Source organism: Ranitomeya variabilis, chromosome 5 (assembly GCF_051348905.1).
Source record: "Ranitomeya variabilis isolate aRanVar5 chromosome 5, aRanVar5.hap1, whole genome shotgun sequence".
In the NCBI taxonomy this organism is placed as follows: Eukaryota; Metazoa; Chordata; class Amphibia; order Anura; family Dendrobatidae; genus Ranitomeya; species Ranitomeya variabilis.
Window position 1 is genome coordinate 297,089,630 of NC_135236.1, and position 72,089 is coordinate 297,161,718.

Genomic DNA, 72,089 nt, shown 5'->3' on the forward strand with positions numbered 1-72,089 from the left:
GGGACCGCAGACAGGCTTCAAAGGCCTAACATAACAAACAATAGGCTCATGGCAGTTTTACAGCGGTTACATGGATACACGGGCAGGCAGCTTGGTGGTCAGTGGAGGAGTATTTAAAGTAGGGACCGCAGACAGGCTTCAAAGGCCTAACATAAGAAAATGGGCTGGCTGTAGGCACTTTATAATTGGTTCCAGGGGTACACGGGCAGCAGTGGTCTGGCCAGTGGAGGAGTATTTAAAGTAGGGACCGCAGACAGGCTTCAAAGGCCTAACATAAGAAAATGGGCTGGCTGTAGGCACTTTATAATTGGTTCCAGGGGTACACGGGCAGCAGTGGTCTGGTCAGTGGAGGACTAGTGGAAGGAGGGACCGCAGACAGGCTTCAAAGGCCTAACATAAAAAAATGGGCTGGCTGTAGGCACTTTATAATTGGTTCCAGGGGTACACGGGCAGCAGTGGTCTGGCCAGTGGAGGACTAGTGGAAGGAGGGACCGCAGACAGGCTTCAAAGGCCTAAAATAACAAACAATAGGCTCATGGCAGTTTTACAGCGGTTACATGGATACACGGGCAGGCAGCTTGGTGGTCAGTGGAGGAGTATTTAAAGTAGGGACCGCAGACAGGCTTCAAAGGCCTAACATAAGAAAATGGGCTGGCTGTAGGCACTTTATAATTGGTTCCAGGGGTACACGGGCAGCAGTGGTCTGGTCAGTGGAGGACTAGTGGAAGGAGGGACCGCAGACAGGCTTCAAAGGCCTAAAATAACAAACAATAGGCTCATGGCAGTTTTACAGCGGTTACATGGATACACGGGCAGGCAGCTTGGTGGTCAGTGGAGGAGTATTTAAAGTAGGGACCGCAGACAGGCTTCAAAGGCCTAACATAAGAAAATGGGCTGGCTGTAGGCACTTTATAATTGGTTCCAGGGGTACACGGGCAGCAGTGGTCTGGTCAGTGGAGGACTAGTGGAAGGAGGGACCGCAGACAGGCTTCAAAGGCCTAACATAAAAAAATGGGCTGGCTGTAGGCACTTTATAATTGGTTCCAGGGGTACACGGGCAGCAGTGGTCTGGTCAGTGGAGGACTAGTGGAAGGAGGGACCGCAGACAGGCTTCAAAGGCCTAAAATAACAAACAATAGGCTCATGGCAGTTTTACAGCGGTTACATGGATACACGGGCAGGCAGCTTGGTGGTCAGTGGAGGAGTATTTAAAGTAGGGACCGCAGACAGGCTTCAAAGGCCTAACATAACAAACAATAGGCTCATGGCAGTTTTACAGCGGTTACATGGATACACGGGCAGGCAGCTTGGTGGTCAGTGGAGGAGTATTTAAAGTAGGGACCGCAGACAGGCTTCAAAGGCCTAACATAAGAAAATGGGCTGGCTGTAGGCACTTTATAATTGGTTCCAGGGGTACACGGGCAGCAGTGGTCTGGCCAGTGGAGGACTAGTGGAAGGAGGGACCGCAGACAGGCTTCAAAGGCCTAAAATAACAAACAATAGGCTCATGGCAGTTTTACAGCGGTTACATGGATACACGGGCAGCTTGGTGGTGAGTGGAGGAGTAGTGCAAGGAGTGTCTGTCCCAGTACTCCCAAAATATAAATAGATGTTAATGTCTCGCAAAACAACCAAAACAAAAAAAAAGGTGGCATACTTAGGTACAGGGGTGGGCTCATCTGCTGAGTTTTTGACATAGTAATTTGGCAGTAACTATTTAATGGTGCCAATATAGGACACAGACACAGACTACTTTAAGTTGCATCGTAGATGTCTACAAATTTGTATTGTCAGTGCCAGACATTGAATGATGTCAGCGAATAGACTAAAGATTGGTGGAGCTGTGCGACATAATTTTGCATGTGGTAGAGCACATTTTGAGCTGGGGTAGGGGGGAACTCTCTAGAGGCCGGCGGTACAGGCCCAGGGCCCCTCATGTTACAACGGTGTGTCTGACGTTGGGTGTGCACCACCACCGCCAGAGACACTACATTGTACTATGAGGGACCCAGTAGCAATGCCGTCAACCAAAAGCGAGCACACCCACCTCTTCAGACAAACAGCAGTCTCACGAGTGCTTGCGCCAAGTCGCGATACCACGGCCCCGTGTGGGGAGTTTGGCCATTTAGGGAGGTGTAAACATGTCGTATGCTGTACAATCAGCTGCAGCAAATTAGACATTAGAAAAGTAATTCACAGGCAAGAGCCTTTCATAGGAAAGCTAGGTGTCGGCCGGGCAAGGTGGGGCAAAAGATTTCGAAATCCAGTTGTGGTTCATTTTAATGAATGTTAGATCGTCAACATTTTGGGTAGCCAGACGAGTCCTTTTTTCGGTTAATATTGAACCTGCAGCACTGAATACTCTTTCTGATAGGACACTTGCTGCCGGGCAAGCAAGCTCCTGCAATGCATATTCTGCCAATTCTGGCCAGGTGTCTAATTTTGAGGCCCAGTAATCAAATGGGAATGACGGTTGAGGGAGAACATCGATAAGGGATGAAAAATAGTTAGTAACCATACTGGACAAATGTTGTCTCCTGTCACTTTCAATTGATGCAGCAGTACCTGTCCTGTCTGCGGTCATAGCAAAATCACTCCACAACCTGGTCAGAAAACCCCTCTGTCCAACGCCACTTCTGATGTGTGCACCCCTAACACTCCTATTCTGCTGCCCCCTGGAGCTCGTGTGAGAACGATCACGTGCGCTGTGTGCTGGGAATGCCTGAAGCAAACGGTCAACAAGAGTTGATTGTTTGGTTGCTAATATTAGTTCCAAGTTCTCATGTGGCATAATATTTTGCAATTTGCCTTTATAGCGTGGATCAAGGAGGCAGGCCAACCAGTAATCGTCATCGTTCATCATTTTCGTAATGCGTGTGTCCCTTTTTAGGATACGTAAGGCATAATCCGCCATGTGGGCCAAAGTTCCAGTTGTAAAATCTCCGGTTGTGATTGGTTGAGGGGCAGTTGCAGGCAAATCTACGTCACTTGTGTCCCTCAAAAAACCAGAACCCGGCCGTGACACGCAACCAATTTCCTGTGCCCCCGGGAAAGGTTCGGCATTAAAAATATACTCATCCCCATCATCCTCCTCGTCCTCCACCTCCTCTTCGCCCGCTACCTCGTCCTGTACACTGCCCTGACCAGACAATGGCTGACTGTCATCAAGGCTTTCCTCTTCCTCTGGTGCAGACGCCTGCTCCTTTATGTGCGTCAAACTTTGCATCAGCAGACGCATTAGGGGGATGCTCATGCTTATTACGGCGTTGTCTGCACTAACCAGCCGTGTGCATTCCTCAAAACACTGAAGGACTTGACACATGTCTTGTATCTTAGACCACTGCACACCTGACAACTCCATGTCTGCCATCCTACTGCCTGCCCGTGTATCCTCCCACAAATAAATAACAGCACGCCTCTGTTCGCACAGTCTCTGAAGCATGTGCAGTGTTGAGTTCCACCTTGTTGCAACGTCTATGATTAGGCGATGCTGGGGAAGGTTCAAAGACCGCTGATAGGTCTGCATACGGCTGGCGTGTACAGGCGAACGTCGGATATGTGAGCAAAGTGCACGCACTTTGAGGAGCAGGTCGGAGAACCCAGGATAAGTTTTCAATAAGCACTGCACCACCAGGTTTAAGGTGTGAGCCAGGCAAGGAATGTGTTTCAGTTGGGAAAGGGAGATGGCAGCCATGAAATTCCTTCCGTTATCACTCACTACCTTGCCTGCCTCAAGATCTACTGTGCCCAGCCACGACTGTGTTTCTTGTTGCAAGAACTCGGACAGAACTTCCGCGGTGTGTCTGTTGTCGCCCAAGCACTTCATAGCCAATACAGCCTGCTGACGCTTGGCAGTAGCTGGCCCATAATGGGACAACTGGTGTGCAACAGTGTCATCTGCCGATGGAGTGGTTGGCAGACTGCGTTCTGTGGAAGAGCTGTAGCTTCTGCAGGAGGACGAGGAGGAGGAGGAGGAGGGGGTGCGAACGCCTACAGCCAACTGTTTCCTAGACCGTGGGCTAGGCACAACTGTCCCTAAATTGATGTCGCCTGTGGACCCTGCATCCACCACATTCACCCAGTGTGCCGTGATGGACACATAACGTCCCTGGCCATGCCTACTGGTCCATGCATCTGTAGTCAGGTGCACCTTTGTACTCACAGATTGCCTGAGTGCATGGACGATGCGCTGTTTAACATGCTGGTGCAGGGCTGGGATGGCTTTTCTGGAAAAAAAGTGTCGACTGGGTAGCTCGTATCGTGGTTCAGCGTACTCCATCAGGGCTTTGAAAGCTTCGCTTTCAACTAACCGGTAGGGCATCATCTCTAACGAGATTAGTCTAGCTATGTGGGCGTTAAAACACTGTGTACGCGGATGCGAGGATAAGTACTTCCTTTTTCTAACCAGAGTCTCATGTAGGGTGAGCTGGACTGGAGAGCTGGAGATCGTGGAACTTTCGGGTGTGCCGGTGTACATGGCAGACTGAGAGACGGTTGGAGACGGTATTGTTTCCGCCGGTGCCCTAGATGCAATATTTCCTCCTACAAAACTGGTGATTCCCTGACCCTGACTGCTTTTGGCTGGCAAAGAAACCTGCACAGATACTGCCGGTGGTGCGGAAAATGGTGGCCTTACAGTGACGGAAGGGATGTTGCGTTGCTGACTAGCTTCATTGGCCGAGGGTGCTACAACCTTGAGGGACGTTTGGTAGTTAGTCCAGGCTTGAAAATGCATGGTGGTTAAGTGTCTATGCATGCAACTAGTATTTAGACTTTTCAGATTCTGACCTCTGCTTAAGCTAGTTGAACATTTTTGACAGATGACTTTGCGCTGATCAGTTGGATGTTGTTTAAAAAAATGCCAGACTGCACTCTTCCTAGACTCGGATCCCTTTTCAGGGATTGCAGACTGAGCTTTAACCGGATGGCAACGCTGTGCTCCAACAGGTTTTGGCTTTGACACGCGTTTTGGGCCAGATACGGGCCCGGCAGATGGAACCTGTTGCGATGTTGATGCCTGCTGCGGCCCCTCCTCCACCTCCGCTTCTGAACTACTGCCGCCTGCACCCTGTTCCCCCAATGGCTGCCAATCGGGGTCAATAACTGGGTCATCTATTACCTCCTCTTCGAGCTCGTGTGCAACTTCGTCTGTGTCACTGTGTCGGTCGGTGGTATAGCGTTCGTGGCGGGGCAACATAGTCTCATCAGGGTCTGATTGTGGATCTGTACCCTGAGAGGGCAATGTGGTGGTCTGAGTCAAAGGAGCAGCATAGTACTCTGGCTGTGGCTGTGCATCAGTGCACTCCATGTCAGAATATACTTGTAATGGGCATGGCCTGTTAAATGTTTCACTTTCTAAGCCAGGGACGGTATGTGTAAAGAGCTCCATGGAGTGACCCGTTGTGTCGCCTGCTGCATCCTTCTCTCTTGTTGTAGTTTTTGCTGAGGAGGACAAGGAAGCGACTTGTCCCTGACCGTGAACATCCACAAGCGACGCGCTGCTTTTACATTTACCAGTTTCGGAAGAGGAGGCAAAAGAGCTAGAGGCTGAGTCTGCAATGTAAGCTAAAACTTGCTGTTGCTGCTCCGCCTTTAAAAGCGGTTTTCCTACTCCCAGAAAAGAGAGCGTTCGAGGCCTTGTGTAGCCTGACGACGAAACTGGCTCCACAGCTCCAGACTTAGGTGGAATATTTTTATCCCCACGACCACCTGATGCTCCACTACCACTACCATCATTACCAGCTGACAATGAACGCCCACGACGACCTCTTGCACCAGACTTCCTCATTGTTTTAAAATCTTAACCAAAGTAACTTTATTTGTTGCTGTCAAACAACTTACACGGTGAGCTATAACTTCAGTATGATTTCAATATCCCTTAACAGGTTGGTGAGACCACAAGGAAAATCAGGCACAATGTTACACACTCTGTTTTCTGTGGCACAAAATCACAGAGATGACACACACGCAGGACTGTCACTCAAGCACTAATGTCAATATTAATCTCCCACCTAATTTATTTATTTTGTTTTCTCAGGGAGACTTTAGAAACCAAATAATATTAAAAAAAAAAAAAAAAAAAAGGCTTTCTATGGCCCACAATTAGAGAGAGAGAGGTGGCACACCCAGGAGTCAAGACTGGCGCACAAGCTGAAAGGGCAATATTACTCTCCCACTGTTTTTTTAAGTTTTTTTTTTATTTCAGGGAGACTTTAGAAACCAAATAATATAAAAAAAAAAAAAAAAATAGGCTTTCTATAGCCCACTGAATGAGAGAGAGAGGTGGCACACCCAGGAGTCAAGACTGGCACACAAGCTGAAAGGGCAATATTACTCTCCCACTGTTTTTTTATGTTTTTTTTTTTTTTTCAGGGAGACTTTAGAAACCAAATAATAAGAAAAAAAATAAATAAATAAATAGGCTTTCTATAGCCCACTGAATGAGAGATAGCACACACAGCAGTGGCACACAAGCCCTGACTGAGGCCAATATTACTCTCCCACTGTTTTTTTATGTATTTTTTGTTTTTTAAGGGAGACTTTAGAAACCCAATAATATTTAAAAAAAAAAATAAATAGGCTTTCTATGGCCCACTGAATGAGAGGGAGAGAGGTGGCACACCCAGGAGTCAAGACTGGCACACAAGCTGAAAGGGCAATATTACTCTCCCACTGTTTTTTTATGTATTTTTTTTTTTTCAGGGAGACTTTAGAAACCCAATAATATTTAAAAAAAAAAATAAATAGGCTTTCTATGGCCCACTGAATGAGAGGGAGAGAGGTGGCACACCCAGGAGTCAAGACTGGCACACAAGCTGAAAGGGCAATATTACTCTCCCACTGTTTTTTTATGTATTTTTTGTTTTTTAAGGGAGACTTTAGAAACCCAATAATATTTAAAAAAAAAAATAAATAGGCTTTCTATGGCCCACTGAATGAGAGGGAGAGAGGTGGCACACCCAGGAGTCAAGCCTGGCACACAAGCTGAAAGGGCAATATTACTCTCCCACTGTTTTTTTACGTATTTTTTGTTTTTTAAGGGAGACTTTAGAAACCCAATAATATTTAAAAAAAAAATAAATAGGCTTTCTATGGCCCACTGAATGAGAGGGAGAGAGGTGGCACACCCAGGAGTCAAGACTGGCACACAAGCTGAAAGGGCAATATTACTCTCCCACTGTTTTTTTATGTTTTTTTTTTTTTTTTTCAGGGAGACTTTAGAAACCAAATAATAAGAAAAAAAATAAATAAATAAATAGGCTTTCTATAGCCCACTGAATGAGAGATAGCACACACAGCAGTGGCACACAAGCCCTGACTGAGGCCAATATTTTTCTCCCACTGATTGATGTAGTGTTTTTGTGTTGAGGTAGATTTTAGAACACAAATCAAGGAAAAAAAAAAAAAAATGCTTTCTATGGCCCACTGAATGAGAGAGAGGTGGCACACCCAGGAGTCAAGACTGGCACACAAGCTGAAAGGGCAATATTACTCTCCCACTGTTTTTTTATGTATTTTTTGTTTTTTAAGGGAGACTTTAGAAACCCAATAATATTTAAAAAAATAAATAAATAGGCTTTCTATGGCCCACTGAATGAGAGGGAGAGAGGTGGCACACCCAGGAGTCAAGCCTGGCACACAAGCTGAAAGGGCAATATTACTCTCCCACTGTTTTTTTATGTATTTTTTGTTTTTTTAGGGAGACTTTAGAAACCCAATAATATTTAAAAAAATAAATAAATAGGCTTTCTATGGCCCACTGAATGAGAGGGAGAGAGGTGGCACACCCAGGAGTCAAGACTGGCACACAAGCTGAAAGGGCAATATTACTCTCCCACTGTTTTTTTATGTATTTTTTGTTTTTTAAGGGAGACTTTAGAAACCCAATAATATTTAAAAAAATAAATAAATAGGCTTTCTATGGCCCACTGAATGAGAGGGAGAGAGGTGGCACACCCAGGAGTCAAGACTGGCACACAAGCTGAAAGGGCAATATTACTCTCCCACTGTTTTTTTATGTATTTTTTTTTTTTTCAGGGAGACTTTAGAAACCCAATAATATTTAAAAAAATAAATAAATAGGCTTTCTATGGCCCACTGAATGAGAGGGAGAGAGGTGGCACACCCAGGAGTCAAGACTGGCACACAAGCTGAAAGGGCAATATTACTCTCCCACTGTTTTTTTATGTATTTTTTGTTTTTTAAGGGAGACTTTAGAAACCCAATAATATTAAAAAATCCAAAAAAATAAATAGCCTTTCTATGGCCCACTGAATGAGAGAGAGAGGTGGCACACCCAGGAGTCAAGACTGGCACACAAGCTGAAAGGGCAATATTACTCTCCCACTGTTTTTTTATTTATTTTTTTTTTTTTTCAGGGAGACTTTAGAAACCAAATAATAAGAAAAAAAATAAATACATAAATAGGCTTTCTATAGCCCACTGAATAAGAGATAGCACACACAGCAGTGGCACACAAGCCCTGACTGAGGCCAATATTTTTCTACCACTGATTGATGTGGTGTTTTTGTGTTGAGGTAGAATTTAGAACACAAATCACGGAAAAAATAAATAGGCTTTCTATGGCCCACTCAGTGAGAGATGGCACACACAGGGATGGCACTGTAGCAGAAATGCCAATCTTAATCTCCCACAAAAAAAACAAAAAAAAAACAGGGACTGTCCTACAATTACTATCTCCCTGCAGTAATGTAAGCCAGGTATGGCAGGCAGCAATAGGAGTGGACTGATGCACAAATTAAATAAAAAGTGTGGACAAACAAAAAAGATAGCTGTGCAGAAAGGAAGGAACAAGAGGATATGTGCTTTGAAAAAAGCAGTTGGTTTCCACAGTGGCGTACACACAGCAATACAGCTATCACGGAGCCTTCTAGGGCAGCCCAATGAGCTACAGCGCTGAGGGGAAAAAAAAAAAAAAATAGCTTCCACAGTCCCTGCACACCGAAGGTGGTGTTGGACAGTGGAAATCGCTGCAGCACAAGCGGTTTGGTGGTTAGTGGACCCTGCCTAACGCTCTCCCTGCTTCTGACGAAGCGGCAGCAACCTCTCCCTAAGCTCAGATCAGCAGCAGTAAGATGGCGGTCGGCGGGAACGCCCCTTTATAGCCCCTGTGACGCCGCAGACAGCAAGCCAATCACTGCAATGCCCTTCTCTAAGATGGTGGGGACCAGGATCTATGTCATCACGCTGCCCACACTCTGCGTTCACCTTCATTGGCTGAGAAATGGCGCTTTTCGCGTCATTGAAACGCGACTTTGGCGCGAAAGTCGCGTACCACATGGCCGACAAGCACAGGGGTCGGATCGGGTTTCATGAGACGCCGACTTAGCCAAAAGTCGGCGACTTTTGAAAATGATCGACCCGTTTCGCTCAACCCTACTTGCTAACACTGCATAGTGCAAAGTAAGGAAAACACAAAAAGGGAACTGTGTTTAATTCTTATGATAAATATAGTCCTAATATACCGTACTTCATTTTTAAACATTTTAAGGATGTCGTAAAATACATACCGGTACCAACGTTATTGATAGAGTTGGCATTAATAGTGATTTGAGGTGGATTTGAAATGCAAAAAAAATAAATATTTCTATTTATGAAAACCACTGTATTTCTTAAAGGGAACCTGTCACCACGTTTTTGGAAGATGGGATAAAAATAGCGTTAAATAGGGGCAGAGGTGGGCGTTACATTAGTGTGTGTGTTATGCGTTTATTACCCACCTAAGTTGCCGAAATAACTTTGCAAAGTCTCCGTTTTCGCCTGTCAATCAGGCTGGTCAGGTCACATGGGCGTGGTGTCTTCACCCAGATTTGGCGTAGTTTTCCGTTGGTGGCGTAGTGGTGTGCGCATGCCCAAAGTCCGGAATCCTCTTCCAGGGGATTTAAAATAGCGCGGTGTTCGTTATTGCATTGGTGATCGGTGGGCGCGGCCATCTTCCTTTGGCCGCGCGTGCGCAGAAGCGGCGCTCTGCTGGCCGCGGCTTCAGGAAAATGGCCGCGGGATGCCGCGCGTGCGCAGATGGATATCGCGGCGGCCATTTTCCTGAAGCCGCGGCCAGCAGAGCGCCGCTTCTGCGCACGCGCGGCCAAAGGAAGATGGCCGCGCCCACCGATCACCAATGCAATAACGAACACCGCGCTATTTTAAATCCCCTGGAAGAGGATTCCGGACTTTGGGCATGCGCACACCACTACGCCACCAACGGAAAACTACGCCAAATCTGGGGGAAGACAACGCCCATGCGACCTGACCAGCCTGATTGACAGGCGAAAACGGAGACTTTGCAAAGTTATTTCGGCAACTTAGGTGGGTAATAAACGCATAACACACACACTAATGTAACGCCCACCTCTGCCCCTATTTAACGCTATTTTTATCCCATCTTCCAAAAACGTGGTGACAGGTTCCCTTTAATGTAAGAATTTTTATTTTGTATGCATTACAGGTTCTTTTCTCTGCCATTTTAAAACCTATACATGTAACTATAGTGCAGCCTTAAAATAAATAGCAATTTTCCATGTACCATAATAAATTATACTCTAACCCTGTTTATCAGCTATATTGTCATCTCTCATAGTTCATCAAATGACAGCATTATAAGATGTGTCATAACTCCAGTAATACTATCATGAAAACTATTTTAGTGACATCATTATAAGAACTCATTATAGATTTCCTAGAATTCACTAATACTTGAAATTGGCAATTACAACTTTTTACAAGGGTGTTCGAAAATGACCTAATGCTTAGGTTCTTCCTGGATCAAATCATGTATCTACAGCAAAGGTGTTCTGTGACTAACCGATGATATACAGTGTGTGAGGCAGTGACCGGTGTTGTATGTGAGGGGCGATATGTATCCCCCATGATGCGAATAAAAGCGTATTGAGCCCCTGGAGTGCATTGCAGTCACAGGCATAGCTGTGATTGCAGTGCAAAATAAATGTAAGTTTGGTCCTTCCTTGACAAGTTATTTGCCTAAGGCAGATTTAAGAGAACTCGGTATGGGCTTTTATTTTTGGAGCGAACTACAGGATGGTAGTGGGGCAGTTCGCTCCCTCCCAGCCGGCTCTTACAAGTTACCCATGGTCACAGATTCCATTTAAAAACCCTGCAGTCAAGGGTTTTGGTGTGTCAGTGTTTGTTTGCAAGCGGCAGAGCAGGTGGTTCTGCAACATCTAGCTTGTCTGAGGTAACACAACTCCAAAAGCAGCAAACGCCTGGCACCCTGCAGTGTGATACAGTGGTGCAGTCGCCCTCTGCAACAGGTCTTGGATACGGACTGTTGTGACGCCCTGGCTGCGATCTGTGGGATAGCGTGTGTTGTTCATTTTGTGAGTTGTTTGGACATTAAATACGTTTGCTGTAAACTTTCCTGAGTCACTGCCTCATTATTGCACGGTGTGGACACCGCAGCACTACAATTGGCATCTTCAAGATACACCTCTACAAATCTACCCACAAGGTGATGAAAAATGTAGTTAACAAAATGTTGGAAAACGGCGGGGATATAAGTAAAACCAAAGGGCATTACATAATGCCCTTCAGAAGTCTTAGGAAGGTAAGCGGACAATGTGGAGATGCAGAGTGGGAAGAATAGGAGTGAAAAACTGTGGAGCGGTGGGGAATACACCCATAGTAATTCACAATAATTATAGTAAAAACATCAGAGGGTAAACTATCATGGAGTTACAAAGTAAGATTTTTTTTACATATGAGCACTCCATTACAACTATGATTTGGCAAAAATCAGAAAGGACCTGTAAGAGCTGGAGTCTTTGTATAAGTGTCATGGCCACCAAACAATGAAATATTTTTCAGTGGCATCTTAGTCAATAGTCACTAGCTCCTCCATCCTCCCGATCTCTTTGAATGTCCTCAGCTTTTCATTGACTGAGGCAGTCATAGTGGTCTTCCAATGTCTAGACTGTTGCATAGTTTGGTCACAGAAGTAATCTCTGAAACTTCATATCAATGTGTTTAGTTCTTGGATTAACTCTTTCCATATCAGCAAGAACTAGACTTCCTTGATTGTCCTCATACATCTTTGTCGGTCGCAATTGTTGTTGTCCTAAGTCTGTTAGCAGTTGTCTTAACCATAGAACTTCTTGACTGGCATGTGCTGCGGTGACATATTCTGCTTCTGTTGAAGACAGTGTTACTATAGATTGTTTCTTACTAGTCCAACTAATTGGTCCGCCTGACAGCAAGAAAAGATTGCCACTGGTAGATTTCCTATCAATTGGATCTCCAGCCCAGTCTGCATCAACGTATCCAGTTAAAATGCATTTCTCACTTGCAGGTAGTTTCAGTATAACACTGCTAGTCCCTTTCAAATAACAGATTACTCTCTTCACTGCATTCCAATCCATTTTGTTTGACTTTGACACCTTCTTGCTCAAAATCCCTACTGCTGCTGCAATGTCTGGCCTTGTAACAGTCGCAAGATATAATAATTTTCCCATTGCCTTTCTGTATTGTTCATTATTCGGTAACAGATTCTGTTCAGTATTTATTTCCTTCAGATAGTTGGTTTCCATTGGAGACTTTACTGGTTTTGCATCTTTCAATCCAAATGTTTTGATTATGTCTTGAATCGTGTGATTTTGATTAAGAAGGAAACTCCCGTCTTCTTCTCTTTTTATCTGTATTCCTAGGTACTGATTCACATTTCCCAGATCTTTGATCTCGAAGTGTTGATCCAAAATTTTCACTATCTCCGCTTCATTGCTTTCTTTTTCAAAACAAACTAAAATATCATCCGAATAGATCAGCACATAGATCCATCTGTCTGTCAGTCTCGTTGTATATAGACAAGGATTCGCTTTGCTTATTTGAAAATGTTCATTTATGAGTACTTCTGTGATTTTATCATTCCATGCTTTAGCGGCTTGTTTTAAACCATATATACTTTTCTGTAGCTTACAAACCATGTTTGGCTTCTTTTTATCCTTAAATCCTGGGGGTTGTTCCATGTAAATGTCTTCTGTTAAGTCTCCATTCAGAAATTCTGCCTTTACATCCAGATGTTTCAACTGCATTTATTTCATTGCTGCAACTGCAAAGTTCTGATTGTGGTGTGTTTGACAACTGGAGCAAATGTCTCATCATAGTCTTCTCCATATATCTGAGAATAGCCTTTAGCTACGAGTCTTGCTCAGTATCGATCAGCTGTGCTAGCTGCTTGGTATTTTACTTTAAAAACCCATTTACATCCTATAGCCTTTTTTCCTTTGGTAGTTCTGTCAGTGTCCATGTCTTTGAATCATGCATGGATTTGTTTCTGCAGCCTTTATCCATTTGTTGGCCTCTTCTTCTGAAAGTTGAGATATGTCCTCCCAAGATGTGGGTTCATAAATGTCATTTATTCTTGCCTTGTATGAAAGACGTTGAGGTGGTCTTCCCTTTTGTAACACCCCTTTAGGGCTACCACGGTACACTGGATGTTATGGGGGGTCTCACCTCTCAAGGGCGCAGTGCCTCCACCCGAATCTTGATTGGAGCTCTCTCTCTGGGGCTGCAGAAGGACTATTATCTTCTGCCAGGGGCTGATTCGGGAAGCCCCTGCCACACTCAGTACAGACTCACAGGGATCAGGAGTAAAACAGTTTAACAGGTTTATTGCTATGCAGCATAAGTTAGATGGATTTAAAAGAATAACATGAAATACAAATAACTGTGCTCTGTCAAGGTCATATACACATCTCACTCTAATTCTACTTCCACCCTGCAAGTATAACGTAGTAGGGTTTTTGTTTGTTTCTTCTAGTTTAACTCAGTCCAAACGTTATGGCCCAGTTGCCGCGGATGTTGGCGTGCAAATTAAGACAGTTGGTGCACTTAGACGAATATAACTGGCAATAGTCTGGGCTGTAATGTACTCACTGTAAATAACGCTGGTAGGACCACAAGTCTCAGAAAGTCCCTCACGGCGCGTCTCTAACGGTCGGATGGTTCTCTGGACACCAGCTGGGGGCGGCCGGATTCAGTCCTTTTTACGGTGGGAGTGCAGGCAGAACTCTCCAAGTTCTTGATGCAACTTGCTCCAGAGGGTAAAACAAAGTCGCACTCTCTCCAGCAGCGCGAGTATATCCGAGAAGAAAGCTCTTCTTAGTGTCTGTAAATCCCAGTATACCAGTAGCTACCCTAACAGTTCCCAGTGCAGGTGTTACACTCTCCCCCTGGTGAGTCATTGAAAGTGTCCCATCACGACATGAGGACTCACCACCTGAAACATGAATGGGGGTTAAAGCATCCTGACTAACACCAAATTTACATGCACGCAAACCACCTCCTGGACACATAGGAGATACTGGGAAATAAGGCCAAACAGATTTTGAATTAAAGTGCATCAGCCGGGGGACCTCAGTGGTATGTCCCATTCTATCATAGGTCAGCATCATGGGTGGCCCAGTGTCCCGTTTGGGACGAGTGTGTACTGAGGGGGCCCCCTCCTCAGCCCCCGACTCTTGTCGGTCAAGAACGGGCTCCTCCAGGTGGATCTCTTCATTTAATAAATGTCCCTCTTCTGAACTCTCCCCCAATGGTGGGCAGAGCGCACTCGCCTCCTGACAAATGTCCTTTTTTTGTGCTTCCACTTCAGAAGTCTGGTTTTCAGGGCCCCCCCCCCTATGGGGCAGGGGTCCTCAGTCCACCTGTAGCTCCATTGACCTTCAGATCCCCATTCATCCCCAGACTCGCTGTCACTTCCTCCTGAAGCAACTCCAGGCTGGGGTGGTTGTTGACACCTACGACTTCTCCTATTGCATGGAAGGTTTGTATGACCTCCTTGGGTTGGCAATGGCGGTAACAGGATGTTTTTTCCCACAGGCAACAAATGGTGTCGATGGTAGGTTTTGACAGCTCCACCCCCTTTCTCGGGCTTCACTCTGTAGGCCGGGACACCAGGCAGCTTCTCCATCACCACATAAGGGTCAGTACACCACCGATCAGCAAGCTTATGCTTCCCAGGAAGACCTAGAAGTTGGATAAGAACTCTATCTCCAGGCAGCAAAACTTGTTCCCGAACTCTACAGTCGTAGCGAGACTTATTTCGCTTCCCTGACCGACCAGAGGCCTGCTCTGCCAATCTGTACGCTTTTTCCAAATCTTCTTTTAGCTGGGACACATTTTAAATAGGTCTTCCCATTAGAATTTTCAAAGGATGTCCCAAAACTAATATCCACTGGTAGCCGAGCTTTTCTTCCAAACATGAGAAAATAGGGCGAGTATCCCGTTGACTCATTTGTGGTGCAATTGTAGGCATGAACCAACTGACTCACATGCCTGCTCCATTGTCCCTTCTTCCTGGGATCCAAAGTGCCTAACATGTTCAGAAGGGTACGGTTGAACCTCTCAGGTTGAGGGTCCCCTTGGGGGTGATACGGGGTGGTTCTGGATTTCTTGATCCCACAGATAGCGCATAGCTCCTTGATTAGTCTACTTTTGAAATCTCTTCCTTGATCGGTATGGATGCGGGCAGGCAGCCCATAATGCACGAATAACTTCTCCCATAGTGTTTTTGCTACAGTAGTTGCCCTTTGATCTTTGGTGGGGTAGGCTTGGGCATATCGGGTGAAATGGTCAGTGACCACTAACACATTACTGACATTGCTTTCATCAGGCTCGATGGAGAGGAAATCAATGCACACTAGCTCAAGTGGGCCATCACTGGTAATGTTCACAAGGGGGGCTGTTCTCAAAGGCAAGGTTTTCCTCAACACACATCGGGAGCATGATTTGCAGTAGTCTTCAATATCCGCTTCCATCCGAGGCCAGTAAAATCGGTCAGCCACAAGACTCGTGGTCTTTTCGATGCCAAGATGTCCATGGTCATCATGCAGGGACTTCATGACCATCCTCCGGAATCGGGTGGGTAACACCAGCTGTCGGTGGACTCCTTCCTTCTGGCGCTTTGCCTCCCAGTATAGTAGTCCATTTCTTACTACCAGAGACTCTAGCTGCCGCGTCAGCAGGACAGATTCCTCTGTTCGTAATGCATTCTTTTCGGGCCTCCACCCCCTCTTAACCCACCATCGGACCACCCCCACTGATCGATCCTCCTGCTGCGCCTTTTGGACTTGGATTACGAGTCAGTTGAGGGAGAAAGTCTGGGGTTACATTTGTCACTTGGCAGTACAACAACGGGAGCGCTTCACTGGATACTCCTAGGAATTCAGCACAACCCTGCATAGGGAGAGCATTAGTTTGATGTCTATGGCACAGAGTCTTCACCTCAGGGGCAGGGACCTCTATCCATCCTCCTTCTTCTTCTTCATTTAAGGGTTCCCTAGGCAGGCGAGAGTGTGTGTCTGCATTGATGTTACTGATCCCCGGTCGATATTTTAAGCTGAAATCGTACAAAGAGAGTGCGGCAAGCCACCGGTACCCCGTGGCATCCAGTTTTGCCGTGGTTCTCACGTAGGTTAATGGATTGTTGTCGGTATGAACCACAAAGGGTACCCCATAGAGGTAGTCATGCAGCGTGTCCACTACAGCCCATTTCAAGGCCAGAAACTCCAGTTTGTGAGCTGGGTAGTTGCGTTCACTGGGAGTCAATCCTCGACTAATGTAGTAGACGGGACGCAGACAGCATTCATGGTCTTGATAAAGAATCCCTCCTAGCCCGTCAAGAGAAGCATCTACATGTAACACATATGGTTTGCTGGGGTCTGCATAGGCCAACACTGGGGTTTGGGTCAAGCATGACTTCAGTTTCTCGAATGCCTCGTCGCATGCCGGTGTCCATCTATCCCCAAAAAGTTCGTTAACTTTGAAGTAGACCTTCTTTCCTGACCTTGAGGAGTGGGCTGTCCTCCCGGAAGGGGGATACCCCTGAGTAAGGGCAGTTAACGGCTTTGCAATCCGAGAGTACTGGGGTACAAATCTTCGGTAGTATCCGCAAAATCCTAAAAAGGACCTAAGCTCCTTCAGTTTGGTGGGTTTTGGCCAGTTTAAAACAGCCTCCACTTTGGCGGGGTCGGTGGAAATTCCTTCTCTGCTGACTATGTGCCCCACATATTTCACAGTCGTCTGGCAAATCCGGCACTTGTCAAGGGATAACTTCAACCCAGCCTCCTTCAACCGATCCAGCACCTTGAACAACCGCTGGTTGTGTTCTTCCAGAGTCTTCCCAAAAACAATTAGATCATCGAGATAAACCAGGACCTCCCGTAAGTGCATGTCCCCCACTACTTTGTCCATACATCTCTGAAAAGTGGCCGGAGCACCTGTCAGTCCTTGAGGCAGTCTCTGAAACGCGAAGAACCCAATGGGGCAGATAAAAGCAGTCTTCTCTTGATCTTCTTTTGACATGGGTATCTGATAGTAGCCACTCCGGAGATCTAACACAGAAAACCATTGGCTCCCTTGCAAGCAATCCAAAGCTTCATCGATTCTGGGCACAGTGTGCTGGTCGGGGATCGTACGCTTATTCAAGGTTCGATAATCCACACACATCCGAATAGCTCCATTTTTCTTTCGAGCTATCACAATGGGGGAAGCATAAGGGCTACTAGATTCTATGATGACTCCTGTGTCTAACATACCGCGTAGATGCTTGTTGTGAACTCTATTTTTGGGCTCCCTCTAGTGGTCACAAGCGGTACTGTGTAGTGTTGTCTTTCTGCAGGTTGGCTTCATCACCTGGTTCATTATCCTTGGTTGGTTTCCTATTTAGCTCACCTGGATACTCAGTTCCTTGCCTGCTATCAATGTATTCAGTGCTCTTCAGATTCCTGGTGACTACCTTGCTCCCAGTCTCTCCAAGACAAGCTAAGTTTTTGTTTGTTCAGTTTCTAATTATCAGCGTTCATCATGTTTTTTTGTCCAGCTTGTTAAAATTTGATTTCTTACTTGCTGGTTGCTCTAGGGGACTGAGTTTCTCCCCTCACACCGTTAGTTGGTGTGGGGGTTCTTGAAATCTCAGTGTGGATATTTTGTAAGGGTTTTTTACTGACCGCATAGACCCCTTTTCTATTTTCTGCTATCTAGAATTAGTGGGCCTCTTTTGCTGAATCTGCTTTCACCCCTGTGTATGTGCCTTCCTCTTACCTCACCGTTATTATCTGTTGGGGGCTTCTATATCTTTTGGGGATTATTTCTCTGGAGGCAAGAGAGGTCTTTCTTTCTCTCTAGGGGTAGTTAGTTCCTCAGGCTGGCTCGAGACGTCTAGGATTTTAGACACGTTCACCGGCTGCCTCTAGTGTGGTTGGATAGGTTCAGTTTTGCGGTCAGTCCAGTTTTCCACCTCCCTAGAGCTTGTCCTATGTTTAGTCACCTTGCTGGAGTAATTTGTGATCCTCAACCACTAAGGATCATAACAGATGCTGCGTGACATCTTCGATATCTGCTGGGGCCAATCTTCGGGACCTCTCTCGAAAAGGCTTTTGATCCTTCAACCGAATGCGATGCTCCACTCCATGAGCGAGGCCCATGTCCCATTCACCTAGAGAAAAAACTGCACCTCGCATCATCAGGCCATCAATGACCAACCCCCTCTCTTCTCCTTCTAGCTCGCTTCCTTCAAAACAAGGGTCAAAGCTTTAAGGCCGTAGTTCCCTCTTCTCCTCCTCCGTTCTCACATAGGCCTCCAGGCAGACTGGGTGGATGGATAGGGTCTGCGAGTAATTTTCTCCCCCAACTTCCCGACACCACTGAGCTAACGTACGGAAGATGTTGGCATTTGTTCCCACTATGACAGGTGTTGTTCTCTCATCTGCCTCGGCCTCTGGGCAGATTAGCGCTATGATGGGTATCTCTTTATCCACTCCAACAACAGTCTCTGAGAATCGTAGCGTCACGGACACGTATCCTCAGTAGGGGTAGCTGTACTCACTCAGTCCCCACACCACGAGTCCAGACAACGGTTTCAGAGGCACGTTGGATAAATATCTCTTATACCATCCTTCAAAGATGATAGATACTTGAGACCCGCTATCCAGTAATACTGTGCAAGGTTGACCATTGATATATGCGGGGACATGTGGGGATGGTCCCACTAAACCTTCAGGCAGGGTTTTCGATGATGCACTATTAGATGGGGCGGTAGAGTAGGTCCTAGTTGCTGATGGGGGCTCAGTATGGGGTTCTACTGGCCCCCTTTCCCGTTTCACGACTGCCTCTGAGTGTGATGGGGAAGCTGTGAAGAGTTCTTTGAGCTCCACCTCTTTGGACACTGACGAGCTATATGGCCTGGACTCCCACAGACGAAGCACCCTTCTGGTTTCCTACTCTCCACTCTACCGAGATCTTCTTTCTCTCTTCCTGAAACCAGTGTTTGCTGCTCGGCTACCTCCGCAACACTTTGTAATCGCTGTATTGTCTTGGCCTGAGCACTTAACAGTTGTGTAATCTGCTCCCCCTGTTTCTCGATGACTTTCAACAGTTCTATATGTTGGCAGTCGGCTTCTGGCTTCAAGGCAACAGTAGTCACCCGAGGGGATGCCTTCTCTCTTGCGGCCAAAATAACCTCCTCCTTCCGAACTTCCTTAAGCAACTCATGAAAAGAACCAGGAATCTTCTATCACAAGACCTCATCAATTGGATCATGAGTGAGAGCTCCTCTGAGTACTTGTTCCAGGCGACACTGATCAACTTCTTGAGGGCTGATGCCACCTTTAGCTACTATTCTATGAACCAGCTTATCTAGTCGGTATAAATAGTCGGACATCTTCTCATCTGGCTGTTGGTAGGTGGTACGGAGTTTAAAGAGTAGATCAGTAGCATCTTCAGGGGATCCAAAAGCATCTTCTAAAGCACTCATATAATCTTGATAAGTTGCCAGAGGCTTGCTCCGCCAAGCAGCCAGCACCACCTCCATAGCAGTACCCTTCAAGTTCTCTACTATTCTCTGCCTCTTTACAGCATCGGTGCACTGCCACTCTTCTAGGCACTGTAAAGTGACATCCCTCCAAGTATCATATCCTTCTTCTCCAGTAGGGGTGGGGAGGACACCCGAGAAAATTCTTAGACGACGGTAGTTCCCTTCTGGCTGCATCTTGGCAAACTGACTGACTAACTTTTCCATAGCTGTCATAAGCACATCAGCAGGGGCCGCTGTCTCTTCAGGACGGAATCTGGGTGGAGTAGAAGGTGGAGATATACTAGTCTTTCTAGGCTGAGGGGTTGATTCCTGTCACCGGGTCTCAACTTCGGACTCAGTAGGCCAAGTGATCTGCCATTGTCGACCATACTCTGAAGACACAACTACCATAGAGGGGAAGTATTCTTTCCTCAAGATCTGCCCGGTTGAAATCAAGGCTGTGGGTAACTGTCCCCCCTTTTCCTTCCGGCGATCAACCACTTTAGGGTGGGCAAGTTCAGTGAGTCGCTTAACTATTTTCAGTATCTCTTCATCAGACGCATCACAGAGCTCACCACTCACTGCAAAGCTTTGTTTGGCGGGAACATCCATCTCTTCACACCACAAACACACTTCTCGTTCTGTTAAAGTCTCCATAGTAAATACTCCTGTGTTAGTTCTGGATCTCAGCAGTGCCTCCACTGTAACACCCCTTTAGGGCTACCACGATACACTGGGTGTTATGGGGGGTCTCACCTTTTAAGGGCGCAGTGCCTCCACCCGAATCTTGATTGGTGCTCTCTCTCTGGGGCTGCAGAAGGACTATTATCTTCTGCCAGGGGCTGATTCGGGAAGCCCCTGCCACACTCAGTACAGACTCACAGGGATCAGGAGTAAAACAGTTTAACAGGTTTATTGCTATGCAGCATAAATTAGATGGATTTAAAAGAATAACATGAAATACAAATAACTGTGCTCTGTCAAGGTCATATACACATCTCAATCTAATTCTACTTCCACCCTGCAAGTATAACGTAGTAAGGTTTTTGTTTGTTTCTTCTAGTTTAACTCAGTCCAAACGTTGGGGCCCAGTTGCTGCGGATGTTGGCGCGCAAATTAAGACAGTTGGTGCACTTAGACGAATATAACTGGCAATAGTCTGGGCTGTAATGTACTCACTGTAAATAACGCTGGTAGGACCACAAGTCTCAGAAAGTCCCTCACGGCGCGTCTCTAACGGTCGGATGGTTCTCTGGACACCAGCTGGGGGCAGCCGGATTCAGTCCTTTATACGGTGGGAGTGCAGGCAGAACTCTCCAAGTTCTTGATGTAACTTGCTCCAGAGGGTAAAACAAAGTCGCACTCTCTCCAGCAGCGCGAGTATATCCGAGAGGACAGCAACCCTGCAGCATGGGGCCAGGCAAGTCCCCCGTGCTCCGTCTCTCCCAGCAAGATACCACGCTCTTCTCTTCCTCTGAATTCTTAGTTTCACTTTCTCCCCAGCTCCTGCCTTCAAGTCCCTCCTCCAATCCAGGCTGTGTCATCTGACTGAAACAAGGATCCCTGGGAATTGTAGTCCAGGGGTCCTTGGGAATTGTAGTCCACTGCAGCTCAGAGGAAAATCTGCTAATGTCTGTAGGTCCAGATGTAACAGCAGCTGCAAAGCTCTTCTTAGTGTCTGTAAATCCCAGTATACCAGTAGCTACCCTAACAGTTCCCAGTGCAGGTGTTACACTTGTTTTCTCTTATTGAGCGTCTTGGTTCCGTGTCATCATTTAGATCTTCAATGAATGTTACACTGTTACTCACTGTGATTCTGTCTGTCTTGGGAACTTGGATTCTGTATCCTTTGCAATTGTCACTATATCCAACAAATATTCCTTGAATGGCTCTGTTTTGAAATTTGGAGCATTTTTCTTCTGGAATAAACCCAAAACTTTGCACCAAAAACTCTTAGATAATTCAAACTTGGTTTCTTACCTTGCCACAGTTCATATGGTTGTTTTTTTTCAGTTTTCTTGAAAAAAGTCTGTTTTGAAGATAAGTAGCTGGTATTGCTGCTTCACCCCAGTATTTTTCTGGTAGTTTGGATCAGTTAGCATACATTTTATCATTTCAGTCAGAGTTCTGTTTTTTCTTTCTGCTACCCCGTTCTGTTCAGGTGTATATGGAACAGTCTTTTGATGCTCTATTCCATTCTGTCTTAAGTAGTTTTCTATTTGGTGTCCTGTAAATTCACCTCCATTATCACTTCTGATGATGATTTGTTTCCTCTGAAACTTGTTATTTGACTTTTTCACATAGTCTTCTAATTTTTCAAAAACTTCACTTTTGTTCTTTATCAAGTACGTGACTGTATCTTGAGTAGTCATCTTTGAAGATCACCATATATCTATTACCTCCTGATGTGGTCACTTTCATGGGTCCACATACATCAGTGTGTATGTATTTTTGTCTCACTCTCTTTAGATATACTACTCTTGTAGCTTTAGATTTTATACAACATTCACATTTTACGGTAACTGAGCAATCAGATATCAATAGGTCTTTTATCAAATTCTTCTTTTGTAACGCCATTATACTCTCAGGATGTCTGTGTCCTAGACGTCTATGCCACATTTGAATACAATTCTTTTGATCACGTTATTTTAAATATACCATTCCATTGATCTACATGTGGGTTAGAAATTGTGCTTTTTACTTTCTGTTTATTCTCCTTTTGGCGTAATTTCTGTTGTTCTGCTTTCCATATAGTACAGTCTTTCTTTAAATGTCCCTTATTCTTACATCTGAAACATTCTCTTGTCTCTGTATTATGGGGCTTCTTATCTGTCACTTTAAGAGCATTTTCACTATCCCTTTCAGTGGAATCGTTTCTTTGCTCTTTCCATCTATGATATTCATATGTAAGTCTGGTCTTTACAAACTCTAGTGTAAATGTCTGCTTCAGGACTTGTCTCTAGTGCATTTATCAGAGCAGTGTATGAATCTGGTAAACTGCACAATAATATTGCTGCTCTATGGCTTTCCTTAATGTCTTCACCAACTGATCTCAGCTGTGTTATCACCTCCATCATAGAGTTTATATGCTCCTGCAAGTCTTTCTTTGCACTTAATCTCATCTTGTAAAGTTTTCTTAGCAGGAATAGTTTGTGATTTAAGCTGGATCTTTCATGTAGCTTTCTCAATGCTTCCCACATTCCCTTTGCTGTATTCTCATTGCTTATATGGATTAACTTATCATCCTCCATCAATAAGCTGATAGCAGCACTTGATTGTATGTTTTTCTTATCCCATGTCTGATTATTATCATTGGGTCTGTCTGTAGTGAGTACCTCCCATAAATCATCTTTAGACAATAACATCTCCACTTTGAACTTCCATAACTGATAGCTCACATTGTTCATCTTAGTTATTGTGAATCTCAGCTCTGAACTGCTGCTCATCTTTAACTTGTCTTACTTGTTTGGAGAGAATTGCTCTGAAGTATTCTTTTGCATTCACCAAGTTCTTTTTGTCTTCTATGCTGTGCCCATAACCTGTGGCATAGTTTGGTTGCAGAAGAAACTTGTGAGAGTAGATTATATGGGGTAATTCAACTTTATCTTCACAGAACATGAGGTACATGCATCAGCTTTTTAATACAGCATAACAGGAAGACTGAAAGACCTTTTACCAGAGAGAAAGTGAAACCAAAGTACAACAAGTATATGCATTACATTCAACTAAGCATATAATAGTAACATCACCATCTACTGTCAGAAAGTGTAAACTCCTCCTGCACACAAATAAATCTGTATCTGTTGCATATCCAGGGCCACCATCAGGGCATTACTGCCCTTACTGCAGTATGGGGCCCGGTGACCAGCAGAACACAGGGGGGCCTGCATGGTCCCACCCCTCGTGCTACTGCTCATCGGGCCCCATCCTGCACTAATGTGCTGTACGCTGCGGGTCTGCGGTGCACATGTCGGCGCCGGGGCCCCAGAGCTTTCTTGGAGCTGTCCATGGCCGTTTACCTTGACAGCTGTGCAGCTCCAACTCCCTCCGCCCTCCCTGGACTTCTGGTCATGTTTTGGCACATATGCGATGACATATACGAGGACACTGTGGCCAAAAGAGGAGCTGCACCTGCTGGGGATTGCTTATGAGGTATGTAAAACTTTTTTTTTTCTTTATAAAATGAATGAAATGGATGAATGGGTCTGCACATGAAAGGAGGGGATCTGCAAAGGATGAAAGGGGATCTGCAAATAATGAAAGGGGGAATCTGCAAATGATGAAAGAGGGGGATCTGCAAATGATTAAAGGGGGATCTGCAAATGAAGAAAGAGGGGGGATCTGCAAATGATGAAAGGGGGATCTGCAAATAATGAAAGAGGGGGATCTGCAAATGATGAAAGAGGGGGATCTGCAAATGATTAAAGGGGATCTGCAAATGAAGAAAGAGGGGGATCTGCAAAGGATGCAAATGATGAAAGGGGATTTGCAAATGACGAAAGGGGATTTGCAAATGATGATGGATGTGGGGATCTGCAAATGATGATGGAGGGAGATCTACAAATGATGATGGAGGGAGATCTACAAATGATGATGGAGGGGGCTGCAAATGATGATGTGACAGAGGAGACAGGGGACTGCACATGAACAGAAAGGGACTGCACATGATGAAGTGGGGGTAGGGAGACTGCACATGATGAAGTGAGGGGAGAATGGGGGACAGCAAATGAAGTGAGGTGGACTGCAAATGATGAAGTGAGGGACGAGGGACAGTAAATGAATTGAAGGTGGGGTATGGGGAGAGCAAATAATGATGAATTTTGAGGGTGGTGAGAGTAAATTATGTATTGAATGGGGGGAGAGCAGTTGATAATGAATAGAGGGTGGGGGTGGGAGAGAGAGAGGACATGACAATGAATTGAGGTAGAAGGGGCATGTAAATATAATGAATCAGGGGGAGTGGGAGGCACATAGTGGGGTGTTAAGGATGCAGTGACTGGTAATGAATGTGGGGAATGTGCTCTGGAAGTGGTGCTCTAGATAACTATGTGTTATTTTAAGCAGAAATGAGTCCTGGCTGGAAGAAGTGATGCGCCTGCACACTGACACTATACATTCTATTACCTGTTCACTGTACACTATATACAGAGCTCCTGTATATAATGTCACTGGTGATCACTGTATTACCTGTACACTGACATTATATATATAGCTCCTGTGCATAATGGCATTAGTGTTGTGTTTTTTTTTATTAATGATCAGTATTGTAGTATTTGGTCACTATGTGGTGGTAGTATGTGATCTAGTTATGGTGTGGAGGTATTTCTCCCTGTATGTGGTATTATTTGGTCACTATGTGATGGTAATATGTGATCTGGTCACTGTATGAAGTTATTTGTTCCTTGTATGTGGTATTATTACATCACTATGTGATCGTAATAAGCCATCTGGTCATGGTGTGATGGTATTTGTTCCTTGTATGTGGTATTAATGGTCATTCTAAAAAATATATGTGACTCATTCCCTTAAACAAAAATAAAGAAAAATTATACCAAAAAAAGAGTACTGGATATTTTAAGAAATGTTTAATAGTTTGGAATAGAGTAGGGCCCAACCCAAAAAGTCGACCTTATCATGGTGGTGGCTTAAAAATTTTTTGGGCCTAAACAAAAGCTGCTAGCTATGTATGTGTTCTGGTGTCTGCTGGGAATTGTTAATATCAGATTGGTGAGGACGTGGTGCAGAAGATGAGTTTTTCCAAGAGCGGGCAGTGGGACTGTGGAAGGTTCGAGATGTGGAGGCGGAGCTGGGGTGAAGCCTAGGCGGAAACTCAAGGGGGCCCGAAAATGTTGCCAGTATGGGGCCCCGAAATTCCTAATGGCAGCCCTGTGCATATCTGCCAACACAGACACAGCTAAGAGTGTAATTTGAATGAAAAAGTGTAGTAGGCCTTTCTTTGCTTTTGACATGAAATCTGAAAACATTTAGGAGGACTACTTCCAATATCCATTACATCTGGGAGCTACAGATCAGTTTGTACAGATCATTGATGAGATACCACAATAGTGCAGCCTTGAAATATGCCCACCAATATGGTACATGGATCTCCCCTGTTCTCTACATCTCCAGCACATACACAGGATAGCTGGGATTATGATATGCAAGAGAGAGCTGGAGTCATATACTACCGAGACTGTCTTCATTTTTCCAGAAACCTGCACGATATGCAGCATTTTTAAATATGTATTAAATTAGGCTTTTGGATTTTAATCTGAACCCTAGTGCTGGATATACAACCCTTTGATCCAGTCTGGCCTTTAATGAACTAAGATGGTAATATAGCAATTACCTGAACTAACGATTTGAATAACTTCATACCACATTTTGATCCAAGACACAATAGTGCATATTTACCAATACTGTCTTATTCTTAGACAATGCAAACTTATAAACGCAAACTAGATATTCTAAAAATGCCCAAAATGTATCCATGTGATTCATGCAGTTTAATAAATCTGGCACATCTCTAAACTGAAGAAATGAGTTTGTTCAACTCACCCTTTCACCTCGCCATATCAGGGTTCCTGGTTGAGCTTTGCAATCTTCCAGTAAAGGTAAATCTTTTATACAGTATTTTAATTCTCAATACATATTGTTTAGGGGGCAATTTCTTCATTACATGTAGTATAATTTTAATGCCTTTTTCTCTGTTGAATATAAGATAGTGAACCATAAAAAAGCCACAAGACAAAATATGTGATTTTAGTCCTTAAACTGAAACAGTTCACTGTAGCATTCAACACCAATGATGCTTTTATTTCACCATGTACATTGAAAGAAGTGGCATTGCTATGCGTAGCTGCTTGCCTTCCTACCTCCTTATTTTTGCACAAAAAGTCATAATTGCCTTAATGGAACACCTTCAAGATGTGTGATGTACAAGTATGTCACTCTCTAGGTGTGGGTGTATAGAGCAGGCTGTGCTATGTCAGCATACAGTATACCTAACAGCAGTGACCAGAGCTTAGCTTTGATCGTGGCTGTTAACCCCTTAAATGCTGCAGTCTCTTGGTCTGCCAATGGGTTACCATGACAGTTGGGGGCTCCTGAAGGACCCAATGGCTACAATATTGGTAGTCATGTGAAGCCTCATCACAGACTGGGCTTCATAGGAGACCGTGATTTTAGATGTATGATATAATGTAGCAATATTGCAGTATATGATAATGGGACACACCATCTGACAATTGCAGACTACAGTACCCTAAGGGGATTTAAAAAAATAAAATGATAAAAGTAAAATGTTTTAAAAAATTAAAGCATCACTCCAGTGTGTTTTTTTCTATTGCAGTATTGGAGTGGTACTATTTAAGTAAGTTCCCTGCCCCTACTCATACTTAGCAGCTGCCATCTTCATCTATTATCAGCGCCACTAAGGTCGGTCTCCTGCAGTTTGGGACCTGTTGGTCCGCTCCAGTGTTTACTGGGCGAAACACAGGTCACTTCTCAATATGAGTTTGAGTGACTCGATCTGGCTCTCATAGATTTGTATTGAGAGCTAAAATTAAAAAAAAAAAAGCTGGTATGGTACTTTAAAAAGCAACAAGCATAAAAACTCAAATCACCCTCTTGCCCTACATTTAAAAATAAAGACATTAAAAATACATATTTGATATAACTGCAACCATAAAAGTCGCATTTAAAAAATTATAAAATGATTTAAACCATATGGTAAAAGCAATAAAGCACATACAATTTAAAAACCAGAACTGCCTGCCCCATACAAAAAAAAATTTTTGACATTGCATGTACCCCAAAATTATTCAATTAGAAACATAAGCTCTCTATTAAAAAAAAATATTTTTCATTTATATATATATATATATATATATATATATATATATACTGCTCAAAAAATTAGAGGGAACACCAAAATCCCACATCCTAGATATCACTGAATGAAATATTTCAGTTGTAAATCTTTATTCATTACATGGTGGAATGTGTTGAGAATAATCAAACCTAAAACCTATCAACGTAAATCACAACTAATATCCCACGGAGGTCTGGAGTTGGAATAATGCTCAAAATCAAAGTGGAAAATGAAGTTACGGGCTGATCCAACTTCAGTGAAAATGCCTCAAGACAAGGAAATAATGCTCAATAGTGTGTGTGGCCTCCACGTGCCTATAACCTGCCTACAATGCCTGGGCATGCTCCTGATGAGGCAGCGAATGGTCTTCTGAGGGATACCCTCCCAGACCTGGACTATGGCATCCGCCAACTCCTGGAAAGTCTGTGAAGCAACGTGATATTGGCGGATGGTGCGAGACATGATGTCCCAGATGTGTTCAATCGGATTCAGGTCTGGGGAATGGGCGGGCCAGTCCATAGATTCAATGCCTTCATCTTGCAGGAAGTGCTGACACAGTCCAGCCACATGAGGTCTGGCATTGTTCTGCATTAGGAAGAACCCAGGGCCAACCGCACCAGCATATGGTCTCACAAAGGGTCTGTGGATCTCATCTCGGTACCTAATGGCAGTCAGGCTACCTCTGGTGAGCACATGGAGAGCTGTGTGGCCGTCCAAAGAAATGCCACACCACACCATTACTGACCCACTGCCAAACCGGTAATGCTGAAGGATGTTGTAGGCAGCAGATCACTCTCCATGGCGTCTCCTGACTCTGTCACATGTGCTCAGTGTGAACCTGCTTTCATCTGTGAAGAGCACAGGGCACCAGTGGCGAATTTGCCAATCCTGGTATTCTGTGGCAAATGCCAAGCGTCCTGCACGGTGTTGGGCTGTGAGCACAACCCCCATCTGTGGACGTCGGGTACTCAGACCATCCTCCTGGAGTCGGTTTCTAACCGTTCGTGCAGACACATGCATATTTATGGCCTGCTGGAGGTCATTTTGCAGGGCTCTGGCAGTGCTCCTCCTGTTCCTCCTTGCACAAAGGCTGAGGTAGCTGTCCTGCTGCGGCGTTGCTGCCCTCCTACGGGCCCCTCCACTTCTCCTGGTCTACTGGCCTGTCTCTTTCTCTGTCTCTGGACACTACGCTGACAGACACAGCACTGTTGTGAACTCTGTTTCCGGGCTCCCTCCTGTGGTCGTGAGTGGTACTGTGTGAGTTCTCTCTTTGGGCTCCCCCTGGTGGCTCTTTTTGTTATTTTGCAGGTTTCTGGCAGGATCAGCTGTCTCGTCATCTGCTAGTTAGGTTTCCTATTTAATCCACCTGGTCCTTCATTCCTTGCCTGTTGTCGTTGTATTCAGTGCTATTCTGATTTCCCCTGTCTACATCCGTTATCAGTCTCTCCAAGAGAAGCTAAGTTTGGTTTGCTTATTTTTGCTCATCTGTGTTCAAGATGTTTCCTAGTATATGATGAGTTTTGTCCAGCTTGCTAATATGTGATTTCCCTGCTTGCTGGTGCTCTGGTGTGCTGAGTTGCTCCCCCCACATCGTTAGTTGGTGTGGGGGTTCTCGCGTTCTCTGCGTGGATATTTTTGCATAGGGTTTTTTACTGACCGCACAGATCCCTTGCTATTTTCTGCTATCTAGCGTTAGCGGGCCTCATTTGCTTAACCTGTTTCATCTCTGCGTTTGTCTTTTCCTCTTAACTCACCGTTATTATTTGTGGGGGGCTTCTATATCTCTGGGGTTATTTCTCTGAGGCAAGTGAGGTCTTTACTTTCTCTTTAGGGGTAGTCAGTTTCTCAGGCCGTGAAGAGACGTCTAGGATTTCAGGAAACGTTCCACGGCTGCCTATAGTGTGTGCGGTTAGGATCAGGTTTGCGGTTAGTCCAGTTACCACATCCCCAGAGCTCGTCCTATTTTCTTCAACTTAGCTGGTTAGATTTGTGATCCTAAGCCACTAGGATCATAACAGTACAACAGGCCAGAAGTGTTAAATGCATCGCAAAAGTGGGATAAGAGAAATCCTGAGTTCAATTTTTTTTTTTCTGCTCTGCAGTGTGTCCTGCTTCTCTCCTCCCCTTAATCTCTGGGTGGCTTTGAGTTCAGCTGCAGACATGGATATTCAGAGTCTGACTTCTAGTGTGGATCATCTTGCTCCAAGGGTGCAAAGCATTCAGGATTTTGTTGTTCACAGTCCTATGTCTGAGCCAAAAGTACCTATTCCTGAGTTTTTTTCTGGAGATAGATCTAGGTTTCTGAATTTTAAGAATAATTGTAAATTATTTCTTTCTTTGAGACCTCGTTCCTCTGGTGATTCCGCTCAGCAAGTTAGAATTGTTATCTCTCTGTTACGTGGCGACCCTCAAGATTGGGCCTTCTCACTGGCGCCAGGAGATCCTGCATTGCTGAATGTCGATGCGTTTTTTCTGGCGCTTGGATTGCTTTATGAGGAACCTAATCTGGAGAACCAGGCAGAAAAGGCCTTGCTGGCTCTCTCTCAGGGTCAGGATGAAGCTGAGGTGTATTGTCAAAAATTTCAGAAATGGTCGGTGCTTACTCAATGGAATGAGTGTGCCCTGGCTGCAAATTTCAGAGAAGGTCTTTCTGAAGCCATTAAGAATGTTATGGTGGGGTTCCCCACGCCTGCGAGTCTGAATGAGTCAATGGCTTTGGCCATTCAGATTGATCGGCGTTTGCGGGAGCGCAAACCTGCGCACCATCTGGCGGTGTTTTCTGAACAGAAACCTGAGTCTATGCAATGTGATAGGATTCTGACCAGAATTGAATGGCAAAATCATAGACGTCAGAATGGGTTGTGCTTTTACTGTGGTGATTCAGCTCATGTTATCTCAGCATGCTTTAAGCGCACAAAAAACTTTGCTAGATCTGTCACCATTGGTACTGTACAGCCTAAATTCATTTTGTCTGTTACTTTGATTTGCTCTCTGTCATCCTACTCAGTTATGGCTTTTGTAGATTCAGGTGCCGCCCTGAATCTGATGGATTTGTCATTTGCCAAGCGCTGTGGTTTTATCCTTGAGCCATTACAGTTCCCTATTCCATTGAAGGGAATTGATGCTACACCATTGGCCAAGAATAAACCGCAATACTGGACTCAAGTGACCATGTGTATGACTCCTGCACATCAGGAGGTGATTCACTTTCTTGTGTTATATAATTTGCATGACGTTGTCGTGTTGGGTCTGCCATGGTTGCAGGCTCATAATCCAGTCCTGGATTGGAAAGCTATGTCTGTGTTGAGTTGGGGTTGCCAGGGAATTCATGGCGATGCTCCCTTGGTATCAATTGCTTCCTCTACTCCTTCTGAAGTCCCTGAGTTTTTGTCGGACTACCAGGATGTATTTGATGAGCCCAAATCCAGTGCCCTACCTCCTCATAGGGATTGTGATTGTGCTATAAATTTGATTCCTGGTAGTAAGTTCCCTAAGGGACGACTGTTTAATTTGTCTGTACCAGAGCATGCCGCTATGCGGAGCTATGTAAAGGAGTTTTTGGAGAAGGGACATATTCGCCCCTCCTCGTCCCCTCTTGGTGCGGGATTCTTTTTTGTGGCCAAGAAGGATGGTTCGTTGAGACCCTGTATAGATTATCGCCTTCTAAATAAAATCACGGTCAAATTCCAGTATTCCTTGCCATTGTTGTCTGATCTGTTTGCTCGGATTAGGGGGTCTAGTTGGTTCACCAAGATAGACCTTCGCGGTGCGTATAATCTTGTGCGTATAAAACAGGGCGATGAATGGAAAACAGCATTTAATACGCCCGAAGGCCATTTTGAGTACTTGGTGATGCCTTTTGGACTTTCTAATGCCCCTTCTGTGTTTCAGTCCTTCATGCACGATATCTTCCGAGAATATCTGGATAAATTTATGATTGTGTATCTGGATGATATTTTGGTCTTTTCAGATGATTGGGAATCCCATGTGAAGCAGGTCAGGATGGTATTTCAGGTCCTGCGTGCCAATGCCTTGTTTGTGAAGGGTTCCAAATGTCTCTTCGGAGTCCAGAAAGTTTCCTTTTTGGGCTTTATTTTTTCTCCTTCTTCTATTGAGATGGACCCAGTCAAGGTCCAGGCTATTCATGATTGGACTCAACCTACATCGGTTAAGAGTCTTCAGAAGTTCTTGGGTTTTGCTAATTTTTACCGTCGCCTCATTGCTAATTTTTCTGGTGTGGTTAAACCTTTGACGGATTTGACCAAGAAGGGTTCTGATGTGACTAACTGGTCTCCTGCGGCGATTGAGGCCTTTCAGGAGCTGAAGCGCCGGTTTTCTTCGGCTCCAGTTTTATGTCAGCCAGATGTCTCTCTTCCCTTCCAGGTCGAGGTTGATGCTTCTGAAATTGGAGCAGGGGCTGTTTTGTCACAGAGAAGCTCTGATTGCTCTGTGATGAAGCCATGTGCCTTCTTTTCAAGAAAATTTTTGCCGGCTGAACGAAATTATGATGTTGGTAATCGGGAGTTGTTGGCAATGAAGTGGGCATTTGAGGAGTGGCGACACTGGCTAGAGGGAGCTAAGCATCGTGTGGTGGTCTTGACTGATCATAAAAATTTGATTTATCTTGAGTCGGCCAAGCGGTTGAATCCTAGACAGGCTCGTTGGTCGTTGTTTTTCTCACGTTTCGATTTCGTGGTCTCGTACCTTCCTGGTTCGAAGAACGTGAAGGCTGATGCTCTTTCTAGGAGTTTTGTGCCTGACTCCCCTGGAGTTTCTGAGCCGGTTGGTATCCTCAAAGAGGGGGTAATTTTGTCTGCCATTTCCCCAGATTTGCGACGGGTGTTACAGGAATTTCAGGCGGATAGACCTGACCATTGTCCATCAGAGAGACTGTTTGTCCCAGATAGATGGACCAGCAGAGTTATTTCCGAGGTCCATTCTTCAGTGTTGGCGGGTCATCCTGGGATTATTGGTACCAGAGATTTGGTGGCTAGATCCTTCTGGTGGCCTTCCTTGTCACGGGATGTGCGTTCCTTTGTGCAGTCCTGTGGGATTTGTGCTCGGGCTAAGCCTTGCTGTTCTCGTGCCAGTGGTATGCTTTTGCCTTTGCCGGTTCCTAAGAGGCCTTGGACGCATATTTCCATGGATTTTATTTCGGATCTTCCGGTCTCTCAGAGAATGTCTGTCATCTGGGTGGTTTGTGATCGTTTTTCTAAAATGGTCCATTTGGTGCCCTTGCCTAAGTTGCCTTCTTCCTCCGATTTGGTTCCGTTATTTTTTCAGAATGTGGTTCGTCTGCACGGCATCCCTGAAAACATTGTGTCTGACAGAGGATCCCAGTTTGTGTCCAGATTTTGGCGGTCCTTTTGTGCTAAGATGGGCATTGATTTGTCTTTTTCGTCGGCCTTCCATCCTCAGACGAATGGCCAAACCGAGCGAACTAACCAGACCTTGGAAACTTATTTGAGATGTTTTGTTTCTGCTGACCAGGATGATTGGGTGACTTTTTTGCCATTAGCCGAGTTTGCCCTTAATAATCGAGCTAGTTCGGCAACTTTGGTTTCGCCTTTTTTTTGTAATTCTGGTTTTCATCCTCGTTTTTCCTCGGGTCAGGTTGAGTCTTCTGACTGTCCTGGGGTGGATTCTGTGGTGGATAGGTTGCAGCAGATTTGGAACCATGTGGTGGACAATTTGATGTTGTCACAAGAGAAGGCTCAGCGCTTTGTTAACCGTCGTCGCTGTGTGGGTCCCCGACTTCGTGTGGGGGATTTGGTGTGGTTGTGTTCTCGTTATGTTCCTATGAAGGTTTCTTCTCCTAAGTTTAAACATCGTTTTATCGGTCCTTATAAAATTTCGGAAATCCTCAACCCTGTGTCATTTCGTTTGGACCTCCCGGCATCGTTTACCATCCATAATGTGTTCCATAGGTCTTTGTTGCGGAGGTATGTGGTGCCTGTGGTTCCTTCTGTTGAGCCTCCTGCTCCGGTGCTGGTTGAGGGAGAATTGGAATACGTGGTGGAGAAGATCTTGGATTCTCGTATTTCAAGACGGAGGCTTCAGTATTTGGTTAAGTGGTAGGGCTATGGTCAGGAGGATAATTCCTGGGTTGTCGCCTCCGATGTTCATGCGGCCCATTTGGTTCGTGCCTTCCATGTGGCTCACCCTGATCGCCCTGGGGGTTCTGGTGAGGGTTCGGTGACCCCTCCTCAAGGGGGGGGTACTGTTGTGAACTCTGTTTCCGGGCTCCCTCCTGTGGTCGTGAGTGGTACTGTGTGAGTTCTCTCTTTGGGCTCCCCCTGGTGGCTCTTTTTGTTATTTTGCAGGTTTCTGGCAGGATCAGCTGTCTCGTCATCTGCTAGTTAGGTTTCCTATTTAATCCACCTGGTCCTTCATTCCTTGCCTGTTGTCGTTGTATTCAGTGCTATTCTGATTTCCCCTGTCTACATCCGTTATCAGTCTCTCCAAGAGAAGCTAAGTTTGGTTTGCTTATTTTTGCTCATCTGTGTTCAAGATGTTTCCTAGTATATGATGAGTTTTGTCCAGCTTGCTAATATGTGATTTCCCTGCTTGCTGGTGCTCTGGGGTGCTGAGTTTCTCCCCCCACATCGTTAGTTGGTGTGGGGGTTCTCGCGTTCTCTGCGTGGATATTTTTGCATAGGGTTTTTTACTGACCGCACAGATCCCTTGCTATTTTCTGCTATCTAGCGTTAGCGGGCCTCATTTGCTTAACCTGTTTCATCTCTGCGTTTGTCTTTTCCTCTTAACTCACCGTTATTATTTGTGGGGGGCTTCTATATCTCTGGGGTTATTTCTCTGAGGCAAGTGAGGTCTTTACTTTCTCTTTAGGGGTAGTCAGTTTCTCAGGCCGTGAAGAGACGTCTAGGATTTCAGGAAACGTTCCACGGCTGCCTATAGTGTGTGCGGTTAGGATCAGGTTTGCGGTTAGTCCAGTTACCACATCCCCAGAGCTCGTCCTATTTTCTTCTACTTAGCTGGTTAGATTTGTGATCCTAAGCCACTAGGATCATAACACAGCACACCTTCTTGCCACAGCTCGCATTGATGTGCCATCCTGGATGAGCTGCACTACCTGAGCCACTTGTGTGGGTTGTAGAGTCCGTCTCATGCTACCACGAGTATGAAAGCACAACCAACATTCAAAACTGACCAAAACATCAGCCAGAAAGCATTGGTACTGAGATGGGGGTCTGTGGTCCCCACCTGCAGAACCACTCCTTCATTGAGTGTGTCTTGATAATTGCCAATAATTTCCATCTGTTGTCTACTCCATTTGCGCAGCAGCATGTGAAATTGTCAAACAGTGTTGCTTCCTAAGTGGACAGTTTGATTTCACAGAAGTTTGATTTACTTGGAGTTATATTCTGTTGTACCCTTTATTTTTTGAGCAGTGTATGTATATATATATAGCTTATTAAATTATGAAACTCTTATTTCTTCTGACTGTAGCTGTGATGCAAGTAGTGGAAAGTAAAATGTCATCCTTACATATGTCCTATTAGTATCACTTACTCTAAGGCTCAATGAGCTCATTTGCTAAAACAGATCATTATGATTCAGAGTTTGCAAAGTGACTCACTCCTTTTATCATCCTGTTTTTTACTAAGAACACAAGCGTTATATGGCTTGTGAAAGATTACATGGCCAGGCGGGTCATGCTGAACCCACCACTGTTACCACTTTGTGACAGATGACCCTGGAGAGATCATAAAGATCCCACCGCTGCCACCAGTTGTCATGGAAACACAACTCCGCTTCCTCCTATTGTCAGGACAATTCCGCAATTGTCTGACGAGTGATGGACGAGATTGCGGGTGCTTCCACTACTAGGCCGGTTATTGGGGAACTCACTGTGAGCTTATGGTACATACACCTCTGAGTCAAACCGATGGAATATACAGGTGCTTCTCACAAAATTAGAATATCATCAAAAAGTTCATTTCAGTTCTTCAATACAAAAAGCGAAACTCATATATTATATAAAGTCATTACAAACAGAGAGATCTATTTCAAGTGGTTATTTATGTTACTGTTGATGACTATGGCTTACAGATAATGAAAACCTGAAAGTCATTACAACTAGTGTTGAGCATTCCGATACCGCAAGTATCGGGTATCGGCCGATACTTGCGGTATCGGAATTCCGATACCGGTATTCCGATACTTGCCGCGTATCGGATACCGGAATCGGAAGTTCCAAGATTCAAAATTCAGAAATTCAGCCAATGAGAATGATTCCAAGTGTGGGCACATCCTGTTTAGCATGGAGGGCATGAAACTACTGGCAAGGCTGTGATTGGCTGCTGAAATGATGTCATGATGCAGTTTAAAAGTCGCTGGCGCCATTTTCCGATCACTCTGCTGTGAATTCAGTTAGTGACAGGACGCTGTTTGCTGACTGAGGGACAGTTTAGAGATAGCGATTTGCTTCTTTGTGCTTTCCAAAGGCTAATTTAGCAACCGCTGTGTTCATCTACTATTCACCTTGCTTTTGCCTTGTAGCGCTGTTTTCACAGCGATCTGCAAGGTCTGTGTGTGTGTGTGTGTGTGTGAGTGCAGCCCACTCTCTAGTCTGAGTGCAGCCACATAGGCCATCCATAGCTGGTTGTATTCAGTTCAGGGAGGGTGGTTCATTGCCTCATACTGTTCTTTTTTTTTTTTTTCAAGTAGTGTAGTCTGCTGCTAATTTATTCAAAAAAATCCTATTAGTGTCTTTCCACCCGTCTCCAGCTAATTTGTGGAAAAACACTACATAGGATAAAGTAGAGGAGGGTTTTTGGGCCTTGCAGCGCCGTTTACGGCTGTCTGCACGGTCTCCGTGTGACTGCAGCTCGCCCTGTAGTCTGTGAGCAGCCGTAGCCTGGTTGTCTGCAGCTCAGGGTTGTTCACTGCGTCATACCGCCAAATCAATTTTAATTTTTTTTCAAGTAGTGTAGTCTGCTGCTAATTAATTTAAAAAAATCCTATTAGTGTCTTTCCACCCGTCTCCAGCTAATTTGTGGAAAAACACTACATAGGATAAAGTAGAGGAGGGTTTTTGGGCCTTGCAGCGCCGTTTACGGCTGTCTGCACGGTCTCCGTGTGACTGCAGCTCGCCCTGTAGTCTGTGAGCAGCCGTAGCCTGGTTGTCTGCAGCTCAGGGTTGTTCACTGCGTCATACCGCCAAATCAATTTTTATTTTTTTTCAAGTAGTGTAGTCTGCTGCTAATTAATTTAAAAAAATCCTATTAGTGTCTTTCCACCCGTCTCCAGCTAATTTGTGGAAAAACACTACATAGGATAAAGTAGAGGAGGGTTTTTGGGCCTTGCAGCGCCGTTTACGGCTGTCTGCACGGTCTCCGTGTGACTGCAGCTCGCCCTGTAGTCTGTGAGCAGCCGTAGCCTGGTTGTCTGCAGCTCAGGGTTGTTCACTGCGTCATACCGCCAAATCAATTTTAATTTTTTTTCAAGTAGTGTAGTCTGCTGCTAATTAATTTTAAAAAATCCTATTAGTGTCTTTCCACCCGTCTCCAGCTAATTTGTGGAAAAACACTACATAGGATAAAGTAGAGGAGGGTTTTTGGGCCTTGCAGCGCCGTTTACGGCTGTCTGCACGGTCTCCGTGTGACTGCAGCTCGCCCTGTAGTCTGTGAGCAGCCGTAGCCTGGTTGTCTCCAGCTCAGGGTTGTTCACTGCGTCATACCGCCAAATCAATTTTAATTTTTTTTCAAGTAGTGTAGTCTGCTGCTAATTAATTTAAAAAAATCCTATTAGTGTCTTTCCACCCGTCTCCAGCTAATTTGTGGAAAAACACTACATAGGATAAAGTAGAGGAGGGTTTTTGGGCCTTGCAGCGCCGTTTACGTCTGTCTGCACGGTCTCTGTGTGACTGCAGCTCTATCTGTTGTCAGTTCAGCCCCCAAAAAAGAAATAAATAATAAAGTTCACCAAACACACCAGTTACACCACTTTACATTTGTGTAGGCCACATTAGCTCATATTAAAGTCTAGTCCACACTTTAGAAAATTAGTGTTTCTTATACCTGTTAGGAGGAGTTGCTCAGGAATAAGCACACAAATCCGTTAGTACTTTTCTGCTTATCTTTATCAGTCAACCAAGATGAAGAAGGCAGTGAGTAAGGCACGTGGGCGTGGGCGCGGAGCAGGGAGGGGACGTGGGGATTCTGTGCCTGCTGCGGGCACCGGTGACTCATCAGCACCCACTTTCACCAGGCAACAGTCGTTCATGCGCAGCTTTGTGTCAGAGCGCCGTACACCGCTGCTGCGTGAAGACCAAATTGAAGCCGTTGTCGGATGGATGGCAGCTAATGCATCAACTTCCATTAGTGCCACATCCTCTCAGACACAGAGCACTGGAGAGCAGCCATCTGTCTCTTCACCACCTGCCAAATTGCCCAGGCAGACAGAGAGCCCAGGACAGGAGCCGTCTCTACTTCTGTTCTCTGAATCTCTTGGCTTGGAAACAGGGGGCCAGCCAAGCAGCATTGGAGAAATGGAAGAAGAGGCAGGGTGCAGTGATGCCCAACAGCTTTTTCTGTCTTCCTCTGAAGAGGCGGGTGGGCCAGTGGCTCCGGTCACCACATCGCAGGCCGCATCAGCTGATGATGACACTCAGGTGCCACTTACTGGTGCGTGCTCTGCTGCTGAGACTACCCAGGAGGAGCAGTTGGGGGCAGAGGGTAGTGTAGATGATGAGGTCCTCGACCCATCTTGGCGTGAGGGACAGGAAGGTGGTGGGAGCAGCTCTGAGGAAGAGATTCCCCGTACGGCCCAAAGAGGGAGAGGGAGGGGGAAGACTGCGGATCCTGCAGCCTCCGCTTTGGCACCCGTTAGGAGCATGTCTCTTCCAAAAGCCAAAAAGGGCGCTCCCAAGACTTGCAGTGCCTGGTCCTTTTTTGACACAGTTGCAGATGACATTTGCTATGTCAGATGCAACGTGTGTCATCACAAAGTCAAAAGAGGTCGAAATGTCAGCAGCCTCAATACCTCCAACATGTGGAAACATGTGCGCACCAGGCACCCGGCGTTGTTAGAAAAACACACTGAAGAGGTAGGCCAACCAACAGCGGCAGCTACCACCTCTTCAGCTCGTGTTGCCTCTTCCTCTAGCTCACACGCAGCTGGTTCGGCTTCCTCCCAGGATCGCCGTGGAAGAACCTCTGGCCCTGTTGTCCAGAGACCCGCTGTAATTCCACCCGCAGCACCACTTTCCCAGTCATCCACACACTCCCAGCCCAGTCTACAGCCATCGGTAGTACAGGCATGGGAGAAAAGGCGGCCTTTCTCGTCAAACCACCCACGAGCACAGGCTCTGACTGCAGGCATTGCCAAACTTCTGTCACTGGAAATGCTGTCATTCAGGCTGGTGGAGACTGACAGCTTCCGTGACTTGATGTCATTGGCAGTCCCACAGTACAATGTGCCCAGCCGCTTTTACTTCAGCAGGCAAGCCGTCCCTGCCCTGCACAAGCATGTGGAGGGACACATAAAACACGCGCTACTGAACGCCGTCAGTAGCAAGGTCCACCTCACCACCGATGCGTGGACCAGTCAACATGGACAGGGGCGATACCTTTCCCTCACTGCCCATTGGGTTAATGTCATTGAGCCGGGTACAGACCGTGCGAGTGGCGCAGGACGTGTCCTGCCCACTCCAAGGATTGCAGGAATCCATTCTGTACGCATTGACTCCTCCTCTTACACCAGTTCCTCAGAATCATCGCTGCAGGAGCCGTCACAGTCCACCTCCACATGGACCCGTGATGAACGTGTACCTGTTACGACCGACATGAGCACAGCCGTGGCCAAACGTCAACAGGCCGTGTTGAAATTAATTTTTTTGGGGAATCGTAGCCACACAGCGCAGGAGCTCTGGAATGCCATCAAGCAGGAGAGCGATGTGTGGTTTGTGCCAGCGAATCTCCAGCCAGGCATGGTAGTGTGTGATAATGGCCGAAATCTGGTGGCAGCTCTGGGCCTCGGCAACCTCACTCACATCCCATGTCTGGCACATGTGCTCAATTTGGTCGTGCAGAGCTTTTTGAGGGACTATCCGGATCTTGATGCACTGCTGCACAAGGTCCGCCTAGAGTGTGCTCACTTACGGCGTTCCAGCACGGCAAAAGCGCGCATTGCGGCTCTGCAGCGCCGACACCGCCTGCCGGAACATCGCATCATATGTGACCTACCTACCAGGTGGAATTCCACGTTACATATGTTGGAGCGGTTGTGTGAGCAGCAGCAAGCTGTAATGGAGTACCAGCTGCTTCAGGCGCAAAGAAGTCGCACTCAGCGCCGTACAGACTTCACAACCACAGAGTGGGCCACTATGAATGACGTCTGCCAGGTTTTGCGTCCCTTTGATTATTCCACGCGGATGGCGAGTGCAGATGATGCACTAGTCAGCATGACTGTCCCCCTTATCTGCCTGCTTGAAAAATCACTGCAAGCGCTAAGGGATGATGTTGTGGAAGAGGTGGAGGATGAGGATTCACCATTTCCATCATCTTCTGGACAGTCAGCGCCACGTGGTTCCTCACAAACGCTTAGGCAGGGGACAGTTTGTGAGGAGGATGAGGAGGAGTCAATGGAGGAGGAAGACGTCCGTCCAGAGGAGGGAGTTACCGAATTGTCCAGTACTCAGTGTGTACAGCGAGGGTGGGGTGATGACGAGCGGGCAGAGATCACGCCTCCAGCAGGGGACAGCGTTTCTTGGGCAGTTGGCAGTCTGCAGCACATGGTGGATTACATGCTGCAGTGCCTGAGAAACGACCGCCGCATCGCCCACATTCTCAACATGTCTGATTATTGGGTGTTCACCCTCCTCGATCCTCGCTACCGGGACAACGTAGAAAGCCTCATCACACCGTTGAACCGTGAGCGAAAAATGCGGGAGTACCAAGACACACTGGTCAATTCCATCATCTTCTCCATTCCAACTGAGAGAAGTGCTGCTAGTGCATTCCAAAGCAGCTCAGTGCGTCCAGGCAGTGGTGGAGGCTCTGCACAAAGAGGGAGCAGAAGCAGTGCCTCTGCCCAAGGCAAGACCAGTATGGCCCAACTGTGGCACAGTTTTCTGTGCCCCCCACAAAAGTCTACACCATCACAGACGGCTCCAGTCAGCAGGAGGCAACGGTTCCGTCAGATGGTGACAGACTACATGTCTTGCCCTCTTGCTGTACTCCCAGACGGCTCTTCCCCTTTCAAGTTTTGGGTCTCAAAGCTGGATACATGGCCAGAGCTAAGCCAGTATGCATTGGAGGTGCTGTCTTGCCCTGCGGCCAGTGTATTATCGGAACGTGTCTTTAGTGCTGCAGGTGGTGTACTAACTGACCGTCGCATGCGACTATCCTCCGATAACGTTGACCGGCTTACTTTCCTGAAAATGAACAAGGCCTGGATCTCGCAGGAATTTGCCACTCCTCCTCCTGATTAAATAATTAGGTCACTGTATACGTTATCCAGGTCTCCTGTTGTGTTCATCTTTCTACCACCTGAACTTAAATTCCTGTGCTCCAACACCGCCAGTTGAGGCTCAGAAGTGCCGTCTGCACAGTCAAAACATACGACCCAGTGTTATTGGGTTTCAGTAACGTCAGCTGATCCCCAGCTGTGTAGCCGGCAATGTGTCATGCGACCGCCACGCTGACACAACAACTGAAATGTAAGGGAATCTGTCCCCCCCCCCCCAAGGCGTTTGTTACTGAAAGAGCCACCTTGTGCAGCAGTAATGCTGCACAAGGAAAAGGTAGCTATTTTTGTTTAGCTCCTTGCACACGCAGAACTTAACACTTATAAAATGTGTCCCCTGCAACCGTAAAACCGTCCCGGAGGTGGGACTTTCCTTCGTAATGTGACGCAGCACAGCCGTCATTCCTACCCCCCGGCGCCGCGCACCGGCTCCTCAGCGTTGTTTTATTCCGTCCCGGAGCCTGCGCTGTTATGTTATCCCGTGGCCAGGCACACTTAGCGCTGCCCGTCTTCTGGCATCATTTGGTGTCAGGATGGCTGCGCCTGTGCGGCCGCGCTGGCAGAGAGCCCGCCTCGCAGTGTCTTCTGATTTAATCCCACTGGGGGCCTGGGATCCATGGACATGCGCAGTGCATATCTGAACCTCCACCTCTCACTCATTTCCCTATGGCTTCTTCAGACTGTTCGGTGTCAGCTGGTCCCTAATAGCATGCCACGGCCGTGACACCGCACAGTCTTAAGAAGCCGTAGGGAGGGGAGTGAGAGGCGAGGATATGCACTGCGCATGTCCATGGATCCCAGGCCCCCAGTGGGATTAAATCAGAAGACACTGCGAGGCGGGCTCTCTGCCAGCGCGGCCGCACAGGCGCAGCCAGCCTGACACCAAATGATGTCAGAAGATGGGCAGCGCTAAGTGTGCCTGGCCACGGGATAACATAACAGCGCAGGCTCCGGGACGGAATCAAACAACGCTGAGGAGCCGGGGCGCGGCGCCGGGGGGGTAGGAATGACGGTTGTGCTGCGTCATATTACGAAGGAAAGTCCCACCTCCGGGACGGTTTCACGGTTTCAGGGGACACATTTTATAAGTGTTTAGTTCTGCGTGTGCAAGGAGCATGATGAAAAGAGCCACCTTTTCCTTTTGCATCTTTTGTGCTGCACAAGCTGGCTCTTTCAGCTACAAACGCCTTGGGGGGGGGTTAAAGGTTCCCTTTCGACTTTCTCAGGCTTCGGCCTACATTGTGTTCTTCTGCTTTTCCACCTGTCCCTGGGCTCCAACACCGCCAGTTGCCGTCCAGAAGTGCTGTACGCACAGTCAACAGTCCCTCCTCTGTTATTGGGGTTCAGTAACGTCAGCTGTTCCCCTGCTGTGTGTGTGGCAATCCCTCCTACCTCCTCCAACCTCCTCCTCCTCCACCTGTCCCTGGGCTCCAACAACGCCAGTTGCCGTCCAGAAGTGCTGTACGCACAGTCAACAGTCCCTCCTCTGTTATTGGGGTTCAGTAACGTCAGCTGTTCCCCTGCTGTGTGTGTGGCAATCCCTCCTACCTCTTCCAACCTCCTCCTCCTCCACCTGTCCCTGGGCTCCAACACCGCCAGTTGCCGTCCAGAAGTGCTGTACGCACAGTCAACAGTCCCTCCTCTGTTATTGGGGTTCAGTAACGTCAGCTGTTCCCCTGCTGTGTGTGTGGCAATCCCTCCTACCTCCTCCAACCTCCTCCTCCTCCTCCACCTGTCCCTGGGCTCCAACACCGCCAGTTGCCGTCCAGAAGTGCTGTACGCACAGTCAACAGTCCCTCCTCTGTTATTGGGGTTCAGTAACGTCAGCTGTTCCCCTGCTGTGTGTGTGGCAATCCCTCCTACCTCCTCCAACCTCCTCCTCCTCCACCTGTCCCTGGGCTCCAACAACGCCAGTTGCCGTCCAGAAGTGCTGTACGCACAGTCAACAGTCCCTCCTCTGTTATTGGGGTTCAGTAACGTCAGCTGTTCCCCTGCTGTGCGTGTGGCAATCCCTCCTACCTCCTCCAACCTCCTCCTCCTCCTCCACCTGTCCCTGGGCTCCAACACCGCCAGTTGCCGTCCAGAAGTGCTGTACGCACAGTCAACAGTCCCTCCTCTGTTATTGGGGTTCAGTAACGTCAGCTGTTCCCCTGCTGTGTGTGTGGCAATCCCTCCTACCTCCTCCAACCTCCTCCTCCTCCTCCACCTGTCCCTGGGCTCCAACACCGCCAGTTGCCGTCCAGAAGTGCTGTACGCACAGTCAACAGTCCCTCCTCTGTTATTGGGGTTCAGTAACGTCAGCTGTTCCCCTGCTGTGTGTGTGGCAATCCCTCCTACCTCCTCCAACCTCCTCCTCCTCCACCTGTCCCTGGGCTCCAACACCGCCAGTTGCCGTCCAGAAGTGCTGTACGCACAGTCAACAGTCCCTCCTCTGTTATTGGGGTTCAGTAACGTCAGCTGTTCCCCTGCTGTGTGTGTGGCAATCCCTCCTACCTCCTCCAACCTCCTCCTCCTCCTCCACCTGTCCCTGGGCTCCAACACCGCCAGTTGCCGTCCAGAAGTGCTGTACGCACAGTCAACAGTCCCTCCTCTGTTATTGGGGTTCAGTAACGTCAGCTGTTCCCCTGCTGTGTGTGTGGCAATCCCTCCTACCTCTTCCAACCTCCTCCTCCTCCACCTGTCCCTGGGCTCCAACACCGCCAGTTGCCGTCCAGAAGTGCTGTACGCACAGTCAACAGTCCCTCCTCTGTTATTGGGGTTCAGTAACGTCAGCTGTTCCCCTGCTGTGTGTGTGGCAATCCCTCCTACCTCCTCCAACCTCCTCCAACCTCCTCCTCCTCCACCTGTCCCTGGGCTCCAACACCGCCAGTTGCCGTCCAGAAGTGCTGTACGCACAGAGCCAAACACCTCGCCAATGTGTTAGTGGGGTTCAGCACCGCCAGCTGTTCCCCTGCTGTGTATACGGCAATGTGTACTGCGACCGCCACGCAGTCACAACAAGTTTACTTTAAGGGAACCTGTCCCCCCCCCCCCCAGGCGTTTGTTACTGAAGGAGCCACCTTGTGCAGCAGTAATGATGCAAAGGGAAAAAGTGCCTCTTTTCGTGGTGCTCCTTGCACATGCGGAACCTAACAGTTATGAAATGTGTCCCATCACAGCGTTAAACCGTCCGGTAGGTGGAACTTTCCTTTGTCGTGTGACGCAGCACAGCCATCATTTTTACCCCCTTGGCGCCGTGCGCCGCCTCCTCAGCGTTGTTTGAATCTGTCCCGGAGCCTGCGCTGTTAGGTTAGCCCTTGGCCATGCACACATTTTGCGCTGCCCGTCTTCTGACATCATTTGGTGTCAGGCTGGCTGCGCCTGTGCGGGTGCGCTGGCCGAGATCCCGCCTCGCAGTGTCGTCTAATGTAATCCCACCGCGGGCCTGTGATCCGTGCCCGTGCGCAGTGCATATCCTCGCCTCTCACTCCCCTCCCTACGGCTTCTTCAGACTGTGCGATGTCAGCTGGTCCCTAATAGCATGCCACGGCCGTGACACCGCACAGTCTGAAAAAGCCGTAGGGAGGGGAGTGAGAGGCGAGGATATGCACTGCGCACGGGCACGGATCACAGGCCCGCGGTGGGATTACATTAGACGACACTGCGAGGCGGGATCTCGGCCAGCGCACCCGCACAGGCGCAGCCAGCCTGACACCAAATGATGTCAGAAGACGGGCAGCGCAAAATGTGTGCATGGCCAAGGGCTAACCTAACAGCGCAGGCTCCGGGACAGATTCAAACAACGCTGAGGAGGCGGCGCACGGCGCCAAGGGGGTAAAAATGATGGCTGTGCTGCGTCACACGACAAAGGAAAGTTCCACCTACCGGACGGTTTAACGCTGTGAGGGGACACATTTCATAACTGTTAGGTTCCGCATGTGCAAGGACCATAATTAAGAGCTAAGTTTACCTTTTCCAGCATTAGTGCTGTACACAATGGCTCTTTCAGCTACAAACGCCTGGGGGGGGGGGGGTTAAAGGTTTCCTTTCAACTTGCTCGAGTGCAGGCTTCGGCCTACACTCCGCTCCCCCTGCTCCTCCTGCTGACCCTGGGCTCTAACACCGCCAGTTGGGGCCCGGTACTGCTAGCTGCACAGAGAAAAACACCAGCCAATGTGTCAGTGGGGTTCAGCACCACCAGCTGTTCCCCTGCTGTGCAGCCGGCATCGTGTCCTGCGACCGCCACGCAGACACAACAGACCCAAAGCTGCCGCCAGTGCAGGCTTCGGCCTACACTCCCCTCCCCCTGCTCCTGCTCCTCCTCCTCCTGCTGACCCTGGGCTCTAACAAACCGCCAGTTGGGGCCCGGTACTGCTAGCTGCACAGAGAAAAACACCAGCCAATGTGTCAGTGGGGTTCAGCACCGCCAGCTGTTCCCCTGCTGTGCAGCCGGCATCGTGTCCTGCAAAAGCCACGCAGACACAAGAACTGAAATTGAAGGGAACCTGTCCCCCCTCCCCCAGGCGTTTGTACGTTTTTAAGGCCACCTTGTACAGCGGTAATGCTGCATGTGTGCAAGGTGGCTCATAAACGTATTCTCCTCGCACATGTGGAACGGAAAACACGTCTAAAATGTGTCCTCTGTGTGACCATTTAACCGTCCCGGTGGTGTGACTTTCCTTTGTAATGACACGCTGCAACCCCCTTGGTAGCGCTGCCCGTCTTCTGGCATCATTGTTTGGCTGCCTGCGCCTCTGCGGCCGCCCTGACCCACACAACGCCCCTCGGTGTCTTATTTCTTGGGACTGCGAGGGTGTGTTTGATGGGCATGAGCAGTGCATCAGTTCGCCTGTCCCTCATCTCCTTCCGCCTTCTTCAGACTGTGCGGCTTCATGGCCGTGGCATGCGATAAGGGATCAGCTGACGCCACATAGTCTGAAGCAGGTGTAAGAACCCAAGCGAGAGGCGAACATATGTACTGCGCCAGGCCATGAATCCCAGCCCCGCAGTGTTTTAACTATGTCAATACACTGCGGGGCTGTGATTCATGGGCATCGCGAACCGCACCAGCCAACATTAAATGAGGTCAGAAGATGGGCAGCGCTAACAGCGCTAGGCCAGGGGATAACACGACAGCGCAGACTCCTGTACAGCAAATAACAACGCTCAGGAGGCTGCACCCAGCACCAAGGTGGGATTCTTGACATCTGTGCTGCGTCTCATTACAAAGGGAACTCGCGCCTCCAACACAGTTTGACTGTTTAAAGGGCTAAATGTTATACGTGTTTCATTCAGCGTGTGCAAGGAGCGAAATTAAAAGAGCAACCTTTGACTTGTGCAGCACTACTGCTGCATAAGCTGTGGCTCTTCTACTTTGTAACCCCTGAGGGGGGGTTAAAGGTTACCTTTGAAATTGGTTCAATTAGGCTTCGGCCTACACTCTGCTCCCCCTGCAGAGCCCTGGGCTCCAACACCGCCAGTTGGGGCCCGGTACTGCTAGCTGCACAGAGAAAAACACCAGCCAATGTGTCAGTGGGGTTCAGCACCGCCAGCTGTTCCCCTGCTGTGCAGCCGGCATCGTGTCCTGCGACCGCCACGCAGACACAACAGACCCAAAGCTGCCGCCAGTGCAGGCTTCGGCCTACACTCCCCTCCCCCTGCTCCTGCTCCTCCTCCTCCTGCTGACCCTGGGCTCTAACAAACCGCCAGTTGGGGCCCAGATGTGCTAGCTGCACAGAGAAAAACACCAGCCAATGTGTCAGTGGGGTCCAGCACCGCCAGCTGTTCCCCTGCTGTGCAGCCGGCAACGTGTCCTGCAAAAGCCACGCAGACACAAGAACTGAAATTGAAGGGAACCTGTCCCCCCTCCCCCAGGCGTTTTTACGTTATCCAGCCACCTTGTACAGCGGTAATGCTGCATGTGTGCAAGGTGGCTCAGAAACGTATTCTCCTCGCACATGTGGAACTGAAAACACGTCTGCAATGTGTCCTCTGTGTGACCATTTAACCGTCCCGGTGGTGTGACTTTCCTTTGTAATGACACGCTGCAACCCCCTTGGTAGCGCTGCCCGTCTTCTGGCATCATTGTTTGGCTGGCTGCGCCTCTGCGGCCGCCCTGACCCACACAACGCCCCTCGGTGTCTTATTTATTGGGACTGCGAGGGTGTGATTGATGGGCAGGATCAGTGCATCAGTTCGCCTGTCCCTCCTCTCCTTCCGCCTTCTTCGGACTGTGCGGCTTCATGGCCGTGGCATGCGATAAGGGATCAGATGACGCCGCACAGTCTGAAGCGGGTGTAAGGACCCGAGTGTGAGAGGCCAACATATGTGCTGCGCCAGGCCCTGAATCCCAGCCCCGCAGTGTTTTGACAATGTTAAGACACTGCGGGGCTGGGATTCATGGTCATCGCGAAACGCACCGGCCGACATTAAATGATGTCAGAAGATGGGCAGCGCTAACAGCGCTAGGCCAGGGGATAACACGACAGCGCAGACTCCTGTACAGCAAATAACAACGCTCAGGAGGCTGCACCCAGCACCAAGGTGGGATTCTTGACATCTGTGCTGCGTCTCATTACAAAGGGAACTCGCGCCTCCAACACAGTTTGACTGTATAAAGGGCTAAATGTTATACGTGTTTCATTCAGCGTGTGCAAGGAGCGAAATTAAAAGAGCAACCTTTGACTTGTGCAGCACTACTGCTGCATAAGCTGTGGCTCTTCTACTTTCTAACCCCTGAGGGGGGGTTAAAGGTTACCTTTGAAATTGGTTCAAGTAGGCTTCGGCCTACACTCTGCTCCCCCTGCAGAGCCCGGGCTCCAACACCGCTAGTTGCTGTCCGGAAGTGCTGGCTGCACAGAGCCAAACACCTCGCCAATGTGTCAGTGGGGTCCAGCACCGCCAGCTGTTCCCCTGCTGTGTAGCCGGCAACGTGTCCTGCGACCGCCACGCAGACACAACAGACCCAAAGCTGCCGCCAGTGCAGGCTTCGGCCTACACTCCCCTCCCCCTGCTCCTGCTCCTCCTCCTCCTGCTGACCCTGGGCTCTAACAAACCGCCAGTTGGGGCCCAGATGTGCTAGCTGCACAGAGAAAAACACCAGCCAATGTGTCAGTGGGGTCCAGCACCGCCAGCTGTTCCCCTGCTGTGCAGCCGGCAACGTGTCCTGCAAAAGCCACGCAGACACAAGAACTGAAATTGAAGGGAACCTGTCCCCCCTCCCCCAGGCGTTTTTACGTTATCCAGCCACCTTGTACAGCGGTAATGCTGCATGTGTGCAAGGTAGCTCAGAAACGTATTCTCCTCGCACATGTGGAACTGAAAACACGTCTGCAATGTGTCCTCTGTGTGACCATTTAACCGTCCCGGTGGTGTGACTTTCCTTTGTAATGACACGCTGCAACCCCCTTGGTAGCGCTGCCCGTCTTCTGGCATCATTGTTTGGCTGGCTGCGCCTCTGCGGCCGCCCTGACCCACACAACGCCCCTCGGTGTCTTATTTATTGGGACTGCGAGGGTGTGATTGATGGGCAGGATCAGTGCATCAGTTCGCCTGTCCCTCCTCTCCTTCCGTCTTCTTCGGACTGTGCGGCTTCATGGCCGTGGCATGCGATAAGGGATCAGATGACGCCGCACAGTCTGAAGCGGGTGTAAGGACCCGAGTGTGAGAGGCCAACATATGTGCTGCGCCAGGCCCTGAATCCCAGCCCCGCAGTGTTTTGACAATGTTAAGACACTGCGGGGCTGGGATTCATGGTCATCGCGAAACGCACCGGCCGACATTAAATGATGTCAGAAGATGGGCAGCGCTAACAGCGCTAGGCCAGGGGATAACACGACAGCGCAGACTCCTGTACAGCAAATAACAACGCTCAGGAGGCTGCACCCAGCACCAAGGTGGGATTCTTGACATCTGTGCTGCGTCTCATTACAAAGGGAACTCGCGCCTCCAACACAGTTTGACTGTATAAAGGGCTAAATGTTATACGTGTTTCATTCAGCGTGTGCAAGGAGCGAAATTAAAAGAGCAACCTTTGACTTGTGCAGCACTACTGCTGCATAAGCTGTGGCTCTTCTACTTTCTAACCCCTGAGGGGGGGTTAAAGGTTACCTTTGAAATTGGTTCAAGTAGGCTTCGGCCTACACTCTGCTCCCCCTGCAGAGCCCGGGCTCCAACACCGCTAGTTGCTGTCCGGAAGTGCTGGCTGCACAGAGCCAAACACCTCGCCAATGTGTCAGTGGGGTCCAGCACCGCCAGCTGTTCCCCTGCTGTGCAGCCGGCAACGTGTCCTGCAAAAGCCACGCAGACACTTGCTCTTGGACCTTCTGCTCCCCATCCTGGTTCCAGTACCGTCAGCTGGTTCCGGGCAGAGCCTTTGGCTTAGGTGCCTCCCTTTGGTATCTGAGTTCCACCAACGTCAGGTGGTCCTTGGTAGTGCTTTCAGGCACGGGTACCTCCTGCTTAGTAACCGGGTTCCAGTAACGTCAGCTGGTCCTCGGTAGTTCCATTGGCTCTTGGACCTTCGGCTACCCATCCGGGTTCCAGCACCGTCAGCTGGTTCTCGGCAGTGTCTTTTGCTCTTGTACCTTCTGCTCCCCATCCTGGTTCCAGTACCGTCAGCTGGTTCCGGGCAGAGCCTTTGGCTTAGGTGCCTCCCTCTGGGTATCTGAGTTCCACCAACGTCAGGTGGTCCTTGGTAGTGCTTTCAGCACAGGTACCTCCTGCTTAGTAACCGGGTTCCAGTAACGTCAGCTGGTCCTCGGTCGTTCCATTGGCTCTTGGACCTTCGGGTAGCCATCCGAGTTCCAGTTCCATCAGCTGGTTCTCGGCATTTTCTCAGCCTTCTTGTACCTTCTGCTACATTTCCAAGTTCAAGAGACTAAACACGATGACCCGGAAGACCACCCCTAAGATGACGACGACACCAGAGACGACAACCACCGTGATGACGACGACCCTGGAGACGATGACCCTGAAGACCACCCCGATGACGACGACCCCGGAGACCACCCCGATGACGACGACCCCGGAGACGACGACCCTGGAGACGACGACGACCTGGAAGACCGAGAAGCAGAAGAACAAGAGGCTGCAGAACAAAGAGCAGAAGGACATTAAGCATAACACAAAATATCAGAGCAAAAAATATTATGTAAATTATAAGCAGAAGAAGACTAAGCAGTGTATGGGGGTGAGTCCGTTCCTCCTCGTGGTGCCCCTGGATAAAGCCTGATGCTGCAGGCCAAACTGAACGCGGACAAATGTAACTGTTTTGTGACAGGCAGAACGGAAGGTGTAATCTTCAAACTTTTATAGATAACAACTACGGGAATGCCTGTCACAAATAAGAATATGATGAAGAAGTAGAATATGATGAAGATAATAGTAAACTAAAAACAATATGAACAATGTAACCCAAAAAATAATAGGTAGAAGATGAAGAAGAAGATGAATAAGGTGAAGAAGTTGATGTCAAAGAAGCTGATGATGAGGATAATTAAGAAGAAAGCGTGGGAGAAGTAAAAAAAAAGGTGAAGGGCGTGGAAGCAGTGAAACATCAATATCTGACATTAAAAAAAAAATTAACATAGTCAAATTCTTTCTAACGCCGAACGTCATAAAAAAAAACGCAAAATCCTGCTATTCTATTACATTGGGCTAAACCTCTGTGCCTTTAATATCTCCGCCACGTCCCCCAATACATCCTACATTATTCTTAGTTGTTTTCCTTCATGTAGAATGAACCTACAAGTGTATAAAGGGTTTATTTTAATTCCGATATTTTCGTCCCATTGACTTGCATTGGGATCGGGTATCGGTATCGGATTAGATCCGATACTTTGACGGTATCGGCCGATACTTTCCGATACCGATACTTTCCGATATCGGAAGGTATCGCTCAACACTAATTACAACAGTAAATTAGAATACTTTACAACACCAGCTTGAATAATGATTTAACAATCTGAAATGTTGGCCTACTAAAATGTATGTTCAGTAAATGCACTCAAAACTTGGTTGGGGCTCCTTGTGCATCAATTACTGCATCAATGCAGCGTGGCATGGAGGCGATCAGCCTGTGGCACTGCTGAGGTGTTATGGAAGCCCAGGTTGCTTTGATAGCAGCATTCAGCTTGTCTGCATTGCTGGGTCTGGTGTCTCTCATCTTCCTCTTGACAATATCCCATAGATTCTCTATGGGGTTAAGGTCAGGCGAGTTTGGTGGCCAATCAAGCACAGGGATACTGTTGTTTTTAGGTATTGGTACTTTTGGTAGTGTGGACAGGTGCCAAGTCCTGCTAGAGAATGAAATGTCCATCTCCAAAAAGCTTGTCAGCAGAGGGAATCATAAAATGCTCTAAAATTTCCTGGTAGAAGGCTGCACTGACTTTGGTCTTGATAAAGCACAGTGGACCTACACTAGCAGATGACATGGCTCCCCAAACCATCAATGATTGTGGAAACTTCACACGAGACCTCAAGCAGCTTGGATTATGTGCCTCTCCACTCTTCCTTCAGACTCTGGGACCTTGATTTCCAAATGAAATGCAAAATTTACTTTCATCTGAAAACAACACCTTGGACCACTGAGCAACAGTCCAGTTCTTTTTCTCCTTGGCCCAGGTAAGACACTTCTGGCATTGTCTATTGGTCATGAGTGGCTTGACACAAGGAATGTGGAGCGCCTACCAGGGCTGTGGGGTACTCGGTACCGGGTCCGGTCTTATAGGGGATGTTATGGTGGCTGCGACCCGGTCCGTGGCCCTGGGCACCCAATAAAAGGGAAAGGCCTCTAAGGGGATTTGTAAAGTATATTTTATGTTTGTGACGCCACCTGTGGTATTCAGTTAGTAGGGACCAACGCTGCTTAAAGGGATCCTCTGGGGTGATGTTCTTGCAGCAAGACGGCAATGCTTCCCACTGGTGAAGCGGGGTCCTCAAGGCTCCCAAGGTGTGTGGCAAATATGGTGTATGCCGACGAATAAGTGGAGGACACAGAGTTTGCAGTCTTTTACCTGGTTTACTGATGGTAGAAGTCCACAGTCCAGGGTACCAGGTGTAGGGTAGCTGTAGTCGGGCCGGCTTGGAGGCAATAAGGAGTCCCACTTTAGGTGAGGTCCATAAGCCTTTCCTACTTGCGCCAGATGGTGAGGTCCCTGCTGCTTAAAGCTTGCTGACAGGGTCCCCTCTCTGTCCTAAGACAAATGTCTGTACGATAGGCAGTTTGAGCCTGTTTATAGGATCTCTTAGATGACCCGGCTCTTAAGGTCACTGCTTCACCTCAGACTTGTTACAGGCAATTGACATATAGTACTATAACCTCTGGTTCTGTTGCGCGTCCTGGAGAACAACACGACCTCGGGCTCCTGGTGCCCGGCTTCTGCGCTCTGGCTCTGAGGGTGTCCTTCTGCTGTTCCCCTCCTGAGCCCTTTCCTCCACGGTGCTTCTTCCCTCTCAGCTCCTTCACAATTCAACTCTCCTTCTGCTTCTCACTCTTTCCAGGGGTAGCAGCTCCCTCGTGGCTGCTCGACCTCTATGTCTGCTCCAGGCTTCCTTCCACTCTCCTCTCCTCTCTCAGACTGTCTGACTCCTCCTCCAGACCAGGGCATATATCCATATTTGAGGGAAGCTTCCCTGAATCTGGGTTCTGAGCTCCCCCTACTGGCCTGGATTCAGAATGTGTGCTTAAATGGTAAAGAGAATCCCCTTTGCCTCCACGCATGATATCGCCCTCCCCAAAAGGAAGGCAACATCACCAGTTACCTGGGGTGTTACAAATGTGACAATTGTAGTCTATGTCCTGGATACGCCTGTGTGGTGGCTCTTGAAGCAATGACACAAGCAGCAGTGTTTATAAAAATATATAACATGATACAGAATGGGAACAAAACAATACTATATACAAAGGTACATTGAATAAAAAAGAATAACGAAAGAAACTCATTAAACCTGGTCACAGAAATGGCTCAGAGTTTAGCGGAGGAAAGCACTCCTGATTTGGAAAATGGACAATCACACTGCGAACTATGTCTTCCCAGAATGACAAAGACCCAAACCCAGTTTCTGCTTTTTATTAGCTCTAAGTTACACCCACACACCTCCCCTTGATGAGCTCACATTGGGGTGGATTGTGGGATGTCCTGGATCTATTAGAATTTTAGGAGATTCTCTTATAAGATCAATGTGTGTCCGGATCTTGAGACCACCTCTGATCACTTAAAAGACCCTCTAGAATTGTGTAGCTCAGGAAACAGTGGAGTTGTCTACAGACCCCCAACAATTGCTTAAAAGATCTTTGAGAATGGTGCAGCTCAGGAGACAGACGTGAACAGCTCCTTCCTGAGTGTACACACAGAGCAGAGTATGGATTCAATAGAAAGCATTGGCTTTCTGATGTAAGGTTCCTATTATATCCCTTCTCCGCTCTATGTATGCATTCAGGAAGGAGCTGTGAGCTCCTATCTCCTGAACTGTACCATTCTCAAAGGTCTTTTGAGGGATTGATGGGGGTCTGTAGACCTAGACCTCCACCAGTCTGCAAACAATTAAAATACCAGCAATATGGAACTTGGGGGCAGAGGGGGCCATCGCCCCAGGCCCTGTCACATGAAGGGCACATGTCAGCTGTTGAAAACAGCTGACATGTCCCGACTTTGATGCGGGCTTACCGCCGGAGCCCACATCAAATAGGGGCTTCTGACCTCGGACGTACTATCCCGTCCGAGGTCAGAAAAGGGTTAATGGGTAAGTGGGGATAGGATTTATTAGATTTATTAAATGAAGGCATGTCATGTCACTGGGGGGGGGTGAATAAGAGACGATGGGGTATTGTGGGGGCTGAAGGGGGGAGGAGGACAAGGCAATTGGGGGTGAATGTGACAGGATGGGGGTTGAAGTGAGGGAGGGGAACAGGGCACTCCTGGGTGAATGTGAGAGAATAGGTTATTGTGGGGGAGGGGGGACAGGGCACTGGAGGGCAAGTGTGAGAGGATGAGGGTATTGTGAGGGCTGAGGTGGGTGAGGGACAACAGGGTACTGGGGGGCTGATTATTATATTGTTTTGTTAGGAAATTACATGCACTCCATTATAGTCATGGAGTATAATCCTAAAATATTAAGTTTTATTAGACATATATTAGAAATATTGATTAAAATACAGAGGCTGCTAAGCTAAATGGGGGGAACAAACAGACCGACTGGATAAAGTGCAAAGTGCATAAATATGCACAAATTTTGGGGGCAGATATTACAATGATTCAATCATGCAAAGTGCCTAAAGCAAATACTGTACAAAAGGTACAGTCTCCATGCAAAAAGCTGAAGTAACAGTGCAGAATACCCCTAAACTTCCAGGCTTTCACAATAGAGAGGCTGAATGCAGCCAAACAATGGTGTGGCCCGTGGGAAATAAAAATCACTTGGTCTCCTATGACTTAAAGGGAACCTGTCACCAGGTGTGGCCGATAAGAGATATACGGCCATCACCTTTCAGGGCTGATATACAGCATTTTATAATGCTTTATATCTGCACCCAACCATACCTGCAAGAGAAGAAAAATAACTTTTATTATACTCACCTGGGGGGGCGGTCCAATGGGTGTTGCTGATCTTGTTCTGGAGCCTAGATGGGAGGCTTGCGATGCCGCCCTCCTGCTTACTTTGTGGGATGACGCATCTCCTTTACACCGCGCTCCTGCACAGGCGTACTTCTCTGCCCTGTTGAGGGCAAAGTAAAGTCCTGCAGTGCGCAGGTGCAGGGAAAGGTCAAAGAGCCCCGGCACCTGCACACTGCAGTACTTTGTTTTGCTCTCAACAGGGCAGAGAAGTACACCTGTGCAGGAGATCTGTGCAGAGGAGACTATGTGGATGACGAAGGAACATGTCAACCACACAAAGCAAGCAGGAGGGCAGGGATCGTAAGAAGATGGGAGGCACCTTGCAGGTGAGTATAATAAAAGTTATTTTTCTTCTCTTCCAGGTCGGGTTGGGGGCTTATATACTGTACAGCATTATAGAATGCTATATATCAGCCCTGAAAGGTGATGGCCATATCTCTAATCGACCAAAACTTCTGACTTGTTCACTTTAAGAAAGTAAAGTAATATTACATGGGTAGGAAAATTAATGGAAAAGTGTATAGAATACTTACAGCTTGGTAAAGTCAGTCTGTATGAACTCCGTCGCCCCAACGCACGTTATGTTGCTACTTCATCCTGAGACGTCATATATTAATAGGTCATACACGTCCCGGAGGGGTGACAGATTCCCTTTCAAGCACTACTCCAGCATTTTTTTTATTTCACCCTGGAGTGGCGCCTTAAAATCGAAGACCTCTACCAACTATCTGATACTCACCTTCCGGCATTTTCATTTTGCAGTCGCTCGGCTCCATCTTCTGCCGTTTGTGACCTGTCTGGTACTCCAGTGTTTCATGGAGCGGTGCAGAGGTCTCTAATCAATGTTCTGTCCTCATTCTGGCCTCTTTCTGTCTTTCATACACTTATAGTGGGTACGGAAAGTATTCAGACCCCTTTACATTTTTCACTCTTTGTTTGATTGTAGCCATTTGGTAAATTCAAAAAAGTTCATTTTTTTCTCATTAATGTACACTCTGCACCCCATATCGACTGAAAAAAAAACAGAAATGTAGAAATTTTTGCAAATTTATTAAAAAAGAAAAACTGAAATATCACATGGTCATAAGTATTCAGACCCTTTGCTCAGTATTGAGTAGAAGCACCCTTTTGAGCTAGTATAGCCATGAGTCTTCTTGGGAATGGTGCAACAAGATTTTCACACCTGAATTTGGGGATACTCTGCCATTCTTCCTTGCAGATCCTCTCCAGTTCCATCAGGTTGGATGGTGAACATTGGTGAACATTGGTGGACAGCCATTTTCAGGTCTCTCAAGAGATGCTCAATTGAGTTTAGGTCAGGGCTCTGGCTGCGCCAGTCAAGAATGTTCACAGAGTTGTTCTGAAGCCACTCCTTTGTTATTTTAGCTGTGTGCTTAGGGTCATTGTCTTGTTGGAAGGTGAACCTTCATCCAAGTCTGAGGTCCAGAGCACTCTGGAAGAGGTATTCATCCAGGATATCTCTGTACTTGGCTGCATTCATGTTTCCTTCAATGACAACCAGTCGTCCTGTCCCTGCAGCTCAAAAACACCCCCATAGCATGCTGCTGCCACCACCATTTTCACTGTTGGGATTGTATTGGGCAGGTGATGAGCAGTGCCTAGTTTTCTCCACACATACCCCTTAGAAGTAACACCAAAAAGGTCTATCTTTGTCTCATCAGATCAGAGAACCTTTCTTTCTCATAGACTGGGAGTCCTTCATGTGTTTTTTAGAAAACTCTATGCGGGCTTTCATATGTCATGCTCTTTGGAGAGGCTTCCATCGGGCCACTCTGCCATAACGGCCCGACTGGTGGAGGGCTGCAGTGATAGTTGACTTTGTGGAACTTTCTCCCATCTCCCTACTGCATCTCTGGAGCTGAGCCTCTTGGGGTTCTTCTTTAACTCTCTCACCAAGGCTCTTCTCCCATGATTGCTCAGTTTGGCTGGACAGCCAGGTCTAAGAAGACTTCTGGTGGTCCCAAACTTCTTCCATTTAAGTACTGCAGAAATTCTGTTGTAACCTTGGCACCAGATGTGTGCTTTGCCACAATTCTGTCTCTGAGCTCTTTGACCAGTTCCTTTGACCCCATGATTCTCGTTTGGTCTGACATGCACTGTGAGGTCTTAAATAGACAGGTGTGTGCCTTTCCAAATCAAGTCCTATCAGTTTATTTAAACACAGCTGGACTTCAATGAAGGAGTAGAACCATTAAAGGATGATCACAAGGAAATGGACAGCTTGTGACTTAAATATGAGTGTCTGAGCAAAGGATTCATGCTTATAATTATAACCATGTGATATATCAGCTTTTCTTTTTTAATAAATTTGCAAAAATGTCTACATTTCTGTTTTTTTTTCAGTCAAGATGGGGTGCAAAGTGTACATTAATGAGAAAAAATGAACTTTTTTGAATTTACCAAATGGTTGCAATGAAACAAAGAGTGAAAAATGTAAAAGGGTTTGAATACTTTCCGCACCCACTGTACATTGAGCGCTTGTGACGTAGCTGCACTCACAAGATGGAACTGTGGGACTGCAGCGGTGCCAAAAAATGGTGAATACGCTGGAGGATGAGTATATGACCGGGGCAGGGGACTTGTGCTTAAAGCACCACTCCAGTGGTGAAAAAAAACAGCTGGAGTGGTGCTTTAATGAAAAGCAATTTATTTGAAAGTTAGTTACGGCTTAGAATAAATGTCTGCGTGACTGCAGACTGCCAAATCATGACAGGGAGCGCCTGCTGCATGAGCCCCCAATATCACTGCATTATCAGGTAGTCATGGACCCCACGTTTGCTGTTAGAATGTGTCCACTAGAAAGGTTTGGTTACTCTCAATAGAAGAGAATTGAGAGAAGCCAAAAGAGTCATCACATGACCGCCTGCTCGAATCTGTGATACTGGGGCTATTATTACTGTATATGGTGGGACTCAGGGGACATTATTAAATGTGAAGTGGGAACTTAAGAAGCATTATTGTTATAGGGGCACTCAGAGTATTGTGACCATCAAAGTTGCATATGGGATATTATTACTTTTTAGGGACAAAATATGGAGGGCACTAGCACAGGGCATTAATATTTTTAGGAGGGAATTTTACTATCTAGAGAGCACAAAGGTGGCATTATTACTATGTAAGGGACACAGTGGTGGTGGCAGTATTATGTGGGGTGGTAAGAGGAGCTGTTATTGTAACACACTGCAGTGCAGTAATAGGGACACATATGGCAGCAGTGGCTCAGTATTGGGGTATCAGCAGAATGAGTAGTTTGTGCAGGTTGGGAACAGATATGGAAGGTGCAGGAAATGTGAGAAGTCAGACGTGTCTTTGTTGTAATCTCTGCACACAAGTTCTGTTTGGAGAAGTTGTCATGTTGGTCTGGGCCAGATGGAAAAGAAGAGAAAAGTGAACGACTCCATCAGAAAGAACGTCAGCTGTAAGTCACCAACTATATCTGTGTTGTGATCTTTTATATGTTCTGCAGGACTGGTATTCACCACTATATGGTTTACACATAGTAATATCAGTGGTTGTTTTGTATATACAGAGTGGGCCATTTAGATGGATACACCTAAATAAAATGGGAATGGTTGGTGATATCAACTTCCTGTTTGTGGCACATTAGTATATGGGAGGGGGAATACTTTTCAAGATGGGTGGTCACCATGGCAGCCATTTTGAAGTCGGACATTTTGGATCCAACTTTATTTTTTCAATGGAAAGCGGGTCATGTGACACATCAAACTTATTGAGAATTTCACATCTGAAGCAACGGATACTGGAAGCCTGTGCTAGCATTTCTTCTGCGGTGTTGCTATCAGTGCGTCAAGAGTGGGAGAAGAGGGTTGCATTGACAATCCAACACAATGGGCAGCACTTTGAACACATTTTATAAGTGGTCATAAACTTGTAAATAACTCATGAAAGAATAAAGTTACGTTAAAACCAAGCACACCATTGTTTTTCTTGTGAAATTCTCAATAAGTTTCATGTGTCACATGACCCTCTTCCCATTGAAAAATAAAGTTGGATCCAAAATGGCCGACATCAAAATGGTCGCCATGGTCACCACCCATCTTGAAAAGTTTTCCCCCTCCCATATACTAATATGCCACAAACAGGAAGTTGATATCACCAACCATTCCCATTTTATTTAGGTGTATCCATATAAATGGCCCACCCTGTAGATTTATTTTCAACCACAGCGCGGTTATCTGCAGATGTTCCCCTATACTCACAATTAGGGTGCCCCATGTAGCTGTAGTCAGGATTACCTGGTTAGGGGCCCACTCAGATCTTTGCAACCCCCACCCCCACCCCATCCCAAGCTGAAACCCTATCTATGCCTCTGGCCATACCTATAATAAAAAAATAATAGTTTCAGTCTTTTTAAGTTTTTCAAATTGTAAGGTTCGAGTGTGACATATCAAACTGGTAAAGAATTTTATCAGGAAAAATCAAAGGTGTGATTCATGTTAACATTCCTTTAACTTGTTTTCATGGTAAAACAGTGATTTTTCCCCATTACAGTCAATTTGAAGGTTAGCTTTATCCCAAGCAATGTCTCTCTTATTTCGGGTGAACGAAGTGGACATGTTATCAAAAAAGATTTCAAGCAACACCACCAAAATAGGCCTCCCATTATCCACAGTGCAGATTTATTGCCATCACTCAACAGCGTTTGGGGGGGAAAGAGGGTCTATTTGACATTGCTGTGTCATCCATTCTGCAAATCCTATTTGATGGTCTTTGTCATTCTTGGTCAGATAGAGCAGCATCTGAATTCTGTAAGGGTGCCATTTATGGGTTGACAAACTTCACTAAATTGAAGCATGGTTATCCCCACATTTCAGATACAAATGAAGAGTGCTACATTGCAGGCACTTGCTCTTGCTAAAGCACATCTGTAGCCATTTTTGGTCATGTGGCATTCAATTAATTTGCAACAGTACCTACTCCTTGGAATCTGGCAACATGTTTGATCACTATACTGCGGATAATGGGAAGCCAATTTTGGGTGCCGTTGGTTGAAATCTTTTGCTATGACACATTACACGTTCTCCTTGGAATAATGATATTATTCTCATCACCTTTACAAAGGTAAAATTACTATTTTGAAATTACTATAAAACTAATAAAGTTACATTGACATATAGTACAATATTGTTTTTCTAGTGGAATTCTTAACCAGTTTGATATGCCACACAACAACCTTCCCTTTTGAAAAGCTGAAATTGAATCCATGGCGATCAAGATGACTGACATGTTGTTGACATGACCAAACAAGGATCTCTATTCTCTCAAAGCTTTTATCTAAACTTCACTGCACACTCTAGATCAATATTAAGTGTAAATTCACAAGTAGGATTTTTCCAGTCTGGGTAGTGTGAGGCAGTGACAGGTGTCACATGTGAGGGTCAGTGTGTGTTTCCCCCAAGATGCGCACAGAGGCGTTTTGAGGCCATGGGAGTGCATTGCAGTCACAGGCGTAGCTGTGATAAAAATGCAGAATAAAAGTGAGTATAGGTCTTAGACAAGCTATTTGTCCAGGGAAGATTTAAGAAAATTTGCTGGGCTTTTATTTTGAAACGGACTACAGGATGGTAGTGGGGCAGTCTGTTTTCTTCCTGGCTGGGTTTTCCACAGATTGCTTGTAAAAACACCTGAAGCAGAGGGTTGGGTGTGTCAGTGTCAGTTTGGTTTTTGCAAGAGTACAGAGCAGAAGGCTCTGCATATCTCCAGCTGTGTGAGGCAACACAGGCAAGCAGAGCCAAACAGCCAAGGGAGCTAAAAGACCTGGCACCCACTGCATACATGGCGGTGCAGTCACCCACAGCAACCCGTCTCAGAGATCCATTAATATCACAACAATATCACCATAATATAAAAACCCACAATTAAGTGCCCGATTACCCAAATCACACATGCAATATCAGCCCTCCCATCTATAGCTTACTAACCCTAAGGCCTAAGAGGTTACAGGGCCTAGTAAAAAAAGGGGATACAGATATACTCAACCACCATGTGGATCCATGATCATTCCAGCATGCAGGCACAGCAAAAGAGGCCGAGCACATGTGTCTTGTGCCTTTTATGTCCAGCTACAAGAGGTGTGTCCAGCCCCTGGTGTGTGGGGATGAGGTCACAAATCTATTGTCAATTGGCAAAGGTACATTCCCTAAGTCCTAAATGAAACCTGATATACCAGCTTGAGGAGGGGGCTACTGAGCACATGTGGGGGAATTACGCATCACTAAACACATCTCTACTTAAAGATATACTGTATATTTTGGAGCACTTTCCTTCTACATTCCCCCTGTTGTCGAGAACACGACAATTAAATTTGAGGGACGTTTTGTGCTGGGATTTATTTGCCTACTCAACCCCATTTATAACTAGTGACAGTTCAGGATGGAATGAAGCATAATTCTGCACTTAGGTATCTAGATATCATCCACATGGCAGTCAGCTCTTCCCTGCAGTTCACCGTAGCCCACATCTCTATCCACAGAGTACACCTTCTTCTTCTTTCTTGGAGTCTTATTGCAGTCTTCAGTCTCTGTTCTGGTCTTTAATTGACAATCTTCAGGTATCGGCCCATCCCAAAGCCATCTTTCTCCAGTTGTGACTGGTCAGACTCTGGAACGGCCTCACCCTCACAGTCCATAGGTCAGTCAACATCATCTTGTGTGCACCCGTCAGACTTCACGTTACTCTCCTATAGCTTGATTCAGCAGGATTTTGAGTATGTCTGGCATGATGAGACTGCTGGATGTCAGAGGTTTTTTTTTGTTTGTTTTGTTTTTGTTTTTTGTTTTTCTCTGGGCCTCGCGGACTCAGGCACTGGAAACAACTTGACTCTGGCACTGGAAACGACTAGACTCAGGCACTGGAAACGACTTGACTCTGGCACTGGAAACGACTGGACTCAGGCACTGGAAACGACTTTCATCAGCCATGCATCAGACTTGACTTCCATCAGGCACTTCTCCTGTAATCTTGATTGAAGATCATTGATGAGGTTCCTCCATAGATACAGTACAGACCAAAAGTTTGGACACACCTTCTCATTTAAAGATTTTTATGTATTTTCATGATTATGAAAATTGTACATTCAAACTGAAGGCATCAAAACTATGAATTGACGAACCAACGTGTGAAACGCGCGTTGGAGTGTGGGGAAGCAGCGGCACCACGTGGGAAATTAATCCTGGTTAGTATATGGATCTCTTTATCATGTTTCAGTAACTTTTTTACTAGGAATCATTATATGTGATTGTGCACTTTATGACAGACTTTGGGGCCACATGTACCCTATAACACATGCACTTTATTTAATTTGATACTACTAGGATCTGGATATATATTTATTGCACTTTATTGAATATTATTTATGATATTGTGAGTATGAAATACCTGTTTCCCTATTTATAACTAACTGGATATACATAGTACCATATGTTATATTATTAATTAGATTGGATTACGTGTGGTGCTCTGCTCTCCTTGTTTTTTAGATTTGTCATATATGTTTTTTAATTATGCTTTTGTGTTAAATTGGATTGGTGTCTTCAATAAAATTATTTATATTTTGAATACAATATGATTGATTATGTGGTTATTATGGTTTTATTTGTTCAAGTGTTTTTTTGGTATATCATCTTTTGCTTTGATGACTGCTTTGCACACTCTTGGCATTCTCTTGATGAGCTTCAAGAGGTAGTCACCGGGAATCGTCTTCAAGCAATATTGAAGGCGTTCCCAGAGATGCTTAGCACTTGTTGGCCCTTTTGCCTTCACTCTTCGGTGCAGCTCACCCCAAACATATCGATTGGGTTCAGGTCTGGTGACTGTGGAGGCCAGGTCATCTGGCGTAGCACCCCATCACTCTCGTTCTTGGTCAAATAGCCCTTACACAGCCTGGAGGTGTGCTTGGGGTCATTGTCCTTTTGAAAAATAAATGATGGTCCAACTAAAGGCAAACCGGATGGAATAGCATGCCGCTGCAAGATGCTGTGTGTTATGACCCCAATGGCGAGGGTCTCAGAGGAACGTGGAAGTCTGCAGAGTACAAAAATCCAGCTCATAGGGCAGTGGTAACTGGGTTGACCATATATCTACTCCTGACGCCAACACTAGAAGTAGCCGGGGATCATTCCTACGTTGATTCTAGATGACACGCGCCAGCCGGAGAATCTAGCTACCCCTAGTAGAGGAAAACAAAGACCTTTCTTGCCTCCAGAGAAGGGGACCCCAAAGCTGGATAGAAGCCCCCCACAAATAATGACGGTTAGGTAAGAGGAAATGACAAACACAGAAATGAACCAGGTTTAGCACAGAGAGGCCCGCTTACTGATAGCAGAATAAAGAAAGGTAACTTATATGGTCAACAAAAACCCTATCAAAATCCACACTGGAAATTCAAGAACCCCCGAACCGTCTAACGGTCCGGGGGGAGAACACCAGCCCCCCTAGAGCTTCCAGCAAAGGTCAGGATATAGATTTGGAACAAGCTGGACAAAAATACAAAACCAAAACAAATAGCAAAAAGCAAAAGGCAGACTTAGCTGATATAACTGGAACCAGGATCAGTAGACAAGAGCACAGCAGCCTAGCTCTGATAACTACGTTGCCAGGCATTGAACTGAAGGTCCAGGGAGCTTATATAGCAACACCCCTAACTAACGACCCAGGTGCGGATAAAAGGAATGACAGAAAAACCAGAGTCAAAAAACTAGTAACCACTAGAGGGAGCAAAAAGCAAATTCACAACAGTACCCCCACCTTTAGTGAGGGGTCACCGAACCCTCACCACGACCACCAGGGCGATCAGGATGAGCGGCATGAAAGGCACGAACTAAATCGGCCGCATGAACATCAGAGGCGACCACCCAGGAATTATCCTCCTGACCATAGCCCTTCCACTTGACCAGGTACTGAAGCCTCCGCCTGGAGAGGCGAGAATCCAAGATCTTCTCCACCACGTACTCCAACTCGCCCTCAACCAACACCGGAGCAGGAGGCTCAGCAGAAGGAACTACAGGCACAATGTACCGCCGCAACAAGGACCTATGAAATACATTGTGAATAGCAAACGACACAGGAAGATCCAGACGAAAAGATACAGGATTAAGGATTTCCAATATCTTGTAAGGCCCAATAAAACGAGGTTTAAATTTGGGAGAGGAGACCTTCATAGGAACAAAGCGGGAAGAAAGCCATACCAAATCCCCAACGCGTAGTCGGGGACCCACACCGCGGCGGCGGTTGGCAAAGCGCTGAGCCTTCTCCTGTGACAACTTCAAGTTGTCCACCACATGATTCCAGATCTGCTGCAACCTATCCACCACAGAATCCACCCCAGGACAGTCAGAAGGCTCCACATGACCCGAAGAAAAGCGAGGATGGAAACCAGAGTTGCAGAAAAAAGGCGAAACCAAGGTGGCGGAACTAGCCCGATTATTAAGGGCAAACTCAGCCAACGGCAAGAATGTCACCCAATCGTCCTGATCAGCAGAGACAAAACACCTCAAATAAGCCTCCAAAGTCTGATTGGTTCGCTCCGTCTGTCCATTAGTCTGAGGATGGAAAGCAGACGAAAACGACAAATCAATGCCCATCCTACTACAAAAGGATCGCCAGAACCTGGAAACGAACTGGGATCCTCTGTCTGACACAATATTCTCAGGGATGCCGTGCAAACGAACCACGTTCTGGAAAAACACAGGAACCAGATCGGAAGAGGAAGGCAGCTAAGGCAAAGGAACCAAATGGACCATCTTGGAGAAGCGATCACATATCACCCAGATAACGGACATGCCCTGAGATAGCGGAAGATCAGAAATGAAATCCATGGAGATATGTGTCCAAGGTCTCTTCGGGACAGGCAAGGGCAAGAGCAAACCGCTGGCACGAGAACAGCAAGGCTTAGCTCGAGCACAAGTCCCACAGGACTGCACAAATGACCGCACATCCCTTGACAAGGAAGGCCACCAAAAGGACCTGGCCACCAGATCTCTGGTGCCAAAAATTCCCGGGTGACCTGCCAACACCGAGGAATGAACCTCGGAAATGACTCTGCTGGTCCACTTATCCGGGACAAACAGTCTGTCAGGTGGACAAGACTCAGGCCTATCAGCCTGAAATCTCTGCAACACACGTCGCAGATCCGGAGAAATAGCTGACAAGATAACTCCATCTTTAAGAATACCAACAGGATCAGCGACTCCAGGAGCATCAGGCACAAAGCTCCTAGAAAGAGCATCGGCCTTCACATTCTTAGAACCTGGTAAATACGAGACAACAAAATCAAAGCGGGAGAAAAACAATGACCAGCGGGCCTGTCTCGGATTAAGGCGTTTAGCAGACTCGAGATACATCAGATTTTTGTGATCAGTCAAGACCACCACACGATGCTTAGCACCCTCGAGCCAATGACGCCACTCCTCAAATGCCCATTTCATGGCCAACAACTCCCGATTGCCCACATCATAATTTCGCTCGGCAGGCGAAAACTTCCTAGAGAAAAAGGCACAAGGTTTCATAACAGAGCAACCAGGGCCTCTCTGCGACAAAACGGCCCCTGCCCCAATCTCTGAAGCATCCACCTCAACCTGAAAGGGAAGTGAGACGTCAGGCTGGCACAAAACAGGCGCCGAAGTAAACCGGCGTTTCAACTCCTGGAAAGCCTCCACGGCAGCAGGAGCCCAGTTAGCTACATCGGAGCCCTTCTTGGTCATATCCGTCAAAGGTTTCACAATGCTAGAAAAATTAGCGATAAAACGACGGTAGAAGTTAGCGAAGCCCAAGAACTTCTGAAGACTCTTAACTGACGAGGGCTGAGTCCAATCAAGAATAGCTCGGACCTTGACTGGGTCCATCTCCACAGCAGAAGGGGAAAAAATGAACCCCAAAAAGGGAACCTTCTGTACACCAAAGAGACACTTAGAGCCCTTGACAAACAAAGAATTTTCACGCAAAATTTTAAAGACCAACCTGACCTGCTCCACATGCGAATCCCAATTATCAGAAAAAACCAAAATATCATCCAGATAAACAATCAAAAATTTATCCAGATACTTCCGGAAAATGTCATGCATAAAGGACTGAAAAACTGAAGGCGCATTGGAGAGCCCAAAAGGCATCACCAAGTACTCAAAATGACCTTCGGGCGTATTGAATGCGGTTTTCCATTCATCACCTTGCTTAATGCGCACAAGGTTGTACGCACCACGAAGGTCTATCTTGGTGAACCACTTGGCACCCTTAATCCGGGCAAACAAGTCAGACAACAGCGGCAAAGGATACTGAAATTTGACAGTGATCTTATTTAAAAGCCGATAATCAATACAAGGTCTCAAAGATCCGTCCTTTTTTGCCACAAAAAAGAATCCCGCACCAAGAGGAGAAGAAGACGGACGAATATGTCCTTTCTCCAGAGACTCCTTGATATATGAACGCATAGCGGTATGTTCAGGTACCGACAGATTAAACAGTCTTCCCTTAGGAAATTTACTGCCTGGGATCAAATCTATAGCACAGTCACAGTCCCTATGAGGAGGCAGTGCACTGGACTCAGACTCACTGAAGACATCCTGATAATCAGACAAATACTCCGGAACTTCCGAAGGCGTAGAAGAAGCAATAGACACAGGCAGGGAATCCCCATGAATACCACGACAGCCCCAACTTGAGACTGACATAGCCTTCCAGTCCAGGACTGGATTATGAGTCTGTAACCATGGCAGCCCTAAAACAACCAAATCATGCATTTTATGTAAAACCAGGAAACGTATCACCTCGCGGTGTTCAGGAGTCATGCACATGGTAACCTGTGTCCAATACTGCGGTTTATTTGCTGCCAATGGTGTAGCATCAATACCCCTAAGAGGAATAGGATTTTCTAATGGTTCAAGAGTAAAACCACAGCGCTTAGCAAATGAGAGATCCATGAGACTCAGGGCAGCACCTGAATCTACAAACGCCATGACAGGATAAGATGACAGTGAGCAAATCAAAGTTACAGACAGAATAAATTTAGGTTGCAAATTACCAACGGTGACAGGACTAACAACCTTAGCTATACGTTTAGAGCATGCTGAGATAACATGTGTAGAATCACCACAGTAGTAGCACAAGCCATTCCGGCGTCTATGAATTTTCCGCTCATTTCTAGTCAGGATTCTATCACATTGCATTAAATCAGGTGTCTGTTCAGACAACACCATGAGGGAATTTGCAGTTTTTCTATCACATTGCACCGAATTAGGTGTCTGTTCAGACAACACCATGAGGGAATTTGCGGTTTTGCGCTCCCGCAACCGCCGGTCAATTTGAATAGCCAGTGCCATAGTATCATTCAGACCTGTGGGAATGGGAAAACCCACCATAACATTCTTAATGGCTTCAGAAAGGCCATTTCTAAAATTAGCGGCCAGTGCACACTCGTTCCAATGTGTCAGCACGGACCATTTCCGAAATTTTTGGCAATACACTTCAGCCTCGTCCTGCCCCTGAGACATAGCCAGCAAGGCCTTTTCTGCCTGAATCTCAAGATTGGGTTCCTCATAAAGTAAACCGAGCGCCAGAAAAAACGCATCAAGATCAGCCAATGCCGGATCTCCTGGCGCCAGCGAAAAAGCCCAATCCTGAGGGTCGCCCCGTAAGAACGAAATAACAATTTTTACTTGCTGAGCAGAATCTCCAGATGAACAGGGTCTCAGGGACAAAAACAATTTACAATTATTCACGAAATTCCTAAACTTAAACCTGTCTCCGGAAAACAGTTCAGGAATCGGTATTTTAGGTTCTGACCTAGGATTTCTGATAACATAGTCTTGTATGCCCTGCACACGAGTAGCCAGCTGGTCCACACTTGTAATCAAGGTCTGGACATTCATGTCTGCAGCAAGCATAGCCACTCTGAGGTAAAGGGGAAGAAGAAAAAAAAACAAAAAAAAAAAAACTCAGAATCTTCTTTCTTATAATCCCTCTTCTGCAATGCATTAAACATTTAATACTGGCCTGGCAAACTGTTATGACCCCAATGGCGAGGGTCTCAGAGGAACGTGGAAGTCTGCAGAGTACAAAAATCCAGCTCATAGGGCAGTGGTAACTGGGTTGACCATATATCTACTCCTGACGCCAACACTAGAAGTAGCCGGGGATCATTCCTACGTTGATTCTAGATGACACGCGCCAGCCGGAGAATCTAGCTACCCCTAGTAGAGGAAAACAAAGACCTTTCTTGCCTCCAGAGAAGGGGACCCCAAAGCTGGATAGAAGCCCCCCACAAATAATGACGGTTAGGTAAGAGGAAATGACAAACACAGAAATGAACCAGGTTTAGCACAGAGAGGCCCGCTTACTGATAGCAGAATAAAGAAAGGTAACTTATATGGTCAACAAAAACCCTATCAAAATCCACACTGGAAATTCAAGAACCCCCGAACCGTCTAACGGTCCGGGGGGAGAACACCAGCCCCCCTAGAGCTTCCAGCAAAGGTCAGGATATAGATTTGGAACAAGCTGGACAAAAATACAAAACCAAAACAAATAGCAAAAAGCAAAAGGCAGACTTAGCTGATATAACTGGAACCAGGATCAGTAGACAAGAGCACAGCAGACTAGCTCTGATAACTACGTTGCCAGGCATTGAACTGAAGGTCCAGGGAGCTTATATAGCAACACCCCTAACTAACGACCCAGGTGCGGATAAAAGGAATGACAGAAAAACCAGAGTCAAAAAACTAGTAACCACTAGAGGGAGCAAAAAGCAAATTCACAACAGCTGTGGCAGCCATGCTGGTTCAGTATGCCTTCAATTTTGAATAAATCCCCAACAGTGTCACCAGCAAAGCACCCCCACACCATCACATCTCCACCTCCATGTTTCACGGTGAGAACCAGGCATGTAGAGTCCATCCGTTCACCTTTACTGCTTTGCACAAAGACACGGTGGTTGGAACCAAAGATCTGAAATTTTGACTCATCAGACCAAAGCACAGATTTCCACTGGTCTAATGCCCATTCCTTGTGTTCTTTAGCCCAAACAAGTCTCTTCTGCTTGTTGCCTGTCCTTAGCAGTGGTTTCCTAGCAGCTATTTTACAATGAAGGCCTGCTGCACAAAGTCTCCTCTGAACAGTTGTTGTAGAGATGTGTGTGCTGCTAGAACTCTGTGTGGCATTGACCTGGTCTCTAATCTGAGCTGCTGTTGACCTGCGATTTCTGAGGCTGGTGACTCGGATAAACTTATCCTCAGAAGCAGAGGTGACTCTTGGTCTTCCTTTCCTGGGGCGGTCCTCATGTGAGCCAATTTCTTTGTAGCTCTTGATGGTTTTTGCCACTGCACTTGGGGACACTTTCAAAGTTTTCCCAATTTTTCAGACTGACTGACCTTCATTTCTTAAAGTAATGATTACCACTCATTTTTCTTTACTTAGCTGCTTTTTTCTTGCCATAATACAAATTCTACGTCATGAATCGTCGTCGTTCTCGCTGCAAAGTCACTTAGTGTGAAGATACCTTTACAAAAGAGCAAACTTAGCAAATAGAAGAAGAATAAAAGAAACTAAAACAAAACAAATAATCAGAAAGACTAGAGGCCAGATTGATAAACTGAGTTTACATCAAGGCCTCATTAGCCTCCCTGGTTGTAGTCAGCCATTTTGAGGAGTCTGCCCATGGGGCACATGTGACTGAGAGAAAATGCCATTATATCTGTGAAAATGCCTGTGCTCCTTGACAATATTGCTGGGCCCCTCACAATTACTTGTGAAATAACAGTTCCTTGCATATGTCCAAAGTGACTAAATTTAAAACATTTCACAGAATGATATTTCCTCTCCATTACTGTACCCGGCCATTTGCAGTACCTGGCAATATGGCCGGAGCCAGCAAAGGCATAACATCTAACACATGCCATGCCTGATTTAGGGGCCCGAACAGAACATACTTCCTTCTGTCTGGAACTTTTAAACTCTTCCATTACTAAGGATGCACTCTTAACAAAGTCACGTTTGAACTTTCTTTGTAATTTAGACAGCACATACCTGTCATTACTAGTGTTGAGCGATACCTTCCGATATGCAAAGGTATCGGTATCGGATTGGATCGGCCGATACCCAAAAAGTATCGGATATCGCCGATACCGATACCCGATACCAATGCATATCAATGGGACACAAAATATCGGAATGGTTCCCAGGAAACTCTCCTTCAGGCCCTGGGATCCATATTCATGTATAAAATAAAGAATAAAAATAAAAAATATTGATATACTCACCCCTCGGACGGCCCCTGGCTCTCACCGGTCCAAGCGTCTGCCTCCGTTCCTAAAAATGCTGAGTAAAGGACCTTCGATGACGTCGCGGCTTGTGATTGGTTGCGTGACCGCTCATGTGACCGCTCACGCGACCAATCACAACCCGCGACGTCATCGCAGGTCCTAAACTCACTGCATTCTTAGGAACGGAGGCTGTTGTGAATTAGACTTTTTGGCTCCCTCTTGTGGTTACTAGTGATATGACTCTGGGATTTTCTTCCCTCAGTTTGCACCCACCTGGGTCGTTAGTCCAGGGGTGTTGCTATATAAACCTTCTGGATCCTTAGTCCAGTGCCTGGCATCGTTGTAATCAGATCCTTTCTGTTTGCTCCTATCTGTTGGTCCTGGTTCGTGCAAAATTAAGCTAAGTCCTGCTTCTTTGTTTTTTGGGTTATTTGCTTGCTCTCATTTTTGTCCAGCTTGTACTAAATGTGATTCCTGACCTTGCTGGAAGCTCTAGGGGGCTGGTGTTCTCCCCCCGGGCCGTTAGACGGTTCGGGGGTTCTTGAATTTCCAGCGTGGATATTTTTGATAGGGTTTTTGCTGACCATATAAGTTATCTTGCTATATTCTGCTATTAGCTAGTGGGCCTCTCTTTGCTAAATACCTAGCTCATTCTTACGTTTGTCTTTTCCTCTTACCTCACCGTTATTATTTGTTGGGGGCTTGTATCCAACTTTTGGGGTCTTTTCTCTGGAGGCAAGAAAGGTCTTTCTTTTCCCTTTTAGGGCTAGTTAGTTCTCCGGCTGGCGCGAGACGTCTAGAATCAACGTAGGCACGTTCCCCGGCTGCTGTTATTTGTGGTGCTAGGATTAGATATATGGTCAGCCCAGTTACCACTGCCCTATGAGCTGGTTTTTGTGTTTGCAGACTTAGTAAATATTTCTGAGACCCTCTGCCATTGGGGTCATAACAGTATGCCAGGCCGACATTGAATGTTTAATGCATTGCAGAAGTGGGATAATAAGAAAGGAAATTCTGAGTTTTTTGTTTTTTTTTCCCATTCTTTCTCCCCTTTACCTTTGAGTGGCTTGTGCTTGCTGCAGACATGAATGTCCAGACCTTGATTACAAGTGTAGACCAGCTGGCTGCTCGTGTGCAGGGCATACAAGATTTTGTTACCAGTAGCCCTATGTCTGAACCTAAAATACCTATTCCTGAACTGTTTTCTGGAGACCGATTTAGGTTTAGGAATTTCAAGAATAATTGTAAATTGTTTCTTTCTCTGAGACCCCGTTCATCTGGAGATTCTGCTCAGCAAGTTAAAATTGTTATTTCTTTTTTACGGGGCGACCCTCAGGATTGGGCTTTCTCGCTAGCGCCAGGAGATCCGGCATTGGCAAATATTGATGCGTTTTTTCTGGCGCTCGGATTGCTTTACGAGGAACCCAATCTTGAAGTTCAGGCAGAAAAAGCTTTGCTGGCTATTTCTCAGGGCCAGGATGAAGCTGAAGTGTATTGCCAAAAATTTCGGAAATGGTCCGTGCTTACTCAGTGGAATGAGTGTGCTCTGGCCGCAAATTTCAGAAATGGCCTTTCTGAAGCCATTAAGAATGTGATGGTGGGTTTCCCCATTCCTACAAGTCTGAATGATTCCATGGCGCTGGCTATTCAAATTGACCGGCGTTTGCGGGAGCGTAAAACCGCTAATCCTCTGGTGGTGCTGTCTGAACAAACACCTGATTTAATGCAATGTGATAGAATTCAGACTAGAAATGAGCGGAAAAATCATAGACGTCAGAATGGGTTGTGTTTTTACTGTGGTGATTCTACACATGTTATATCAGCATGCTCTAAACACCTAACAAGGGTTGTTAGTCCTGTCGCCATTGGTAATTTGCAACCTAAATTTATTTTGTCTGTGACTTTAATTTGCTCATTGTCTTCTTACCCTGTTATGGCGTTTGTGGATTCAGGTGCTGCCCTGAGTCTTATGGATCTGTCATTTGCCAAGCGCTGTGGTTTTGTTCTTGAACCGTTGGTAA